The sequence below is a fragment of the Epinephelus fuscoguttatus genome, linkage group LG9, assembly GCF_011397635.1.
Source record: "Epinephelus fuscoguttatus linkage group LG9, E.fuscoguttatus.final_Chr_v1".
Taxonomy (NCBI): Eukaryota; Metazoa; Chordata; class Actinopteri; order Perciformes; family Serranidae; genus Epinephelus; species Epinephelus fuscoguttatus.
In genome coordinates this window covers 44326417-44398505 of record NC_064760.1, presented here as the reverse complement: position 1 = coordinate 44398505, position 72089 = coordinate 44326417, and the positions used below count along the sequence as shown (strand labels likewise).

At 41.9% G+C, this 72089-nt stretch overlaps 1 long non-coding RNA gene across 2 annotated transcripts; it reads left to right on the top strand.

The window, feature by feature from the left end:
* Positions 1–39086: 39086 nt before the first annotated feature.
* Positions 39087–71445, top strand: LOC125894720 (uncharacterized). 2 transcript variants are annotated; one of them, XR_007450094.1, is made up of 5 exons: positions 39087–39284; positions 49980–50118; positions 67589–68654; positions 68741–68841; positions 68936–71445. It is a non-coding gene; the product is annotated as an uncharacterized LOC125894720 (long non-coding RNA). The 2 variants fall into 2 exon arrangements; XR_007450093.1 differs by lacking the exon at positions 49980–50118 and having other exon boundaries at positions 68936–71443.
* Positions 71446–72089: the final 644 nt, after the last annotated feature.

Here is a 72089-nt window from a genome sequence, read left to right as displayed (position 1 = left end):
CAAAGGTGCAGTTGAAATGTACATCTGTGCAGTGATTTATAGATGTAACAAAGTAATTTAATTCTGATAGTATCATATACACGCACACCGTGGTTCCTCTTTATTTTTGATTTAGTGATTCATTTCAGCCTTACAAACAAATAGCTAATATTCATCTTGCTTTGTTTCACAGGACATCTCCCTGCAGGACCTCAGCATTGAGGTTGAGGGAACAGGCTCCAGTGGCAGCAGTTCCTCTCAACCAGAGGCTTCTGCAATGGGCAGAGGACGGGGAAGGGGCAGGGGAAAGGGAGGTACTCGAGATCGAGATGTTGGCGGTAGGGGCCGGGGCCGAGGCAGACAGAGAGCAGAAAACATTAGTCTGGAAGACCAGGAGAGAATGTGCCAACTCCAGGAGACCAGAACGTCCAAAATGAAGGTTTGTGATTTTTATTTTTTCCTGGATTTTTGAATAACAAACAAGTGCTTATTGCAATCAATACTGCAGTATGTGTGAGTGATGAGTTACTGTTATTTGCAGGCTAAATTATCAGCACTCACTGCGGACCAGAAGGATCAGCTCCTGGAGAAGGTCATGTTGAGGCTTCCAGGACTAATGTTTGATGCATTAGACTTCCTCTAGCCTGACCCAGTCCCTGAGACACCAGCCCACAGACAGCCACATTGGTGCACTTGCACTTACTGCAGGGAAATGCCATCTGACTTGGAGCGTAAATGCTGCAGACAGCGGCCTGAGAACTGCATCAGTTGGTCGGCATACATGGACCTGTATGTCTTAGATGAGGGTGTTCTGCGCCTGGCACGTGCAGCATGGAATGACATCTTTGCTGTTGATGAAGACCAGGAGCCAGGCATTGAACACCGTCAGTACAGACATACAGCCTACAGACAGTTTGTGTTGTGGCAATATGGGCGTCTGGGAGAAGGAAACAGAGTGGCGATTCCCAGCTGTATTGTCTGGAGAATCCGGGACACCTTCCCAGATGCCCAAGGACACTATACAGGCTACATACTTCGTTGGCTGATCTAATTTTTTCATTCAGAAAAATTCCTATGCCCTTCCCATACCTTGCACACTGATTTATTTAGTACCATTTGTTTTCTGTGTTTTTATATATTACTGTTTGTTTACTGTATATTTTTATTTATAACCATTTCATTCATTCATTCATTCATCTTCTGACCGCTTCATCCTCTTGAGGGTCGCGGGGGGGCTGGAGCCTATCCCAGCTGACATCGGGCGAGAGGCAGGTCGCCAGACTATCACAGGGCTGACACATAGAGACAAACAACCATTCACGCTCACATTCACACCTACGGGCAATTTAGAGTTATCAATTAACCTAGTCCCCAATCTGCATGTCTTTGGACTGTGGGAGGAAGCCGGAGTGCCCGGAGAGAACCCACGCTGACACAGGCAGAACATGCAAACTCCGCACAGAAGGGCTCCCACGCCCGGGATTGAACCAGCAACCCTCTTGCTGTGAGGCGAGAGTACTAACCACCACACCACGTGCCGCCCCTTTATAACCATTTGTTTTCTGTAAATTTTTTTATAGGCAATTAAAAAACATAAAAGTGTTTACATTTTGTTCAACAGAAAATGCGCATTTGTTAGTTTTTTATTTTTGAGCTAGGTGAAGAGCAATACATTTTTTTATTTACACAAGCTGGGTTTTGTACATTCAACATCTACATCTCCTCACAGAAGTGACAAATCTGTTCCACCAGCTTCAATGTGATGGAAGGGCTTCCCACTTCCTGAAGTATCACAAGGGCATTGTCTGTGAGAGCGGGGGAGAAGGTATCATCGGTTAGTTCAGCAAAACGTTTGTTTCCTCCCATTGTAATTTCTAACTTGAGCTAAAATACTGTAATTTTAATAATAACTAATACATTTATGTATCTCGTACTTATCAAAACAAAGTTCCAAAGTGCCTCACATGAAACAAGCAAAAACACAGCAATAGCAGGAAAAATATTATTGCTAAACCAAGTAAAAGTACAATAAACAGTACGATAGTAAAACCCATAAAACCAAATAAAAACTATTTTCTGTTGAAATCAGGGAGGGATGTATGATAATAGTACATTTCGAGCCGAGATTGAAATGAAACCACTGACATACTGAAAGTGAGTAACGAGGCAAAAACCAGGGTAATGTGTTTAACATCGTTTACTTTGGTAGAAATCATGGCAGCTGAGTTCTGTATGGTCTGCAGCAGCTTCACTGTTTTATATTATGGCATATAATAAGGCTGATACAGTAATCCTGGTGTGAAAAGCACATAATTGGTCCAAACAATGATTTATCACAGCAGGATTGATGTCTTAAAACAAGTACCCAGTAGATGTAATATGAATCTTTGCAAATCATAATAATTTCTGTTTTGGTAGAGAAAAACCAAAAAAAAGTTCTTAAACATCCAGTTTCTTATATTCGCTTTGTACTAGCAAGAACCCCAGATTAGCAAGAACAGGATTTTTGATGTGGTATTGCCTTTGTCATAAAAAACACACAACAGTTATATTTGTAAAATTGATTCATATACTACACTTATTAGTCAATATCCAGCCTTTGCCACTCTGTAACGATGAAGTATATATGTCCATCCCAGTTGTAATGAATTTAGACAAGTCTGCTGTGATTCTAAAATAATGAAAAATATACACACGTAACACTGTAAAATGGACAATGTGGTCCAAAAGGCTGAGCGGTCTCAGAGCTGTGGACCCCACTGTATTTGTGTGTTTGTGTATACATACCTTTCCACCTTGGATGGCTGCTTGTGCTATCTGTGCTGTTGGTGGGGGTGGTACGTCAGCTAGCAGGCCAAGTTGCCTTGGGTCATCTGGCCTTAGACTTCTCCTTTTTGGGAGTCCCTGCCATGACCTCAACCGTCTCCCAAGAATAACTGCCTGCAGCTGAGGGATGTAGCTGTAATCTTTGGCTGACTTCACTGTGTAGACACTCCATGTTTTGGTCCTCTTATTGAAGTATCTTTTGTTCCTGTGACAATATAGAATAAACATTTTCATAAATATGTGGAAAAATTAATTATTAGCACCTATGTCCTCTCCTTTCACATTTGTAAAGATGAGATCAGTTTGTAATATTGCTTGGCTACACATGCATCATTTATTGAGGTGAGAGAAATTCTAATTCCTGATTAGCCACTTGCAGCATTCATGAAATTACTCACATCTTGAAGAGTGCGTGCCTCATAGACTGGTGGGCTGTAGGCAAAGCATTTTCCAGCATACATGAGTATGTGGTTTTGGAATGCTTCGAGGTCAGATATTGTGCTGTATATAGACAGACAGTACATCAGTGATTCACACAACAGACAGGGCTAGACTATCTAAAATCATTATTTTGTCCTTCATATATACTGTTTTTTTTCCCCGTTAAAGGGTTTTTTTGGGGAGTTTTTCCTTATCCGCTGCGAGGGTCTTAAGGACAGAGGGATGTCGTATGCTGTAAAGCCCTGTGAGGCAAATTGTGATTTGTGATATTGGGCTTTATAAATAAAATTGATTGATTGATTGATGGGCGGCACAGTGGTGTGGTGGTTAGCACTCTCGCCTCACAGCAAGAGGGTTGCCGGTTCGATCCTGGGCGTGGGAGCCCTTCTGTGTGGAGTTTGCATGTTCTCCCCATGTCAGCGTGGGTTCTCTCCGGGCACTCCGGCTTCCTCCCACAGTCCAAAGACATGCAGATTGGGGACTAGGTTAATTGGTGACTCTAAATTGTCCGTAGGTGTGAATGTGAGCGTGAATGGTTGTTTGTCTCTATGTGTCAGCCCTGCGATAGTCTGGCGACCTGTCCAGGGTGTACCCTGCCTCTCGCCCAATGTAGCTGGGATAGGCTCCAGCCCCCCCGCGACCCTCAAGAGGATGAAGCGGTTAGAAGATGAATGAATGAATGAATGAATGAATGAATGAATGAATGAATGAATGATTGATTGATTGATCTTGTCTTACCGAAAAGTGATGAACTTCTTGACGTCCTTGAGCCAACGTTTATCTAGGACAATTGCTGCCAGAGCCTGGTGTGCAGGAGAACCTATTACAAAAAAAAAAAAAAAAGACACACAAAGGTCACAACGTGGGAGTAAGTCATCTACTCAACACTCAAAGACTTCCTATAGCTATCAAAAACTATAGCATGAAGACTGACATCTTACCTTGCACCATCCATGGTTTATCTCTGCTGTCCTCGTCAAGTGGTCCGTGATCACAGCTGCCAAAGGACCACTGATGTTTGCCCCTTACATCAATCAATCAATCAATCAATCACTTTATTTATAGAGCACTTTTCATACATAAAATGTATCACAAAGTGCTGTACATTACAGAACACAAGCAGGAAAGGATCAGGGGGTACAAAATAAAATACAAAATGAAATACAAAACCCCAAGCCCACATTTAACACAGACAGACACCCCCCCCCCACACGCACGCGCGCACACACACACACACACACACACACACACACACACACACAAAAACACACTCTCTCACACACACAGGGACACCAAGTCAGGACTCAGCAGGAAGCCACAGAGGACTGAGGAAATGCTATCTGAAACGAAAATGGGGAAACACAGGAGCTTAAGCTAAACTGATAAAACCATGACAAGATATAGGAAAATCATAAAATGCTAAAAAATGATTAAAGCAAAACTGTTTTAAAACCAAACAATAAAAGAAAACAAACAAAAAGTGTTAAAACATAGGATAGTAGCTCTGAGACTAAACTAAACTAAAAGAGAGGCTAGAAGAATAAAGCAAAAAATCAGCTAAAAGCCAGACTAAAAAGGTAGGTCTTTAGTTTGCTTTTAAAAATATGAACAGTAGGTGCTGCTCTCAGGTCCTCAGGTAGACTGTTCCACAGATGGGGGCCATAGTAATGAAATGATGCCTAACCGTACGTTGTGGTTCTAACTTTGGGAACTATTAAAAGACCACTCCTTCTTCAGCTCTCCTTCTGGTCTTCTTCGTCTTCGTCAGCATGCGTGCAGCAGAATTTTGCAGCAGCTGAAGCTGTGAGATATTCTTTTTAGGAAGACCAGAGAGGAGGGCATTACAATAATCAATTCTGCAGGTATTAAAAGCATGGATAAGAGTCTCTGCATTAGCTTGAGAGAGAAACTGGCGCACTCTGGAGATGTTCTTAAGATGATAAAAAGCCTTTTTGGTAACATCTCGTATGTGTGATTCAAAACTGAGATTAAAATCAAATGTAACACCCAGATTTTTAACTTGTTTGCAGGGATTAAAAGACAGTGCCTGGAGTTTGTTCTCCAGTTTCTCTCTCTCTGGACCTGTACCGATGACTAAGACCTGAGTTTTGTCCTGGTTGAGCTGCAAGAAGTTGTCTGCCATCCAGGACTGGACGTCTAAAATGCAGTTAAAAAGGGCATCAATGGGCCCTGTGTCATCAGGAGACACGGCCATGTAAAGCTGTGTGTCATCAGCATAGCTGTGAAAGTTAATGCTGTGTCTCCTGATGACATCTCCTAACGGTAACATATAGAGATTAAAAAGTGTAGGACCTAAAATTGAGCCCTGGGGAACGCCACATTCCATTTCATAGGTTCTTGACGAGCGCTCCCCAGTGCTCACGTAAAATTTCCTACCATTCAGATATGTTTTAAACCAGCTAAAAACAGTACCAGAGATGCCAATGTAGTTTTGGAGTCTGTTTAAAAGAATTGTGTGATCCACTGTGTCAAAAGCTGCACTCAGGTCCAACAGGACTAAAACAGAGATTAATCTTTTATCCATGTTGGACCTGAGGTCACTAACAATTTTGACCAGTGCTGTCTCTGTACTGTGATTTTTTCTAAAACCTGACTGAAATACATCACCAATATTTTTAGAAATCATAAAATCATTTAACTGGTTAAAAACAATCTTTTCTAAAATTTTGCTTAAAATGGCAGGTTGGAAACAGGTCTGTAATTATCAGGTACCGCTGTATCCAAATTGTTTCTCTTCAGAAGGGGTCCGACACAGGCTGTCTTAAAGGCAGTGGGAAAGACCCCTGTCTGAAGAGAATAATTAACAATATTAATAACATCATCCTTAAAAACACTAAAAGAGGTCTTAAAAAGGGATGTGGGGATAGGGTCTAAAATACAAGTCAGTGGTCTAAGATGGGAGACAACCTTTTCAAGCTCTGCAGCATCAACCAGGACAAACCTCTCAAGTGTCTCCCCATTTAAAAGCACAGGCTCAGAGGAGCTAAAATTATCAGGCTTACGGTTTAAAAAGTTTGACCTGATAAAATCAATTTTATTTCTGAAGTGGACAGCAAGGTCTTCACATGATAAATCTGAATTAAAAGGTTGCTTAAAAACAGGGTTTGTTAATTGGTCAATGGTTGAGAAAAGGATTTTGGGGTTATTGTAATTGTCAGCTATTAATTTTGAAAAGTGCTCCTGTCTTGCTTGTTTTACTGCTCTGTTGTAGGTGGTACTATGTTTCCGAAATATCTGATAATGTAATTGGTTTTTCCTCCATCTTCTCGCTGCAATTCTGCATTCTCTCTTTAATCTGAGAACCTTGTTTGTTCTCCATGGTGGTTTTATGTTTGGTTTAGTCTTTTTCACCTTTAATGGTGCAACAAAATCTATTGCTGACTTAAGTTTCTGGTTAAAATGATCAACAATGAAATCACAAGAAGAGGGTAAAACAGCCTTTGGAGCATCAGTTAAAATCTCACTAAAATTAGCAGCCACTTCAGAAGTAAGATAGCGTTTCCTGACAGTACGCTCCGGGATGTCCTGCTGGATAAAATCCATTACATTAAAAAACACACAGTGATGGTCGGACAAGCCCACATCCACAACAGAGGACACAGTGGCTGATAACCCAAAGGTTATTAAAAGATCTAATATATGTCCTCTGTTGTGGGTGGAGCTTGATACATTCATTCATTCATTCATCTTCTAACCGCTTCATCCTCTTGAGGGTCGCGGGGGGGCTGGAGCCTATCCCAGCTACATCGGGCGAGAGGCAGGGTACACCCTGGACAGGTCGCCAGACTATCGCAGGGCTGACACATAGAGACAGACAGCCATTCACACTCACATTCACACCTACGGACAATTTAGAGTTACCAATTAACCTAGTCCCCAATCTGCATGTCTTTGGACTGTGGGAGGAAGCCGGAGTGCCTGGAGAGAACCCACGCTGACACGGGGAGAACATGCAAACTCCGCACAGAAGGGCTCCCATGCCCGGGATCGAACTGGCAACCCTCTTGCTGTGAGGCGAGAGTGCTAACCATCACACCACCGTGCCGCCCATGAGCTTGATACATGCTGGTTAAAATTCATAAAATTAATAAGATTTAAAAATTCAGAGCTTAAATAATCAGACGGATTGTCAACATGAATATTAAAATCCCCTACAATAATGATTTTGTTGTACTTCGAATGAATGATTGATAACAATTCTGAAAATTCACTGATAAAAGCAGAGCATTTTTTGGGTGGCCTGTAAACAGTTATACAAAATATAGGGGGACTGCTAAAAACAAAGGAATGATACTCAAAAGAAATAAAATCACCAAATAAAACCTCTTTAAAACCATGTGAACTTAAAAGAATTGTTGCAGTCCCCCCACCCTGTCTACCATTTCTAAAATAATGTAAATAATTAAAACCAGGCGGGGATGCTTCATTAAGTGCTGCAGGTCCATCTGAGCCAAGCCATGTCTCAGTTAAAAACATAAAATCAATACTGTTATCTAAAATCAGGTCATTAATTAAAAAAGTCTTATTTAAAAGAGAGCATACATTTAAAAGTGCCATGTTGAGTTTTCTCTCTGGTGTTTGTGGGGGATGAGCCGGGGGGGTGGTGTATTTTTATATGTTTGAGGTTGTAATGATTGGGTCCGGAGTATGGTTTTATGGTGTGAGATCTGGTGTTGGTGATTACGGTGATAGGGAGTCCATGGGTGGAGGAGGATGGTGCTGTGGGTGCTGTGGGTGATGTGGGTGGCTGAGGGGCAGAGTCTACAGAAAGATTGTTTGGTATGGTATTTAAAGTGTTTTCCTGGTGTTGGGATCGACAGTGTGGGATGGGTCCTGGCTCCTCATAATCAGTTACTGGTGAGTATGGGGAACCAATAATGGTGGTGCTCAGACCCGGGGGACATCAATAGTAGATGGACTGATTGGAGGGGGTTGACGGTGGTGATGTTGATTGTTTACTGTGGTGAAATACATGTGGGTGGTGGACGCTGTGGAAAATGTTTCCTGTGAGCATTTTTGCCCCTAGCCAGTTTGGATGGACTCCATCGCCCCTGAAAAGTTCTCTCCTGCTCCAGAACAGGTTAAAATTGTCAATATAGTTGACACCATGAGCAGTGCAGGCTGACAACAACCACGTATGCAGCGCCAGCAGCCGGCTGAAGCGCCCACAGCCGCGGCCACAGGAGGGGATGGGGCCGGATATGTGGACGTGATTTACTGCTCTCTGGAGTGTAGTGATTAGGTGGACAAAATTGTTTTTGAGGAGCTCAGACTGCTGTTTATGGATGTCATTTGTACCTGCGTGGATTATTACTGTTGTGATTCCTGGACTGCTTGTGATGAGCTCCGCGGCTTTGGTGGTGATGTCACGGACTGTGGCTCCGGGAAAACAGCACGTTATGAAACGGGTGTGGTATGGACCCAAATGCAGTACACAGGCGCTTTGGAACAGTTGATAACGACCTTTATTCCCACCACAACAAACAAGGTACGGTGCAGATTGAATAAACACAGAATAAAGTTTGTTCTTCGGGCTGAAAGCCCTCACACAGTCTCCGGGGCTCAGACGAGGGGAAGAGAAGTAGCTTACTTCAGCCGAAGACGATGAGGAGGAAGCTCCGTGGTCCGAAGAGCCGGCTGCACGTGTGGAGGTGCCGACGGGGAGAGAGCAGAGGAGTGGTCGGAGGCAGGTGGGGGGGGGGGTCGTAGCCAGATGAGCAGTCCGCGAAGGCAAAGGCACCGAAGAGGAGCAGGCAGGAGGATAAACGAGGACAGGCGGAGGAGTCGTTACCAGCCGAGCAGTCAGATACCAGAAACGCTGAAGCAGAGCACGAGGTCAGGGACGGAAGGCAGGTGAGTTTACCGGGAGGCAGACGAGGAGAGCAGGTCAGGAACAGGCAGTGTCGGCACCGGGAGATCAGGCAGAGAAATGCTGGAAAGTCTGGTGCAAGCATCGAGAACAATCTGGCAATGAGTGAGAGTGCTGGAGAGGCTTATATGCAGGGCTGATTATGATGAGCTGCAGCTGTGTAGGCAGGTGAGCAGAGTTGGGCTGATGAGGTGGGCGTGGCTGGCAGGTAGAGTGGAGCAGAGGGAGGGAGAGTGGAAAATCACTGCAGCAGAGTGACAGGAGGGGAATGAGAGACAGGGACTGTGACACGTTAATGCTGAGCGGGATCGGACGTTCCAGATGATGGAGTCCCCTATCACCAGAGTTGTCGGCTGCAGACGCTGTGGCTCACCTGGCGGCGCGGGGCTCCTTCCCCTGAATGAGCTGGGCCGTAGTGGTGCGCAGTGTCCAGCTGCTCCTGAACGGCGGGCAGAGGCTCCGGCTGGACCCGACAGGAGGCGCCTCGGTGGTGCACGGACTGGGCTGGCGGGAGGCTCAAGGCCGTTGGGTGGGTTCTTGTTCAGCTTTCCCAGCGCCTCGAACCTGTTTCCCAGCTGAATGGTCTCTGTGGGAGGAGTAGAGCAAGATGGAGGGGACCGGGAGTTGTTACGGCCAGGCTTCTTACCCCGAATGACAGTCCAGGGCTCCGCGGGGGCTGGTGTGGAGCAGTTCTGAACTTTCGGCTTCGCACCGAGCCGAGGCCAGTCCTGGTCATAATCCTGGATGGACCCCACGATGGGCTGCACCGTGTCGGAGAGGTGAGCGGGTCCAGGCCAGGGCAGAGCGGTGTTGTTGTCGGCTAGGCGGGAAGCCTCCGCGGCCAACGAGTCCATGTAGGCGTTCAGAGTCCTGGATCTGGTAAAGGGTTGAGATCCGACCCTCCAGTTCAGTTATTTTCTGGGATAACTGAAGGCATCCAGCACAGTCCGGCGGAGAGGTAAGAGGAGGCATATTTTGTGGGAATTGTTACCGGTTGTCAAGGTAAACAATCAATCTGTCCCTCTGCAAGAGGTCCGCTCCATGTGTAGGGTCAGATAACTTTAATTCGCTGCACAGATAAAGCATCACATTTAGTGTCAGAACAGGACACACTATAAGACACTTAGAAAATAACAAAGACCAGAGAATGTTCACTTCAAAACTATTAAAAAGAGCTCAGATTCCGGCACGATCTGTCATCAGCTTAAACGGCGTGACAGGAAGTCCTACACGGAGTCCTACATGGTGCGGAACACCATGCCACACAATGCCACATTATCTAAAGGGAAATACATGCAATTTTAGAGTAGCTTAAAATATTTTTAGAGAGAAGAAATGTCAGATTTGCAGGTAGTAGTAATTTCAGAAATAGAAAAAGTGGTAATGTACTCTATAGTGTCAAATACATACTTTGAATGTCTCCTCTATTGCAGCCTTTTTACAGCAGTACCAGAAATGGTTGACAATGTCTCATCCACTGAAGGATTGCTGACTGTTGTTTGATGGAACCAGCCTAAGAGAGACAGTAAATGCAAACATTTTTGGAAATGGATAGTAGTAGCCAGATTTACAATATCTTTATTATTATTGATTATTATGTGACTGTGTCAAAATAATTTAATGTTTATAATAACATACAGCATGTAATTTCTTGGACAGGTTCTTAGCTGCATGCCAAATGTCAAGAGAGTGTTGAAGACCCCAGTCTTTGTATTTTTCCCATGTAGGATCTGTAAAAGACAAAAGATTGGCAGTTAATATTTAGTACTCTTGTAAAATATAAGAATATTTCACAAATAACAGTTGTTTGAATGAGGGCATATACTAACATAGTAATGCAGATATTTGTCTGTGTGCATCTGTCACCACTTCTTTAACTGCTATTTCTGGCAGCAGAGCATCCATAGTCCTGATGAACCCTTCTTTCTCCATCACCACTGAGTTCCTGTTGGTCTCTCTCTTGTCAATGTTTTCAATGTGGATGATGTCTCTGGAATCTTGTTCAGTTGTGGTGTATGTGCAGTATTGTGCACAGTGTCCTAAACATAACAAAATACAAATATAGGGTTTCACCAGAATGAACTTCGGAGTGCAAAGACTTGTGTTTCTGAGTAAACATTGAATAATAAAAAAGTACCTGGTGAGTCCATCCGACCATCACCTGTAAATTTCAGAAAATGTAAGAATAGTGTGTCATTCACATGAATCTCAAAAAAAAGTGATGCTGTATTACCAGTATATGAATTTCTTAGTGTGGAGAGGACAAAGCCAAACACTATGAATTATAAACATTCTGATACAGCAAACTATACTTACCAAGCACCACAACATGATCCTTCTCCTTCAGCCACGCAAATACTTCTGCTCGCTTCTGCAGCCAGAAGTCCTTTATGGCATCAACGCAGTAGGTGTTCTGTATATTGAAGAATGTTGGGTTTGCCACCATACCCATCTTCATATATCTGAAGAGCAGTGCAATCTTTGTGTAGTTATTGCCGGATAGAAGAATGTTGGTTGACAACATAAAGTCTCCGGACTGCATTCCAAACTTCAGCAGAGGCTGCGAGTTCCACTTCCAGAGACTGTGGCCACTGGAGCAAAACTGTAGAGTATAAAAAAAGCAGAGGAACATAATTCCATCCATTTTTAATCAAGATACATGCAATCAGCAATGATCAGGCAAACTTTAAAACACTGTCTTCAATTACTCCTGCATAGCATAAAATGTAAACAGGGAAATCATATAAAACAGAGTATTGTTAAATGGTCAAGGTCCTATTATCTCTAAGGTGTGTGCTATTATCTCTTAAAAATTGAACTTACCCATTTCATAATGATTGCAGTTCCCCTTATTTGCTGTTTGACCTGGAATGGTGGACTACATCCACATTCTGCCCCTGTGATTGGATCTGCATAGGGGCACTTGTTGATTGGAAGCCAGAGAAAAGTGCCAAGCTGTCTCAAACTGTCTTCATAGGCGATGCAGGCTTGCTTTCCAATGAGGTCATCCTCACACTCCACCTTCATACGGTCAAGGAATTCAGGGATGTCTGGTTCTGGATGCTCAGATTCTGGTACACCATGCACAGTCTCATCTACACCAATGACGGTTAGTTTTTCAATATCAAAAGGTTTCAGCAGTGCTCCACCTGTTCTGTTAGACACAAGAAGAGGACAAGACTTCACTTTGAAATAAATTGTGCCAACACCATCAATAAAACACAAAAGGAACATTTCAGAAATCAACACAGGTGACAAAAACAGTTTTCTGAGAGGAATTATAATGCAACATTGAGGGATGCGTGAGTGCCGGAACAGATACGTAAAAGGAAGACAAAAACTGATGGCAATATGAATTCATTATTTCCTAACAAACACATAAATACCTATGATGGCTGATATTCACTTTCTCCTTACCTAATGTAGATGGATGGGACAAAGTCGTCATCAGAGGACTCGCCTTCCTCTATAGACAAGGTGCCCTTTTCCCAGTCAATTCTAAATGGCAATACATTCAAAAGTATAATGAAAAAATTAACCTGCTAAGATGACAAGGAAACACATTGCTGGCATGAACAGAGGCACTTACATGCTGTTCATGAGGTCATTGGCCTGCTCCTCATCAAAGTCCAGTGACTCCTCAATACTAATGGACATCATGCTGGAATCACAGTAAAATCAATAATATCAGAACTTACACAAGTAAATGTAGTACTAAGGTGTTAGAGCCAGGTGAACACAGTACATAAGCATACCTTTCTTGTAAAGCCTCTAAAATCACTGGTTCTTCGCCAAGCTGCTGGACACCAGGAACATGAAAACTTGCATCCCTATAGAAAAAAAATGCAATCAAATACATTCAAAGTCCACCAAAAGAGGGATAGACAGTTTGTAATGAAAGACTGTCTATCCCTCTTTTGGTGGATAGACAGTTTGTAATGAAAGACTGAACACTTTTCAAGATAAGCTAGTGTTGATTTTCACGTCAAATGTATTAGATTTGTATGTGTGGGGGATAGAAAGAGGAGAGGACATCCAAAGCCCAGTTTGGCGACAATGCCATTAATGCCATTTGTATGAGCCATCACTGACTTATCATATCACACAGAAAATGGAGGACAATGGGAGGGTGCCAGCGATTTCCATCAGTTTGCCACAATATAGCATTTTCAAGCAATTCAAATTTCAAATGACATACTTATACCGGTCTGAGTCTGTTCCAATGCTGGATAAGACGAGAGGCTCAGAGGTTGCATGTGTGCTCAGTGTTGAGGCCACTGGTCCTTTAGCATAGCTGCAGCACAGTATATCCACATTTTACCCATTACACGTAAATATTCTGTATAAAACTAGTTATACCATACTAATTGTTGGGAACATAAATTCGGGCTTCACGCGGAGGCACCAAAATGTTGGGAACATAAATTCAGGCTTCACACAGAGGCACCAAAAATGTAGGGATTTAATTGACTATGGGAAAAATTAATAATTATTATTAATAATTAATAATTATGTTAAATAATGTGACTTAATTAACATTAAATCACGTTGTGGGGCACCATTCCCGTAAAGGGAAAAATGATAGCCAGTTATAGATATCAGTCTCATAAAATACGTGTAGAAACAAAAGTCAAAGGGTCTGGAGTTGGGCCAGAAAGGTTGCGACCTCGTTCCTTTTTTCTCGAACGGACTTTCGTTGTTTTCTATTAGATATCAAAAACTCAAATACTTAGAGGCAAAAAATCACTGGAGACACGTAGAATCAGATGCAACTGAGTTCAATGTGCTCGCAGGCAACAAACACATCACAACTCAATGAGTCAAGCTCCGGAACAGGACTGGAATTTCTTTGTTTGCGCACTTCGCTTTTATTGTGAAGATTTCTGCTGAGTCGTCTTTTTCTTAATCCTTCCCTCTTGGAGCTGAAATATAACGGTGTAACATTTCTCTTGTCTCCCCCTGATGGCTGCTTTAATCCTTGCACTCATTCATAATAGTATCCCCACTCTCTTTTCTCCCCAGGAGCCAATTCCACCATATAATGCTTTTCTGGGCAGTCTAACCCCGCTTCCTCTAGGGTCATATCAGGGCAAGCTGGAATTTCCCTAACTTTCCACCAGTGGTTTCTGAGCCCATCCTCATTTAGAAATGATACACAGTGAATCCTAGGTATTTCTCCACCACAATGCTTAAGTGCTCAATGAGTGTATGTGTGTCATAAGAATACATGAAATAATAACCCAGTGTGTGATTTGTCAGTTGCACAGAGTACATTGCTTCAACACCTATCTTTTAAAAGTCAACTTAAAGGTACAGTATAACTCTTCAGTAAGGCAAGGCAAGGCAATTTTATTTATATAGCACCATTCATACACAAGGCAATTCAATGTGCTTTACAAGAGAAATACATTAAGATAAAACATTAAAGGAACAATAGATCATTAAAAACAAAAGCTAAAAGCAAGAAAAACAGTGCAGAAAATGCATTGAAAAAGCAAACACAAAGCAAAAGCAACAGCAACAGCAGACAAATATAAAAACAATAGCTACAGATTATCCTAACAATAAGTTACATATCTAGTTCACTGGTAAGCTGCAGTAAATAGTAATGTTTTAAGCCCTGATTTAAATGAGTTGACAGTTTCAGCCGACCTCAGATATTCTGGAAGTTTGTTCCACAGGCGGGGAGCATCGAAACTAAAGGCTGCTTCACCTTGTTTGGTTTTGATCCTGGGAACACTGAGTAAACCTGTTCCAGATGATCTGAGGGGTCTGGATGCTTCATAACGTACAAGTATATCAGAGATGTATTTAGGCCCGAGACCATTTAGTGCTTTATAGACAAGTAACAAGATTTTAAATTCTATCCTTTGGCACACAGGAAGCCAGTGCAGTGATTTAAGCACTGGTGTGATGTGCTCCACTCTCTTGGTGTTGGTGAGGACTCTGGCAGCAGCGTTCTGGACGAGCTGCAGTTGTCTGATTGATTTTTTACTCAGGCCTGTGAAGACACTGTTACAATAGTCCAGCCTACTGAAAATGAAAGCATGAACAAGTTTTTCTGTATCTTGTTTAGACAGAAATTCTTTTATTCTTGCTATGTTTTTAAAGTGGTAGTAGGCTGATTTAGTAATTGTCTTAATGTAACTATTGAAATTTAGGTCTGAGTCCAGAACTACACCAAGATTTCTGGCTTGATTTGTAGGTTTTAGTGTCATGGCGTCAAGGTGAGCACTGACTATTGATCTTTGTTCTTTGGGGCCAAAAACAACTATCTCAGTTTTTTCTGTGTTTAGTTGTAGAAAAAGAGAAAAAAAAAGTAAATCAGTACATTACACTACATACGCTAAACTATTAATTTGGAGTTTTGATTAATAATTAAATTAATGACAACAACCAAAATTAACAGTAACTTCTGAAGGATTTTGGAGTTCTTGACACAGCAGAGGTTGACTACTCATTCACTCTTGTGCAACATTAAACAGTCAGCAGGTATGATTCCAAAGAATTATATTTATTCACAAACTAGCAAAGCAAACCAAAACACACAAATTCTATAATTCTTCTGTATACAAGCTTGGTGTGTATGTGTGTGTGTGTGTGTGTGTGTGTGTGAGAGAGAGAGAGAAAAGAGAAAGACAAAGGCAGGTGTGGTGATCAAAGAGCCGTTTGGCCTGCGAAACAAAATGGCTGACAACAGGCAACTACAAGATGGCTGAATCAAAGCTGGCTTCAGGTTGGGGGAGGTGTTTTTCTGACCGTGTGGTCAGGACAAAGACAAAGGAAAAGAAGCGGGAACTTTGAGATGCTTGTTTGGGTGTAGCTCTGTTGAAAGCCTGTTTGTTAATGAGTCTATGTGAATGTGATTTGTGTTGTAAACCGTCTGGATTAGTGCAGAGATTGTTTAGTTGTGTGCAAGAATCTGTTTGTGAACAGTATTAGCAAACTAAACACTTAGCTTTGGCGAAGCCAACTAATCAATGACCTAACTGCAAACTATCACAACAATAACTCAGTAAACAGCATTAAATCACATACAACAAGTTAAACAGTCTTGCTTAGCCTGTAAAGCTGTGATAAGCTATGCCCAGTTGTTACGTTACCGATCCTTGAATGGATGGGGGAAAGAGTCACTTGGTGACGTACTGCTTTGTTAGCTGGAAGAAGAAGGCTGGGAAGATGGTTCCAGGTGCAGTCTTTGTTGTGTCCTTTGTTCCAAAGGTGAAACTCCGAGGAAGCTGGTCACTCAGGGTTTAGCAGAGTTAGACGCTGGGTGCTAACTCACTTAGTTCCTTGTTGCTGGAAAGCTAGTTGCAAACCGTGTGTTTGCAAGAGAGTCTATAATCAGTTGCCCTCCCTTTAGTGCTTTGGGCTATGGAGCAAGGGTCTTGGCCTCTGTGCTGGTCCAGGCCCAGCCAGAAAAAGGTGTAAGCTCCTACGCAGCTGTAGAGCAAGAGAGAGAAGGCTTGAAAGGAGCAGGACTTAGCTTAGAGTTTGGTGACATCACAGAGGGGGATGTCACTGTAACAGTACTGTCCAATCAAGTTGTGAGACTTGTGTCTCACTGAGGTGTGAGGTGAGACCTCCTGTGGAGATGGGTGTCACCTAGCTCTCTTTGGTTGAAGACAAAGAGCATGCAGAGGAAAAAGCCTTTAAATGTCCAGTGATGATTTTACCAAATGATAAATCATCTGTGGTCCTGTGTATCCCAACATAGTCAACCGACAGCTAAAGCAAGGTAGCAGACAGCAACAATGGGCAAGAAGAAGCAAAAAAGATGTCCATTGAGGGAAGCATGTACTACCCGCGGTGCTACAGAGCTGGCGTTACATCAAAGTCACAATGATAATGATGAATGCTTTGTTCTAAGAAAGAAATGAATTCATTTACAATGACAGAGGACATTACCGATGCATCGTTGCATTTCGGCTGTTGCATACAATACAGCTGAAATAGATGTGTGACCTAAGCCTGTTGTCGTTGTTTACCAGTTTCTGCTGTGTCGTCATAATTAAATCGAAACTACAATCTAAGTTCAGTTAAGCAGAAATTTAGGCCAGATAATGACTAACAACCAGAAATGTTTTTATGAGTGTAACGTTAGCAGCTAGAGCTAACAGTTAGTCAGTTGGTAGCCAGCTTTTTTGTAACAACATAAATTCATGTATTGGTGTAAACAACATCACGCAATACATTTCATAAATGAAATAGAAGTTACATACCTGTCTAGGAGGAATAGGGCTAATTACAGGATCTGACTTGAATCCCTTCAAGTCCCGCAATGCTCTACATCTCGTAAACGAACTTCCAATGTTTATCCGTGTTTTAACCCTAGCTCTATCTGATTCCCTTCTTGAAGTCGGGCTCGGTTTGCACTGGCTAATATAGCAACAACTCAGTGCTAATTTATAGCCTTGCCAGGCAGAGGCGGAGCTAGAGGGGAGGCCGGGATAGCACTGGACCCCCCTGAAATCTGATATTATCACGACACCGCATTGACATTGACATATGTCAATCATCTGGGGTGGCACCTGATTGACATATGTCAATCATCTGGGGTGGCACCTGGGAGGGTGAAGCGGGAGCCAGTTGCATTTTGAAATCAGTGATGCCTATTGACTGCTAAGTCCCTCCTGTACAGTAGTTGGTGCTATGTACCACAAAGCGTTGTAATCCACCTTCATTAGGAGAAGAAGAAGAAGAATCGCCACAGAAAAGAGGAAGATCATTTATCGTTGCTGGAGTCCCTTGAGCCAGATTTGAACAGGAGCTCAACAAAGTGACGAAAAAGAAGAAGAGAAGAAGGATAATTAGCCTTCATGGACAGTGAAATCTTCATTCTAAAGTAAGTTTTACGGTGGTGTCCTAATGAGTCACTGTGTAAAATCACTTTTGTGTTCAGATAGGAGATCGTTTTGCTACAAGCAGAGAGCCACGGGTATCAAGCTAACGTTAACGTTACATCTCATGGCGTCTAGATGACCAGTGTCAGCTTCCAACAGCCACTCCACATTAACATCTACATTTAATTCGGGTTGCTATTTATATTTACGTGTTTCTCCAATGATTTTAGAGGAATGAAACTAGCACACAATCAGCCAGCTAGCTGTTTCATGCTCTGTTGGCTTAAATGAAATGTAACGTGAAGACGGTAGCTAGCCTGTCAACTAGCTGAAAAGTTTGAATATTAAACTTACATCTACAGTGGTCTATTTGCCCTGACATTTTTTAGGCTTGAAGCGGGGATTTAATAACATTGTGTGATTGTAAGTGATGCTAGGAGTAACAAGACTGGCTTATTTTTTCATAGGGTCAGTTGAGAATGAAAAGACAGGGGGACAAGATATATGACTTCTTTTTAAAGAGAAGCAAGTCAGGCAAAGATAAGGCAGACAGACGACAGAACTCAGCTCTGGCATCAGCAGTCCTGGCAGATCCCATCCTGGGACTAGTCAGGAGAGAGAATGTGAAGCACAGCACAGCCCATCATCACCAGGTCAGAGCATCTACAGAAGCAGTCACATGCTCAGTTCAGTAATTTTAAGTTACAGGGTTCCTACGCAAGTATGGAAAGTATGGAAAAGTATGGGATTTGATTTTATACATTTCCAGGTCTGGAAAAGTATGGAAAATGGAAACTGTTGTATATGGAAATATATTTATCTTAATATCTGGGTTATCTTAAGATATTTGGGTTAATTATTTTGTATGCACTACTGTACCTAGCTTCAGTCTCCTGGAAATAATTTGGTGACATAATGGCATACAAATTCAGAATAATGAAAACAAACGATTAATTGCATAATTTATTCACATGATACACATCTAATTACTCAAATGTCACAAATAATTTGAATTTTTTTACCGAGAAGTCTGGGAATTAGGGCCTGGCAACAGTATGGAATTTTGCTATGTGTAGGAAATGTGTAATGTGGAGGAATCCTGAAGTTAAGTTATTTTGAAGTGTTGGTTACTGATAATGTGTGTTGTTGTTTTTTTAATGGTGGTTGCATTTTGATTACACTAATATTTTTTATTTTTATACAATGTAGTTCCATTGAGGGAGGACACAGAAGACATACGTGGCAGCTCCCATCCTGGGACTAGTCAGGAGAGAGAATGTGAGGCACAACACAGCCCATCATCACCAGGTCAGAGCATAGACAGAAGCAGTCACATGCTCAGTTCAGTAATTAAGTTTAGTTTTAGATACTTTGAAATGTTGGCTACTGATGTGTGTTGTTTTTTTAATGGTGGTTGCATTTTTATTTTGATTACACTATACAATGTAGTTCCATCGAAGGAGGACACAGATGCCTCTGATTATGACGAGGATGTTGGTGAGCCAGAAGAGCCAGACCCAGAGCCAGCTGTGTCCAGCACTGCTTTTGCTGGTCCAAGAGGACCCAGTGGTAGGTCTACTTACCTGAAACTTGCTAGTTAGCTGCAGTTATCGTCTAATAATCTTCTGGATCCCATAACTGTGTTTCCATGACCATTTTATTTGTATTCCAGATATTTCAAGATGCAGAGAGGAGGGTCCAGTTCCAAAGAGCGCAACTTTCTTAAATGAGGAGCCTCTGTTTGCCTTTGTACAGACCTTTGAGTCAGACCTCAGTGACCTCAAACATGAGGTTCACTAAACCAAGTGACTTCTTGACAGGAGAGTGAAAGTGGATTAGACAGACCATCTACTTTGCTTGATTTTATTGTGTTTCTTGAGCCTTACAAAGAGGTTTTCCATGAGATATTCAGACTTTGCAAGATTGCTGTTGTTACTCCAGTCAGTACTGCTTCCTGTGAGAGAAGCTTCTCTGCTTTAAAACTAATAAATACTCACCTCAGGACAGCAATGGCTGATGACAGGTTAAGTCACCTTGGAACTCTCAGTATCGAGTCAAGGAGGGCACGTGCCCTCAACATGGATGACTTTGTGAAACATTTTGCGACTTCTCACCAGAACCGAAGGATTATGCTTTTCTGAACCTGCATAAGGTAGTTTCGCACTTAGATAGTGTCTCTGGTCATGACTAAGCTCTTCACTATGTTCTACTTAGACCAAGGATAGTTTGGGATTCAGACAGTACCCCTTGTCATAGTTAAAACCTGCACTATGTTCAAATGTTCAAAAATGGTGTCATATTGTTTGTTGATATATTGATGCATTTTTTTTTGAGTGAGTGTGAGTGAGTAACTGTGTGTGTCTGTGTGTGGGGGGGGACACCATAACTGTAAAGCAGTGTCATTATTGAAAAATTTTTGTCAAGTTGTGTGTTGTTGTTTGTACATTGTTAATAAACTGCAAATTATATTCACAAATCTCATCTCCTGTGTGCTTAGTATGTACATTTCAACATTTGAGACTCTGATTGCAATTTATTGGTCGAGAAACAAATTCATTGTCGTAGTCTGTGGACCCCCTGAAATAGCCTTGGCCACCCCCTGGCCACCCCAAGGATAAAAGTCTAGCTCCGCCACTGTTGCCAGATAAGATGACGTGTGCCGTCTGAGTGCCGTAAATCGCTTCGTACTGGAAGCGGCCTGGGGCGGACCTGGACACAGTTTCCTAAAGGTATGGATATACACTATATAGAAATAGCTTATCTACACACCGATGGTCTCATTTGCTGTTGTAGGTCACGCACAGACATCAGCAGAAATGAGAGACTTTTGCATATCCAGTTAAAAGTTCCTTAAGTAATGCTAACTGTCTGGCCAGGAACTCCGCTAACTTCTTGCAGCAACACAGCAACCAAAATAGCTTCTCTCTTTTAACACTGTCAGACTTAAAAACTGTGCATGCAGGCTGACTTAAACCCTAAGCCTATTTTATAGGCCTCTGCTCGAAAATTGCATATCCATAATGAAATGAAATATCTCTGCAACCACAAGGTCTATTTGAATACTTTTGGTGTCATGGTAAAGGGAACACTTGTGAGATTTGTTAAGATGTATACATATCAGTATATGTGTTATATGTGAAGAGTAAATGAAGATGGCACACAGCACAAATGAAACATTTTGAGGTTTGCCTAAAAAAAAAAAAAAAAAGCATTTTCAAGATGAGTATCCCTTTGGAATGATGCAGCTGCAGCTCTAAACCTCTATCAAATCATCGTACAATATGTGAACATTAACTCAAAGGTTGATTCTGGTAAAGTGAAGCAGAACAATATTAGAGAGGTTTTAGTACAGAAAATTCAGGGGAGCCATGTTTGTATGTGATTTTTGTCATGGACAATCCTATATCTTTCATTTTTTGTTTCTGTAAATCCTAATGATGTTTAGGATATACATACACAACTGTCCGTTTCATTTTTTTCCCTCTATTTCCCACTCCAAACTGACCAATACACACCTACTACATGTGAAACTGATTTTCTCTTCTGTGTTTTGGAGGCTCGTATCTCCGTGACGGATTGGTCGATTTGAGTGATTGACACCTCGTTTGATTCGTTAGAGCCAATAGAATGACGCTATATCTACCAAAACGAGATTGAGAGCACTGTAAGCCAATCAGAGTCAGCAGAATGTGTTTTGGGGGAGAAGCTGGCTGCTGTGAGTGGTCATTGTTATGCTTCCCCTGGAACCTGAAAGCCGTCATTTTTCGCTCAGATTCATTTGAATGACGGACAACATGTTGGTCAACGGGAATGTAGCATGATTTAACAGCAGAAAGAGCTTTTCATGGCAAAAACAACAAAGATAAGAGAAATATTACAACTATAGCTCGGCGAAACGATTTCTGTTGTTGTTGTTCTTTGGCCACTAGCTCTCTGATGCTTTGGTGTAGAGTGGTTTGGCGCATATGTGAGTCTCAGCTTTCATTTGAGATGAATGGCGTGTGTGTTTTGCATAACGTGTGGTCGAGTTGGAGCCTGAAATATACCGAGTGGGTCGGGATATCGGTGCTGCATGGAGTTGGATTTGTTGTTGTTTATTTAGTTGTTGTTTGAGCTGTGTTTGGGGCATGTAAAAAGGGTTTTTACAGCCTTGTAGCCCAGGTTCTATTGTTTAATTTGATGTGCAATATCACTATATTCTTCATGATCAGTGAATTGTTTCACACTGGGGACTTTCGGTTTTAACAGGTTTTAAACCACAGGAAAAGTATAAATAATGCATGTCATTTGTTCAGTTCTGACTAGGCTAGACGAAAAGTCCACTAGCCGCTAGGCTAATTTATGAAACGCAAAGGTGCTTAAAGGAGATAGAGAGAGGCACAACAGGTAACGTTAGAGGACGACAGAGGAGGAATGGCTGCTGGAAGGCTTCAGCTCTGGAGATTGGTGGTGTAACGTTACATGTGAATGCTGTACCCCAGTGCCCACAGAAGAGGAATACCTCTGTTGCAAGGAAAGGGACCGGTTGCAGCCTTAGCTAAATGGTAAACAACAAACATGGCACCACACCGGTAAGGTAAGACAACACGTTTACGTGTCGTTTTCTATATGTTCTCTGACATTTATCCTAACGATATGAGGCGGCCTTTGTGGAAAAAAGCTTGTTTAGTGGACTAACTTTGCACTTGAAAGGATGCCCGTTCAATTACGTTTTAACAGGTCTGACGCTACGTCTGTATCTAGGCTAACGGCTAGCATGCTAACTATTATTTCTATGTCACTAGTGACTTGAAACAAATTTAGGACGATAGGAGACGGGTTGAAATAAACCGAAATTTCCCTTTAAGCTAATAATGGGTGACTAGCAAAAAACACTTAACATGTCTATGAACCCTTACAGTTATTACTGAGCTAAATTTTATACAAAAAATGGCAATCCCATTTATGGCCATGACCAGAGGCACCTTACTCTCTTTAACCATGAAACCTGAAAACCTGAAAAGGTTCAATATAATGTAAAGACAGTAAGGCACAGCAGAAGCATGTTGTGCCTAGACGTCGATGGATTACAATGCCTCAGGATCCCCCAGGAGGAGCTGGAAAACATTGCTGGGGAGAGGGACATCTGGAATACTTTGCTTAACCTGCTGCCCCCAAGACCCTGCCCTGGATAAGCAGATGGATGGATGGATGGATGGATGGATGGATTTTAGTTTCAGTTTAGTTAACTCTAGCTTAAAGCTATAGTGCATAACTTCTGTCGCCTCCCAGCGGATAATGCGTTGTTACAACTAATAAGCTGGCGGCACTTCCATATACACAGAGTAACACTCGCCACACGCCGTGTACACAGTGTAACACTCGCCAGTCGCCACACACCAAATACAGAGTAACACTCGCAAGTCGCCACACACCGTACACAGACTAACACTCGGCAGTCGCCACACACCGTGTACACAGAGTAACACTCGCTACACACTGTGTACGCACCCTGTGCGCCAGTGCGGGAATGTCGGCGGTCCACACGCATACTAAAAATGATATTGAAAAATACCACGAGATGTTAGAGGAGCCGATCGGCTTAATCAGCATTGTGTCATCTCCTCTAGTAGTGGCTTGGGTGAAACTGACATTTACGGACCTGTAGAAGTTACGCACTGTAGCTTTAAATTTGAAGCTGTGTGTTACAACTTCTAAGATGTGAAATTCAAACTGAAACAGTTTTTCAAACTCAGACTGTCCTAAAGGCCTCAAATCATATTTCAAGTCATAACCCCAATCCTGCAATCCTGCAAGTTAAATATGAATACCAGGTAAGCAGGGGGTACAAGGCATAATGCATGACCAGCTGGTTTTGTAATTTTTTTTTAATGTATTGTATAAATGAGAAAGACAGACATTGTGTTCTCTTCGCATACATAACACATATTGATATGCATGAATACAAATAGATAGCACATCAGGTCTAAGAAAGTTAATAGTGCAAAGACATACTGTACACTGTATAAACACACACACACACATGCAAATGCAGTGGGTCTTAGCCTCCAGTAAATAGGATGGTTTTAAGATGCAATAGTATGCTTCTGGGATGAGAACCCTTGAGAGAGTTCCTCTCAAACTAAATAAATAATTTGGAAAAACACATAAATAAGTAACACAAAACACAATGTTACATAATTTCTGAAAGTTTAACTTTCTACCACTGCAATCCTCCTCTGACTAAATGTTTTCCATGGTTATGATAAACAGGGCAAAAATACAAGAGCTCCTAATATAATATTGCAGGCCAATACTGTAGTGCTACAAAAGTCCAAAAAAATGCATTGATTTATTTATTTTAAAAACATGGTGAAATCTACATCCAGATCCTTGCATGTTTGGATGGACATGAGACACAGTTCATGCTGTGTCTCCTCATATAGAGCCTTAAAGTTGTCCACCAGTTTGCCACTAGCTAACTGTAGCAAACTTGTTTGGTCTGTGACGTGACAGGTCAACTAGGCAAAGGTCCAATACTAACAAGCTGAAAGGGGGCATATCGCCACCTATCGTAGCAAAGTCGGACATAATTCGGTCAATAAATCAACTCCCCTCCCATGCTTGTATACTATGACAAGGACAGTAGTCCAATTAAATGGCCTAGTCGAGCTATAACTGTAGCTTCATTTAACTGTGCATGTTAACGTAGTGAGTGTTAGGCAGCTACAGAGCTGACTTGCTTCCAAATTTCGGTAAGAGTGACCATGCAGCCATCATGTTGGTATCAAAGTATGAAAACAAACCTCAGCACATGCTCCCAGTGACGGGAGAGGTCTGAAAATGGTTAGGCCAATCAGAAGCTGCCCTGCTGTCTGCAATACATGTTAGAGTCTGGAACAAGTTCCAGGACACTACCATCAACATCACTGATGACATAAATGAATTTACTGAGTATGTGGTAGTTTTAAACTGTAAAACTACAGAATCAACTGTATCAAAACCTACAGTCAAATCATTCCACAACCAGAAACCATGGATTACCAGAAACCATCTATGATGCCATAAACAAATGCACTGCAGCTTACAAATTAGGACTGCAGTCTGGAAACATAGATTATAAAGCAGCAACCTACAGTAAGAGCAGTAAAATGGACAAACAGGGACTACAGGAAGAAAGTGGAGCTACAATTTCAGGAGGCTAATCCCAGGAGCATGTGGCAAAGTATGACAGATTATAAACCCACACCATCCTCCATGTCACGTGCTGATGCGTCCTTAGCAGGTAAGCTTTACAATTTCTCTGCTCTTAGCCCTTTGAGGTGGTAAACAAGCAAAAACAGTTGAAGCAGAGGTAATGGGTGGGTGGGTGCACCTCTGGCACCTGTCTCCTTTTTTGAGCATGATGTCAAGAGGGCTTTTAAGTGTGTAAACACCAAGAAAGCAGCAGGACCTGACAGTATAAGTGGATGAGTGTTCAAACTATGTTTTGACCAACTAGCACCGGTGTTCAGAATGATATGTAACCTTTCACTGGCTCAGTCTGTCATACCCACGTGCTGTAAGAGGTCCACCATCATTCCTCTGCCAGAGAAGAGAAAACCAACCTGCCTGAATGACTACCATCCAGTGGCTCTCACCTCTGTAGTGATGAAGTGCTTTGAATGACTGGTTAAGGATTACACTTACCTCACTAACCAGCACACTGGACCCACTACAGTCTGTCTACCGTCCCAACTGATCTACATAAAATGCCATAGCACATATCTCCACACTACCCTGTCTCATCTGGAAAAGAAAGGGAGCTGTGTCAGATTGCTGGTTGTTGACAACAGTTCAGTGTCAAACACCACAGTTTCCTCCAGACAGGTCACAAAGCTCAAAAGGCTGGGATTAAACACCTCACTGTGCATGTTGATCCTTGACTTCCTGAGAGGCAGACCCCAGGTGGTGAGAGTTGGCATACACAACGCTTTCACCCTCATCCTTAACAGAGGAGCACCCCAGGGCTGCGTTTTCAGTCCCCTGCTGTACTCCCTGTGCACACACGACTGTGTAGCCACTTGTGACTCCGACACTATCGTAGAGTTTGCTGACGAAACAGTTGTGGTGGGCCTGATCACAGATAATAATGAAAAGGTCTACCTGAAAGAAGTAGAGGACCTGACCCACTGGTGACAGGACAACAACCTACTCCTGAATGTCAGCAAAACTAAGGAGATGATAGTGGACTTTGGGAAGAAGCAGCAAAGGAATTTACAGCCCCTTAATATCAATGGGTCCTCAGTGGAGAGGGTGGATAGCTTCAAATACTTTGGTGTCCACATCACGAAGAGCCTGACCTGGGCGCTGCATACTGACTCAGTGGTGAGAAAGGCAAAGCAGAGACTGTTTTACCTGAGATGTGAGGAAATTCCAGGTATCCCCTCAAATACTGAGGAATTTTTACTCCTGCACCATTGATGGGGAACATCACTGCCTGGTACTGAAATAGCACCAAACAGGTCCTGCAAAGAGTGGTTTGTTCAGCTGAACACACTATAGGTGCTGCACTACCCTACATAAAGGATGTTTACACCAGATGCTGCTAAAATAAGGCCAGGAAAATTACAAAAGAGCCCAGCCACCCAGAAAAGTGCCTTTTCTCCCAGTTGAGATCACACGGCAGGTACCGGATACACCAGGCAGTACTGAGAGGTTCAGACAGAGCTTCTACCCTCAGGCCACAAAGATCCTAATTGAAGACACTGCCTAATTCAAAACATAATCCCCATAGACATTTTTTTTATTATTGCACTGTTCTGAATATACAAATTGATGGAACCGAAGACTGCATTTCACTGGAATCATATTTTATGATTTCAGGTGACAAATAAATTGATTAAATTAAATGGAAAGGGAATCTTATATCTAATTCAAATTTTGCACTGTGGACAACACACAAGCTATCATAAACACAAACTACGTGACTGTTTGTTCCATGCTGGAGGGATCAATTCAAAACACTGATACCAAAATGTTGAAAGGATTTCAGAGAAATAATTTGGAACTTTGTAACAGCACTGACAATCCAGATAACCCTTTCAGGAACAGAGAGAAATTTAAAACAGTATATAGACTGCACTGTAAACCCCAATCTATCCACGACACAAAATTTTAATGTAAAGTCTTCACATATGGCCCGGATTGTCAAAATGACTTAAAACTTTATGTTTATTTGACACAAAAACTCATCCCTTGTGAGCTTGAAATACATACATATATGTATGTTTATATACACATATATATGTTTGATTTGTTTGATTTCTACATTAGGGAAGATATGACACTGCATCAAAGTTGATATCCAGCTGGATTTGCTAGGAAACTAGATTGTATTTCATCGTTTTAACCAACAGGGTGCAGCCATCTTACAACAAGCTAGCTGGTGACGTCATTGTATTGCTTTGTCTCTGTGGTTCAGTGGTTCGTCAGTAGGAGTTGTGAAAGTAAACTTGGTAAACTTGGTGTAGTGGCAAAAAAACTTGAGGCTGAAGTTTTTCCTTTAACTCCTCTTCCTTTACCACATGGAGAGTGCTGGTGCACTTTGTCTGACTCGCAGCCTTGTATTGTTTTAAATAATCCAAGGAGAGTTGAGTTCACTGTTCACTTTGTTCTGATTTTATTGTAACATAATATGATGAGAAAATAAAGGTACTGTGATGTTTTAATGTTCTTAAATTTTATCTGAAGCATTGTTGCTGCCATTCAAAAATAAAGGCATTCACAGGTATGAGCCCCCGCCTTCTCACCCACTATGTGCCATGCCCACCAACCTATAGGAGTGCCCTCACCGCCAGCTGTTGAGTGTGCCAACTTTGTTTCTACACAACAAAGAGGGAAAATTAGTAAATTACATAAACAAAAATAAACTTAAATGCCGCTCCTACACTTGGTACTGTAAAGCATGTTTTGTTCTTTGATGGCTGTTTTGTTTTCTGACAGTATTTTTTCTTTTTAGCCAGTGTATGAGATGTTTTGAGTAGAGTAGTGCATGGAAGTACACAGTCATGTAGCACCGGACAGATGGGACACATGTTGCATCACAGGTGTCCCCTGGTAGTGATGCAGGTATAGGGTGCATGTCCACATTACCTGAGGCCTGTACTACGAAGCAGGATTTGGAGTTAGCAAGGTAATTTCAGGGTTAACTCTGAGTTTACAGTACTACAAAGCTGTTTCTCTTTTTACTGGGGTAAATCACCATGGTAACCTATGCTGAACAGCTAACCTGCTCCATTGCAGAGGCCTGTAGGCCTACTATGGAGTCAGTTCAACTTTCCCAAGGTATCGTCTCGTTATCTGGTTTGACTAAGCCTAACAGTGGTTGTCTGGATAACTACAAAGCTGGTTATCAATCAGAGGCCTGTACTGCGAAGCCAGTTCAACTTACCCAGGATATCTTCTCGTTATCTGGTTTGACTAACCCTAACATTGACTGTCTGGATAACTGGTACTTCAAAGCTGGTTATCAACTAGTTCAGTCAACTCTGGATTTTCCTATCCAGCCACGAGCACGTTCATGTGGAAGAGGTGGGATTGTGAATTAAAAAAAAGCATCTAAAAAAAAGCATCATCACCAGAACCATGAATGAAGTAGGTTGCTTCATATGATATGTGATGAAACGGTAGCAAATGTGTCTGTGACAATGAGATACTAAAATGTCAATGATGTGGAATGTAAATAACAATCTGTAATTTTAAAATGGGAAATTTAGAAACATTGAAAATACAATACAAAAGTTCACCATCATCCGAGACTTAAATTACGTGCAGGTATCACCAAGCTATAGACCTATGTGACATTGGTAAAGAGCATTTTTTGCTGTTCAGTTGGATGATGATAATACTACTCTGAATATGTCACATAAAACACATTCAAGTAATGTCAGACTGGTTCTGCTACTTAAGTAAAGGATGAAAAAGAAGTTCATGACTAATGAGATCTATCTGACCGAAATGTTACATATATATTAACCGGTGTATTAACAGTGTGTGGACTATTTTACTAATAAAATATTATTTGTTTTACCCTTGTTCTCATCACATAGGTGTCTCGTTATTTTGAGCTGCAGTGATGGGCTCAAGAGTGTAAAAGTAGCAGCACCATCACTGTGGACTAAAATAAACTTTGCATAATTTTAAATAGTGCTATAATCATATGTTTAGTGTTGTAAACAACAACAACACTTAACACACCCTAACCCTAACCCTCTCCCCATTTGTTAGAAGCTGTTTTAAAACCATTTGAAATAAAGTTAGCAATGGTGTTAACTATGTTAACTGCAACATGATAACTTTAACATGATGCTATGAGCATCTGTTGTTAATGTGGTCCGAAAGCTTAATGGAGACAGTGGTATAGCGCATGCGCATTGTTAGCTGCATCAAGCTTCAAACACTGAATGTTACATCAGTCAAGTTCAGATAGCTCTTCACTTTCACTTTCATCACTGTCATCTGACTCCATGGGAACAGGTCTTATCACTATATGAATGAATGAAGGAATGAATGAATGAATGGTTAAACTAGTCTTAACTACGGTGTTGTCCTCAGTGCTCATACTAAACAACCAACCCAGAGACATCACCAGCTAGCTTGTTAAAAGATGTCTGTGCCCTGCTGGTGAAACAGTGAAGTGTTTGGTCAGACCAGAGATGTGATAACATTAAATGGCTGAAGATGGTAGTTGAGCAGATGTTAAAGGATCAGTTTGTGCAGAAGTGGCGTTATGACCTCCAGAGCATATCCTCATGTAATTTATATTGTGAATTTAAAGAGGATTTTAAGTTTGAAAAATATTTACTCTGTGAAAACAAGAAGTATAGTCAGGCCATCTGTAACTTTTGAATTTCTAATAATAGACTCCCTAAAATAACAGGTAGACACAAGGGTCTGGAAAGGAATGAAAGGTTTTGTAATTTGGGTAATGATGACCACCTGGGAGATGAATATCATGTTTTGTTTGAATGTAAAATTATAACCATTTCTGAGAACAGAAACAAGTACTTGTCTAAATATTTTTTAAACCACCCATCTATGTTGAAATGTATAGCTTTATTGCAGACTGATAATTCAAGAACAAAATGTAAACTGGGTGCTTTCTTGAACAATGTTTACTTGTTACTACTTTTCAAATGAAGTAATGTATGGTCGCACTTGAGTGCAGGCTTGGTTACCTTGGTTGCAGCTGCTCCTTTATTTTGATCTGTGATGACTCATTCTGACTGTTTACCATTTGTTTTGTTTTGTTTTTTGTCTTGTTTGTACTCCATACCACAATTGTGGTGAAGAGTTAATAAATATGACTATGACTATGACTATGACAGTCTAGTTTTCTAGCAAATCTGGGTGAATATTAAGTTTGACTGCAATGTCATATCTTGCCAAAGCTGAAAATTAAACAAACCACAGTCATATTCTGCAGTGTTTCATATTTAATGTAAGATCTATGGAATATTCAAAACTGTAGTAGTCCACCTTTAGCCACTAGAAGTCAATCTTCAAAACTAGCTGACAAGACAAACAGCCCTGAAATACAATACTAGCGTCCGGGGGGGGGGGGGGGGGGTTATAAACTGATGATAATGTCCGGTTTTCCATGTGTTTGTGTGTGTGTGTTAGAGCCGAACCCGAACCGAGCCCGACATTATTTAATGACCAAAGCACTGAGTTTTGTCACACAGTTGTTACGGTTACAGGCTATTTAACAGGCTGGGCGTGCTCAGCGGAAAGGGAGACCTCCGTGTTTGAGACGGGAGCGGGAGGCGGGAGGTCCAACGGTTCCAGCGAGAGGAGAGGGAGAAATTAAACAAAATAAGATAAAATAGGAAAAACCTGTCTCCCTCTTTTATTTTATTTTCAGCGTTTAATCAAGGCGGAGGCGGGCAGCTAGAGGTCCGAGACTTCCAGCGAGGAGAGAGGTAGAAACAAACAGCCAATGTGTGTCTGTGTGTGTTATGTTCAGGTGTTGTCACGTAAATAACAGTGCACAAGCAATAAACAGGACAGACAATAGGATTTTATTTATTTTTACACTACATTTTCACTGAAAGCTGACCGAATCTGACCTGAGCCTGAATACAATTTATAGCTACATTTTTGACCAACGCCGGCCCGACCCGTCAGGTACCGTCGGGCTCGGATCGCCACACTCTAGTGTGTGTATGTGTCCCCTATTGGGGCCTATCTGAATTTCTGTCTTTGAGAGATATTATTTTGTAATATAACTGAATTTTCTATCCATACATATAAATTTTAAATATATTAACATGATAAGGCATCTTTGAGTAAGCTGCGAATATCATTTAAGTGGGCTATGTTGTGGCCGGCCAAATGTCCTCTTTTTTGGAAATCAAAATCACCCTAATCAGGTCACCCTAGACTAGGGTCTGTGCTAAAACTATGTTAGCACTGCTTTTGAGGATACCTTCAACTGTCGAGGACAGACAAACCGACCCAGAAAGCACACTGGGTGTCTGGAGAAAACCCAGCTGCACCTCTGGCAACGAGTTTACCCATCACAGAGCCATTGACCTGCCTTATAGAGGAAAAGGCACAAAAGGACAGTAAATCAGTAGACAACTGCAGAGATTTGTATTCCAGGTTCATCTTGTCTGGACTGAAATTTGGCCTGGTTAAATTTGTGCCTTGATCAGATCTGCAATAGGAGAAGTTCCTCTATTCATATTGCCACCCTTTTAGGGGTCCAAACAGCAACTGCTGCTGTGACTGTGTTTCATTAAATTCATAGTTCATCCTTTCAAAACCTACTATGACTGACAACAATATTAGTATTATGTGAGGTGTGAGGATACTAGCTTCTAGACCAGCTTTGGCACAAGTACATGGGTTATGGCTCATTTTTAGTTTAGTCAGGTTTAAAGAGTTCTAAGGTCAGATAATAGTGGGAAAGTGAGGTCATGCACAATTAGACACTTACTATGTATGTGTGTTGCTGCCAACTTGTTTCTACCACCCCGAGGTGGCCAAAAAATCAATGTGTGTAACATGTTTTAATGTCATACTGTGGGCTGTGTGTGTGCATGTGTGGCATGAAGAAAACTAACAAGAGAGCAAGGGGCAAGGAAGGAAAACAGTAGCAGGTGAGAAGAGTCACCTGGAGAGAGGAGGACAGGAAATTAAATGTTAAGGCAAGGTCAGCAGAGGTTGCTGGAGAGTGGCAAAGTGAAGACAGGTTGCCCTCATAGTGCCATTGGGTAAAAGAGGAAGTGGAGGGAGGAGGAAAGGGGATGAGAGAAGAGCAGAGGAGGTGAGAAGAGGTTGCTGTGCCTCACACTTTACACTAGATGACAGAGGACTAAAGAAAAGCAAAGGTGACAAAAACTTGCTCTCCTATCATGACAGAAGATTGATTGATTTAAATTTTCATTGGTAAAACCAGAAGGATAAAAACACAATAAAGCCCAAAAGGCTTGTTTCCATTGTGGTCCTTTGGACATAGAACATATATGGACAGGAAACAAAGACAGTCCAACAGCCAATATATATGACAAAGACATTACAATACAACAGCCAATACATAAGACAAAGACATTACAGTACAACAGCCAATACATAAGACAGACAATACATAGACATCACAGCATAGAGAGACATATTAGGGAATAGCATATCAAAAAATACATGATTTAGCTTAACTCTATACTATCAGGTGGATTTCCATTTCTTCTACCCAAATACATAAGAAAAAAGAAACACCCTTTCCAGAATCACAGATTGGACTTGAATCTTTTTGTTAAAAAATCCACCATATCCTTTGAGAAATGTCACATGCACCTTGTTAACTAGTAAAGATAAAAAGGCAGCAAAACGTCATTTCATTTTATAGTTATAGCTGACTAATATAGGCCTAAAACTTCCCACCATAGGAGCAGTGGTTACATACCCTTTGAGATGAGCGACAATTAAATCATGCATGTGTATGCATGTGTAGTAGGGTTGGCTGGGCCACCTTAAAGGTCATTCCACCTTAAGAAGGCCTGATTAGGGTTGAATGGGCTCCAGGTGTTGCTCATTCATGCTACCCTATACAGACCCTTTCCAAAAAATTAGAATATCATGGAAAAGTTGTTTCATTTCCATAATTCCATTCAAAAAGTTAAACTTTCATAGATTATGATGTAATTATGTAAAAATAAACAAATAAATACTTGAAATCGTTTAAATTGTGGGCCCTGAATCTATAATCTGTGAAAGTTTAACTTTTTGAATGGAATTATGGAAATGAAACAACTTCTCCATGATATTCTAATTTTTTGGAAAGGGTCTGTATATACACCCAGCGAATCCTCAGGCTGCAAAGACACTGCTCCTCATTCCTGTGGTGAGTTTTTTGGAGTGTAAATTAAAGCTGTGTTCTTTTGTTTGTTTGATTGGTATGGTTTGGTTTCTGTATGTGGCCTCTAAAATGTATTGATGTTTTAGTTGTAGGCCAGATTTTCCCTTGATGGCCAGCACATTCCCTGGGTTGGATGACTCTCTTAAAGAGGTGAATGCCTGGTCCTGCCATTAGTGAGAGCTGATTTAACCCTTGTTCATGACCGTCAAGGTAAAAACTCATGACACACCTTTAATACTCCGGACACCCTCCTTTAATTAGCATCAAATATATCAAGGGGTTTTTAGGTAATTGTCTTGTTCTCTTGTTTTCCTGCAGTGCTGGCTGCTGTTCTGCCTAGGAGTTAGATTAAAATGTCCAAGAACACTGAATTGAAACCACAAAATATCTCCATACTGCTCGTCCGTAGTGATCCCCTGAAGTGTCCTGAAGCCCCAACATAAAAAGTCGTTTGTAAAAATGTTATTTAAACTCTGTTTTTAGCCTCATTGTAGCATGTAGCTCTAACTGCCTCTGTGTACACTTTTTGGTTTCAATCCTGTGTTCATTTTAATCTGGGTCGCCGTCAGCCATTAGGTGTGCAGTTGTGCTGCTACCCCCTCTCCCCTCGGATCTCCGTAAGTGATGTGAGGACTCTAAAACTTCACCAGATAATGGCTGAATTTTCATTTTTGGGTGCACTATCCCTTTAATGTACGTATGGGATTGACCAACTGCCCATTTTAATGTGTTTTTTTCTTTCTCTTTGCTTTTAGGCTGAACTTTGACTGAAGATGGGGGGGTTGAGGCCTGTCTAAGCTGGGGCCTAACTCCCCAAGCATCCACTCCTTTTGCACGGTTGAGTGTTGTTTGCTGTGTTTTCACCTTACACTTCATTTTTAGCTTTGCGTGTGTGTGTAGCCTTACTCCCCTTTTTTGTATTGGCTTGAGTGGGTCTTCCCCTTAAATTCTTCCTGACTTGGTAGACAGTGATCCTCCCCCCGACTAACAGTCCTTAACTTATACAGCCACTATTTATTTTTGTATGTTTAAGTTTTAGGCTCATTGAAGACTGTCACATACGTTTTTATGATTGCTGACAAATGTTTTTTTTTTTTTTTTTTTTTTACATCTTGTTTTTAATTCATATATTTAATAAACCCATTTGATTTCACTTTCACTTGATTTCCCTGCGATCCCCTTTGTGTCAAATTGGTAAGGGACCATCTGAAATGGTCCCAGTCCTCACCCTCTGGTCATATTTTGGCGTTGTCAGCAGGACCAAGGGTCGGAAAGCAGAGACAGTCAGTTTTTAAAATAATATGTTTTGGGAGATTTAGCAGCTGATTGATTTGTTATAGCTTTAGTAGTTTGTGAAGGCAAAACAGCAGTTGGCTGAGGAAAGAGTTTGCTATGCGGGCGGGTCCTCTATTTCCCACTCACCACTCTCCGAGTCATCTGTGTTCAGCCTCCATTGCAGAGATGGACTTTGAGCTCCAAGAACTGTGGGACCTGGTGGCACAGCTACGGGCAGAAAATCAGCAACTCCAGCAGCAGCAAAGTGGGGCTGCAACCCCCAGCAACTCTGGAGATGGGGACTCTCTCTGGCTTTTCAAGGCCTCCCACACCTGTAAGGCAGTTAGCTGAACGCCTCTTATATATTCCCAGGGCAAGAAAGTGTCCTATTTTCCGAGGTAGTATAGGAGTTCTTATAGCTGAATGGGTTGATAAAGTTTGGGCCAGTATCAGAGAACGACACCTCACCCCTATTGACCAAGCATATTTTTTTATGATCACTTGGAGGGGGAGGCAAAGAATGAAATTGGGTATAGACCTAAAGGCGATAGCGAAGATCCTGAACGCATTCTTAATATCCTCCAACAAGTTTATGGGTGTCATCAGTCTATGTAACTTTGCAGGAGGATTTCTTTTCTAGGAGGCAGTTTGAGGGAGAGTCACTACAAGAATATTCCCATGCCTTATTTTGCCCTATGGAGAAGACAGTTAAAAATACTCCCGGGGGTGTACCCAACTCTGCTACTCTGCTCAGAGACCAATTTGTTGAAAATGTTAACAACTCAGATCTCTGCAGGGCCCTGAAGCAGTAGCCTGAGTCTACCCTACTGGACATTCGTAGAGAAGCCCTACGGTGGGAGCAAGAAGGTACACCGGCCTAAGTCAGAAACTATTCTGTGCCATCCCTCTGTGCTACTCAGCGTATCCACATTCCTGAAAAGCCTTCTGTAACCCCTGAGGTCAGTGAGCTAATACAGTTAAAGGACATGATGAGCAAACAAGAGCAGATTAGTCAGCTTGCAGACTGCATTAAACGGCTTCAGAATCCCCCCAGGAGATTTAGCCCCAATTCTACTCAGCAACCCCTGTTGCTGCTGTCATCAGCCAGGCCATTTTGCTAACCACTGTGTCAATGATAGAGTCTTTCCCCAGGCCCAGTCTTCGGCACAGAGGGAGGTTGCACCACCACCCGTAGCACCTCTCTCCTACAGGCAAAGCTTCGCTACAGAAGGGGAGCCCCACAGTGTTGACACTACAGGTCAGTGTAACCAAGATATGGTTTCTCAGTTAGTTGAGCTCTGTCCCGAGGTAACTGTCAGAATGGCAGGTGTAGCAGTACCATGCCTTATTGATACTGGGTCAATGGTTTCTACTATCACAGAGGCCTTTTTCAACCAGCACTTCAGGGAAAAACTCCAACCCTGCCAGTGGCTTCAGCTAACTGCTGACAATGGGTTAGACATACGTTATCATGGCTATGCTGAGCTTGATGTGGAAGTTTTTGGGAGGGTTGTTCATAAAAGAGGGATTCAATTTGCTTTTAGGCTGAACTTTGAAGATGGGAGGGTTGTTTGCTGTGTTTTCACCTTACACTTTATTTTTAGTTTTGCGTAAGTGTGTGTGTAACCTCACTCCCTTTTTTTGTATTGGCTTGAGTGGGTCTTCCCCTTGACTAACAGTCCTTAACTTAGACAGCCACTATTTATTTTTGTATGTTTGGGTTTTAGCCTCATTTAGGACTGTCGCATAAGTTTTTATGGTTGCTGACAATTTTTTTTTTTTTTTTTTTTACATCTTGTTTTTAATTCATATATTTAATAAACCTATTTGATTTTACTTGGAAAACTTGTCCCTGCGATCCCATTTGTGTCAAATTGGTAAGGGACCATCTGAAATGGTCCCAGTCCTCACCCTCTGGTAACACATGTGTATGCACCAACAACTTTAACCTTTTCAGCACTTTTGAAAGACTTTTCATGTTTTTGTGGATGAGGTGCATTGTTTTCTAAAAAAAAAAAAAAATGCTCTGGATTATAAAAGGACAAAAAAAAACTGACATGACCGAGGTAAGATGGAATGAACATAAGGATACCGGAAAGAGAACCACCACCAAAAGAAAAGGTGTCGGAGAGAAGACAGTTCAGAAAGTAACAGGACGAAAGAAGAACAAAAGAAGAGGCTGAGGATTGATTTTTGTTTTCGTGCTCTGATCTGGTGTCAGAAAATGGAGAAAAGTAAAAGAGCATAAAAAAAGCATAAGACGAATAAGAGGGAAAAGGAGGACAAGCAAGTTTTCTTATTCAATACAAAAGGAGTGAAATGAGAAAGCAGGAGTTGATGAGAACGAACTAGAAAGGGTGAGACTCACTAATCTGGCAGAGAAGGGAAGGGAAGGGAGTTCACTCATCAAAAACAAAATGGCTCTCAAGGGAATATGGTGGGTTTGCCTACCAAAGTATTGTTGCAGTTTGAGCTGGCCTTCATTGGAGCTTTTTGAAACCATCCATCCATTTTTATCTGCTTAACCGGGGCCGGGTCGCGGGGGCAGCAGGCCACCCCAGACGTCCTCTCCCCTGCAATGCTTTCCCGCTCCTCCTAGGGGACCCCAAGACATCCCAGGCCAGATGAGATATGTAATCCCTCCAGCGTGTTCTGGGTCTGCCCCAGGGCCTCCTACCAGTGGGACGTGTCTGAAACACCTCCAGCAGGAGGCGCCCAGGAGGCATCCTGATCAGATGCTCCAACCACCTCACCTGACCCCTTTTGATGCGAAGGAGCAGCGGCTCTACTCCGGGCTCCCTTCAGATGTCTGAGCTCCTTACCCTATCTCTAAGGCTGGGGCCAGCCACTCCACAGAGGAAACTCACTTCAGCCGCTTGTATCCGCGAGCTCATTTTTTCGGTCACTACCCAGAGCTCATGACCATATGTGAGGATTGGGATGTAGGTGGACGAGTAAATCAAAAGCTTTGCCTTTGCTCCCTCTTCACCAGGATGGTCTGGCGCAGTGCCTGCATCACTGCAGACCCCGAAATCAGGGTCTGGTGCACTGTGTGCCGGGTGGCAGGCAGGGCTTTAGATAACCCTTGATAACCCTTTAGATACCCTTGTGAGTTTGTTTTTGATATTCTGGGACACTGTCAACTTCAACCTGTTAAATGCATTGTCTGTTTTCAAAATCACAAAATTTCAATTCACAGGAAATGTGCAGTTTGCACACAGTCTCTTTCAAAATAAATGCACAATGTCAATACAACACCGCAAATTGACGTTTTCTTCCTTCAAGAACACAAACAACAACAACAATGTTCAGCCTATGTTTAGGCTTTGTTTAGCCAACACATACGCAATTGGATTTACATTAGGCAACAAAAGCACATGGTTGAGTTTAGAAAAAAAGAACAAGGTTTGGCTTTACAATCTTACAGAAAGCAAACACCAGCCTCCAGGGTGAAGTTGGTGGTTGTTGGACCCATTCATAAAGTGTGAAGCTGCTCTGTAGTCAATGAATGTGAGCCTGATTTTGTGGACCCACAGATTTTTTTTCTTTTTTAGACCCAAATGAGCTTTAATTTTACTGTAGTAATTTTATTTATTGTTCTCAGTTCTAAAAGAAAATGTACTCATATACTCAGAACATTCCCCTGGCTGCTCTCATCATCATCTACAAGCGGCAGTAGCTCAGTCCATAGGGACTTGGGTTGGGAACCAGAGGGTCGCCTACTCGAGTCCCCGTCCGGACCAAAATATGGAGTGTGGACTGGTGGCTGGAGAGGGGCCAGTTCACCTCCTGAGCACTGCCGAGGTGCCCTTGAGCAAGGCACCGAACCCCCCATCCGCTCGGGACGCCTCACCAAGGGCAGCCCCCTCACTCTGACATCGCTCCACTTTGTGCATGTATAGGTCCTGTTTGTGCATGTGTGTGTCTTTCGGACCTGTGTGTAATTGACAAGCAAGAGTGAAAACATTGAATTTCTCCTCAGGTGGATTAATAAAGTAAATAAACTTAACTTAACTTAATATCTTATACCATTATTTTCTGTGGAGCAGCTCCAGACTGCTGTGACATCACAAAATTGAGTTTTAGCACTCTAGTTTTTTTGGATTTGGGAGAAACAGGAGAAATTTTACTAATATTGGACAGTCTTAGACCATGGGAGTAATATGCATGCATTTTGAAAATGGACCTAGTTTCCCTTTAAATAGCCGTTATTTAAATCAGTAGGTGTGGTTACATGATGGCTTCTCATTCGGAATGAAATAAATCTGAATGAAATCATTCGGATTTAAAGTCTTTCCAGGTAGTTTACATGGGAAATATTCATTCCGAATGAGGGTTTACACAGGAGATCAGTTTAATCGCCTTTATTTGGGTCAGCGCAAGGTTTGGGGCAGGGAAGGTTTCTGATTGGATAGGGGGAAGGGGCAATGTTACGTTTACCGGAAGAAAACACTGTAGTCCTCGTTCCGGATAACAAGATGCTTGACGATGCTGTTCTTAGTGCCATTTTTGGGCTTGTTTTGCTTATAATCTTGAAGCAGCAGTATGACAACAACCTTGTTCTGCTAATACTTCGTTTGTTGAGGAGGAGAAGAGAAGTAGAAGGTCGAAGAAGGGAGATAGATGACCATGGTTTGGCGAATGGAAACCGGTGAGTGCTCCGTGTCCGACTACTCTAGCTCAGCCCGTTGCTATGCACGCTGTATACTGCGCTGTATGCGCAGAAAGAACGGAATGGCTGGAATCAGGTAGGAGGTGTATACAAGACAGAAAAACTCTTCCATTCAGGTTCTGAAAAGGAATATTCCACCCCTGTGCACTCGATTAGATTTTCTTTCGGGTTGGCTGTTTTCATTTGGGTTGAGGTGTTTACAAGGAGTATTTCTATTCGGGTAGGGCTTCCAACCCGAATGCAAAAGGAATACATGGCTCCATGTAAATGCACGTATTGTGTTCTAAAAAGTTGTAAAATTCACCAACAGCTGAATCCAGAGTTATTTTACTGTCATTCATGTGAGTGAGCCTGAGACCAAGCAGTTTGGAATTAAAGGAATTGCCAGTGCCCTTACTCTATGGGCCCATGGATGCAAAAGATCCAGGTAATTTTACACACAGAATCTAACTTTTTATTTTTTTTAGCCACTGAGCAACTTTCATAGAAGTGAATGTGGCCCCACTTCTAGGTTTCTTCATACATTTGTTGTTTAAAGCCTGACACACACACTGCTGACACTCCCAGTCCCTCACAGCTCTGTTCAAATGTTTCTCCAGTGTGCCTCTATCTCTCAGCCTGTGTACACAGACACATTTCAGCCATTTTAATACCTAGATATTATATCTGACCATCTTAAAGTCATAGATCCACAGTTATGTATTTAACCTAAAGTCTATCTTAAAGTCATAGAACCACAGGTACATATTTAACCCAAAGTCTGTCTAAACTAATAAAACCACAGGTACATATTAAAACCAAGGTCTATCTTTAAGTCATAGAATGACAGGTACATTTAACCCAATGTCTGTCTTAAAGTCATAGATCCACAGTTATTTATTTAACCCAGCATCTATCTTTAAGTCATAGAACCACAGGTATGTATTTAACCCAACGCCTATCTTGAACTCATAGAACCACAGGTACATATTTAAACCAAAGTCTATCTTAAAGTCATAGAACCACTAAACCAAAGTCTATCTTTAAGTCATAGAACCACAGGTACGTATTTAACCCAATGTTTATTTTTAAGTCATAGAATGACTGGTATGTATTTAACCCAACGTCTGTCTTTAAGTCATAAAACCACAGGTACATATTTTTTTTCATAGTTTTTGAGCCCTCAAAATATATATCCAAGATCCTTGTGATGGTACATCAACTCACAATAGGTTGGATGACATCTCCGTCATGCTTGAGAGCATCTGTTTCACTTGCACTGGCACTATGCAGTAAGACTACAAAATTTGGCTGCTTTACAGCATACGCCATATCCCCCTTCTCGTCATATCCCCCTCCTCTCTAAAGAGTAGCATAGCAAAGTTAGACATGGTTGTCATGGCTGAAGCAACAAAGAAAAGGAAGAAGGTGATGGTGTTGTCCGAGGAGACAAAGAAAAGAAAACGGGAGAGCGATAAAACAAGAGCTTGAACAAGGATTGATATTGGCCTGGCTTTCACACGCTGGCGAGAGCTGAAAGAGGAGGAGAGATGCCCGACTGATGGTGACCTGGCGTTGTTACTGCTGTTACCCAAGTGTTAGCCGACATACAGACAGCTTTCATTTTAGTTTGTTTTTAACAGTTTGCTGTTAGCACCGCGAGCGCGATGTGCTTGTGTCGACCGCGATCGTAAATCATAATAGCGGTGAATGAGAGACTGCGGACAGAGGAGATTAAAATATGGCTTTGTACATGCTGATCACATGCATTGATAAAGTATTGGCTTGGCTGGCAGAGGTTTAATCGCACTTACTTACAGTAACAAGCGTAGTTGTCGTCAACTAGAGTAATTTTGAAGTTATATTCCCTTCATCTGCACCGCAGCCTCTCTGCTGTTGTCTGACTTCACTTTGTTGAGTGTGTGTGTGTGTGTGTGTGTGCGTGCGTGCGCATGCGCTGTGAGGAGGAGGTCAGCCCTGACATACGGAGAGCAACTCATTTCCAAGTTTCGAAAATGAAACTTCAGGCCAGCTTCAGGATGTTCACCGGTATCGTTGGCTTGTCAACAAATGCACGCGCATAAAGATCCACAGTTACGAATTTAACTAAATATCCATATGTTTCTACCTCTGAACAGTGGTTAAGAGCTGTTTGGACTGCTATTACTATTTTACAGGTGGAAGTGCTTCCACTACTTCTACTACTGTTGCACACTCTAAGGGCTCTAGTTTCGCAGACCGGGTGAGGCGGGGGCACAGCGCACCTGCACTTCGCCAACTGGGTGTGGCCAGGCAGATTTTGCAAGTTTGGCACACCGTGCGTGCTGGCGCAGCTACTCCTCTTTCCCACCTCCGTCCCTCCTACCTGCGCAAGTCGGAAAAGAGGGAGGAGAGAAGGCGTGGAGTGGGTTTTACACACATCACACCAATCAAATGAGCCCCTCTCCTCGCCCTTAAATGCGCCACGCGAAGGCGTAATGAGAGTTTACTCAATTCGCCATGGCAGAAGAGAGCAGCAGTGTCACACGGCCGGTTCTCCCAGGAGGAAACTGATGTTTTGGTGCGGGAGGTCCAAGCCTGCAGTGTTCGAATATACGGAACTGCGAGCAGACCTTCACGGGCTGATGATGCAAAGGTAGCCTGGGAGGACGTCACCACAATTGTAAATCAATGTTGCGTTTTTCTCTCTCTCTCGCAGTCTCACCCTGTTTCTTTTCTTTTGACTTTTCTAAGATGACAGATGCTGAATATATACTCCCTATCTGATGCTGTGGCTGTTTGTGATTGGCTGAGAGGGATGTGAACTCATTAGTTTGCAGCTGTGTTAATCTAATCAGGTTGGGTTTCCATTTCACGTGCCAAACAAGTCAAACGGTGCCAATCCCCTTTGATCTGACATCAGATGTGACGGGACAGTCGATACAGAGATACATTTATGTGCTGATTGCAGATAGTTGCACTGAATAGTGTTTTTTTGGGTATTTATTGCATTGTTAATGCGCCTGATATTCTGGAAACCTGCCTGTGAGGTTTTGGTGACGTGTGCGCACTGTCCGCCGGTCAGCCAAACTTCAACTTACACCGGCTGCGCTCCACCTGTGCTGACAGCAGACCTGGTTTCAGCTGGCAAGCTTTTAGCGCACCTTCGGCGAAGCCTTTTGACACGAAACTGTCACTGTGCCAAGCTGGATCTGTCGACACCTCCCCCTGCTGCGCCGCCACACCCATCTCAGCGCACCTCGGTCTGCCAAACTACCAAACTGAGCGTGCCTCGGGTTGCGCTGCTCGAAACTAGCTCTGCGTGGGGTTCGCCACCCTGCGCCACGCCGGGAAACTAGAGCCCCTAAGTCTTTCCATACTGCCCATGATAATAGTTGATGGCTGTGTTTAAAGGCAGTAGGAGTTGCAGGTAAAAAGTATCCCAGGAAAAATCATTGATTTTTCACAGATTTTTTGAGGCCCTTTTACCTTCGATATGGTAGACATCAGAGAATAGAAGAAAAAGGGAGAAAGAAGGGAGGGAGGGAATAACCTCAAAAGGCTGCAGGGCAGAAGACAGGACAAAAGAAAATATGTAAAGATGATGAAAACATAAAAAGAGGAGAGAAGGGTAAAGAAGAGAAGACAGGCGAAAACTTGTGAGACGGCTGCTGTCGTTCTCACTTGCAGCAGATGACAGAGGACACAGTAGGAGCAGACAGGTTCATAACACCTGACAGCTGAACATCTGGTACTTTTCATCGGGGACGAGGTGAATCTTGCAGCCAACTTTTTTCCCTGCCCAGCTTCCACTTGTCTTCTCTTGTCTCATCCTGCCCTCTCCAGCAGGAAATTCCCTTGTCTCTTTTGTTTGGTCCCTTGTCTTCTCATTTGTTGCCTCTCAGCTCTGCTAAGCCATTTGCATCTCCTCACCCACATCTAAGCCACTGTAATATGTCGCCTTCTCTTTCCATCTCCTGCTTTCCCTCCCTTCCTCCTCCACCTCTTCCATGTTTTTTTTGTCCTTTTTATCACAGCATATAGATGTGTTTGAGTGTGTGTTCTCTGTGATTACAGTAAAGAAGGTGTCATTCTTGTCACAGTATGCCACCACTGCCTGCTGTCACCTGTCTACTTCTAATGTCAGTGTCAATACGTGTGTGTGTGTGCGTGCGCGTGCGTGCGCATGCATGTGCGTGTGTGCGTGAGTGTGTGTGTGAATGAACATACACGTTTGAGAGTGTGTGTGCTAATAGTTGTGTGCAAGCAGTGTGTACGTGATAATGAGCGTAGCAGAGGATGTGACAGAGTCAGTGACCTGTACTGTGTACAAAACACAAATTCTTTTCGTGGCACACTAAATGTAATAAATGATTCTTGACAAGCTGTTAACTCTACTAATAATTTAAGCCCAATAAAAGAAATATGCTTTTCTAAAAAACAGACTTATTTTCAAATCAGACATATTTTCAAACACATGGACTAAGAAAACATATATCACAACATGTGTAGAAAAATTAAAAAAAAATAGTTATCTAAAATAGTCGGTAGCACTTTATTTTACAGTACCCTAATTAGACCTAATAAGCCATATTTTGTATCAAATTAGAAAAAACTACACCTAATATAATCTTTATTAGACAGTAAAATAGACAACATTGCTCTAATAAGACGTAACAATCCGTAGTTTGTACCAAATTAGGTAGAAATATGTTCCCAATTTAGACACTAAAGTGACACATAATGAGTTGTCTTTCATTACTTCATCATCATCTTTACAATTAATTCCTTAACAAAAAAATCACAGACAGCAGGATTCTTGAGAAGGGTTTTATTCATTATTTTCAGATCCCTGAGTGATTCAAATAATTTCTTCTCAGCGATAAACTTTCATAGGGACCGGTTTCTCCAAGCTAATGGCTAATGTAGCCAGGAGTAAAATGAGACATAAAAATGAGTAGGTAATGATTCAGTATTCATTACCTACTCATTTTGATGTCTCACTTTAGGGTACACAAAAAGGATAGGTAATGATTAACTAATAGTTAAGTCCTCATTAGTTCCTCAGTAACTACTCCTCTGAAATTTGATCAGGAGTTACTGATCAAATTTCCAATAAGCCAAACCAGCCAACCCCCCCCCCCAGTATCATATCATAATTATTGATAATGAATGTTAAGTATAAGTAAACACGACAATGTGGTAGATTTTTTCAATTTAGCAGTAAAAAATAGTGATGTTTGTCTGCGCCCCTCCCCCCTCCCTCCCGCTCTGAGATTTGGTTTTGCCCACCTCAGACCTGTGCGTCCCTCCAGCCTCTCCCCGTGTATGTATTGTAACGTCCCTCAATAACCACACGCCAAGACGTTAGCCGGTTTAGCTGGTGATTTATTTCTGGTTGTCACACAGGCTACTGTGGGCTGTAGCCACGCCAAAAACAACAAAAGCCTAACAGAAAAGTTCACTATCCACATGAGTGCCGCCGTCTTGTTTTTCTGAGAGAAACACACACCTCCCCGCTCGCTGCCGCGCCTCATGAGTGAGACGCTCAGGAAAACCAGCACTTAACTTAACATTTCACTAACACTTGGAAATATCAGTAATGTCACTTCAACTTAACAGTACAGAATCTGGGCTAAATCTCTCTTACACACATAACAGTAATGTGGCCCAGTTCGTTACAACATGAAGCATCCATGGTGGTATGAAGAGGGTCCAAGGGAAAAAGAAAGCCCAACCAACAATTATAAGTTGTAGGTTGGGCAAAAGGATGAAAATGTCTTCCCAACAGGAGGTACGCTACTGCTAGGGCTCCAGTGCCACCACTCACAAGTCAAATAATGTTAACTGAATTAAAGTTAGTCCTACTTTCTGCTGTGTTGTGTGTGTCTTAGCTGTAATGCAAGCTAGCCAGTTAGCCGAAGCTGTCGACGGCGACAGGAAATGACATGTATTTTTCAAATTACCGTAACTCCTTGATCATTCATGCTATCGACGCAATTCCAATGGATTCTGAAAGCTGAGAAGCGGAGCTTTCCAGTGATATATGGTACATTACAGTAGTGGTAGGAGTACCTGTGGGGGAGAGGGCGATCAAAGCAAGGACAGCTTGTGAGTGTCGTAGCGATGTTTTAGCGGTGTTTTCTTTGTAAATAACATCTTCATCTTGGTGTTGTAAATAATTGTATTAGTGTTGTTTCTGACAGTGTTTTTTGCCGTTTTTTTCTCTATAGTTCGTCTTTGTTTGCTATCATTTGTCTTTTTCGCCATACATATATATACATATATATATATATATATATATATACACAGTACAGGCCAAAAGTTTGGACACACCTTCTCATTCAATGCGTTTTCTTTATTTTCATGACTATTTACATTGTAGATTCTCACTGAAGGCATCAAAACTATGAATGAACACATATGGAGTTATGTACTTAACAAAAAAAGGTGAAATAACTGAAAACATGTTTTATATTCTAGTTTCTTCAAAATAGCCACCCTTTGCTCTGATTACTGCTTTGCACACTCTCGGCATTCTCTCCATGAGCTTCAAGAGGTAGTCACCTGAAATGGTTTTCCAACAGTCTTGAAGGAGTTCCCAGAGGTGTTTAGCACTTGTTGGCCCCTTTGCCTTCACTCTGCGGTCCAGCTCACCCCAAACCATCTCCATTGGGTTCAGGTCCGGTGACTGTGGAGGCCAGGTCATCTGCTGCAGCACTCCATCACTCTCCTTCTTGGTCAAATAGCCCTTACACAGCCTGGAGGTGTGTTTGGGGTCATTGTCCTGTTGAAAAAGAAATGATCGTCCAACTAAACGCAAACCGGATGGGATGGCATGTCGCTGCAGGGTGCTGTGGTAGCCATGCTGGTTCAGTGTGCCTTCAGTTTTGAATAAATCCCCAACAGTGTCACCAGCAAAACTCCCCCACACCATCACACCTCCTCATCCATGCTTCACAGTGGGAACCAGGCATGTGGAATCCATCCATTCACCTTTTCTGCATCTCACAAAGACACGGCGGTTGGAACCAAAGATCTCAAATTTGGACTCATCAGACCAGACAAAGCACAGATTTCCACTGATCTAATGTCCATTCCTTGTGTTTCTTGGCCCAAACAAATCTCTTCTGCTTGTTGCCTCTCCTTAGCAGTGGTTTCCTAGCAGCTATTTGACCATGAAGGCCTGATTCGCGCAGTCTCCTCTTAACAGTTGTTCTAGAGATGGGTCTGCTGCTAGAACTCTGTGTGGCATTCATCTGCTCTCTGATCTGAGCTGCTGTTAACTTGCGATTTCTCGGATGAACTTATCCTCAGAAGCAGAGGTGACTCTTGGTCTTCCTTTCCTGGGTCGGTCCTCATGTGTGACAGTTTCGTTATAGCGCTTGATGGTTTTTGCGACTCCACTTGGGGACACATTTAAAGTTTTTGCAATTTTCCGGACTGACTGACCTTCATTTCTTAAAGTAATGATGGCCACTCATTTTTCTTTAGTTAGCTGATTGGGTCTTGCCATAATATGAATTTTACCAGTTGTCCAATAGGGCTGTCGGCTGTGTATTAACCTGACTTCTGCACAACACAACTGATGGTCCCAACCCCATTGATAAAGCAAGAAATTCCACTAATTAACCCTGATAAGGCACACCTGTGAAGTGGAAACCATTTCAGGTGACTACCTCTTGAAGCTTATCAAGAGATAAGCTTCTCTAATGCCAAGAGTGTGCAAAGCAGTAATCAGAGCAAAGGGTGGCTATTTTGAAGAAACTAGAATATAAAACATGTTTTCAGTTATTTCACCTTTTTTTGTTAAGTACATAACTCCACATGTGTTCATTCATAGTTTTGATGCCTTCAGTGAGAATCTACAATGTAAATAGTCATGAAAATAAAGAAAATGCATTGAATGAGAAGGTATGCTTTTGGCCTGTACTGTATGTATATATATATATATATATATATATATATATATATATATATATATATATATATATATTTGAGGATTTTCTCATGCGGGGCATGTCCTCAGACCTGCTTCACAGGCGGAAATCTCAACCCCCCCCAATGTTCAACTCTAAGTTACGCCCTTGCCATTAACTAATAGTTAGTTCCTCATTAGTTCCTCAGTAACTACTCCTCTGAAATTTGATCAGGAGTTACTGAAGAACTGACCATTAACTAATAGTTACCAGTAGTAGGGGGCTGCATTGGGATTGGGTCCCGCCGGGTCCCGTGAGACCCAACCCTAATCTTGCAGGAGTGGGCGGTTTGAACTTTGCTGTGGGCGGGAACGGGTGGCCAAAAAAAACACTGCGGGATCGCGATGTAGCCTATAGCGATAGGATGGAGTTAACAAATGTTGTGGAAAAGAAGCTCAAACAAGGTCTAAAGGTGCACTGAGCCCTCTACGTCCCAGCGCTCTCAAAGCTGACGCATTTCATCTTCAGTATCCCCGCATCCAGTGTGCCTTCAGTGTCTGTGGGTGCATATTGAAGAGAGATGCATGGGATTGGGACCGCAGTCGGTCAGCAACATTCTCTTCCTCCACAGCAATATTATGGCCAAGTGATTCATTTGTTAAATTCATTCGTTTCATTCGTTAACTTTGTTTATTTTATGTTATTTTTTAGTGTTATTTGAGCCACTCACAGCCTACTCTCGTTGCTATTTGTTAATTACATAAAGAGGCTTGATGATGCCGGTGTTATTGAGCATAGGCTTTATCTTTATCTCATTAATGTTTTTTATTCAGGTCTCTCTTAGAAAAGAGATCTTAACCTCAATCACTGCATGATTATATAAAGGTAGAAAAATAAATAAAATACAGAGGAGGAGAATAGAATATGAAACAGCCTTTATTTCATTAAAAACTAAATGAAAACAACGAAATAGGAGCGCTATTCCTGACCAGTGCGTCAAAAGACATGCAGGCCAGGGAAACGAAACAAACATCCCCATGAATCTCTTTATTAATAGCCTATAAAATGACATGTTTTCTCCTGCAGGATGGGAGAAGACACAAAATCATCAATCTCTATTATTGTGCAGGCATAAATTCTCAGAGCTTTGCGGGAGCGGGCGGGAATGGACATACACGTTGCGGGCGCAGGCAGTAATGGTCAGAAATTCAGCGGGAGCGGGCAAGAGCGGGATGAAGAAAACAGTCCTGTGCAGGGCTCTAACCGGTAGTTCCTCATTAGTTCCTCACTAACTACTCTAATTTTGTGTAGCTTAGTTCCTCACTAACTACTCATTCGTTCGTCATTAGTTCCTCATTGGTTCCTCATTAGTTCCTCAGTAACTACTGTAATTTTTGTGTACTTTACACAAAAAGGGTAACTAATGAGTAGGTAAGGATTCAGTACTCATTACTTACTCATTTTGATGTCTCACTTTACTTTACGATACACAAAAAGGGTAGGTAATGATTAAGTAATAGTTAGTTCCTCATTAGTTCCTCAGTTACTACCCCTCTGAAATTTGATCAGGAGTTACTGAAGAATTGACCATTAACTAATAATCAGTTCCTCATTCATTTCAAATTTGTTTCATAGTAACTACTCTAAATTTTGTGCACCTCAAACAAGTGTACTGTGGACAACAGTGTGATCAGTATATAATAATAATAATAATAATAATAATAACTTTATTTGTATAGCATTTTTCAGTATAAATAACAAAGTGCTTTACAGCATAAAATATCAGCACACACTCAATATCAACACAAAATACATACAAATTAAACATTACATAAACTTAAACATTACTTCATAAAAACCTTCCTGTAAAAGTGTGTCTTGAGGAGCCATGTAAATGTAAATGTCATGGGGCGGCAGTAGCTCAGTCCATCGGGACTTGGGTTGGGAACCGGAGGGTCACCTGTTCGAGTCCCCGTCCGGACCAATTTGACCAATTGAATTTCCCCTCACGGGGATTAAAAAAGTTAAATTAAAAATAAAACGAGGAACAGACTCTGAAAGTCTGACTTCCTCAGGCAAATCGTTCCAGAGTCTAGGGGCCCTGATTGCAAAGGCCCTATCGCCTTTTGTTTTCAGCCTAGACCTTGGAACAGCTAGCAGGGCCTTATCAGCGGATCTCAAACTGTGAGCTGGTTTGTGTGAGGATAAAAGGTCTGAAATATAGGCAGGGGCTAGCCCAAGTCTGGCGTTAAAAACAAATAAAAGAATTTTAAAATCAATCCTAAAATGAACAGGCAGCCAGTGCAGGGATGCTATAACAGGGGTGATGTGGTCACATTTTTTAGACCTAGTTAAAAGCCGAGCTGCAGCATTTTGTACTTATGGTAGATGGTGAAGTGATTTCTGGCTGAGACAGGTATATAAGCTATTACAATAGTCGAGGCGTCAGATAAAAGACCTGACTTTGGCTATGTTTCTCAAATGATAAAAACATGTCTGGACCACTTTTTTTTTTACATGAAGTTTAAAGTTCAAGTCCTGGTCAAAAATGACAGCGAGGTTTCTGGCTGAGGGTTTTACAAGGCTTTCCAAAATTAGTTTTCTTGTTGTGGATGGACCTATAACAATGACATTGGATTTTGACTGATTGAGTTGGAGAAAACTGTCTGACATCCAGTATTTTATTTCTGTGATACAGTTGTGGAGGGCTGCTATATTAGACTGATCACCGGGATTGATTGGGATGTACAACTGTGTGTTATCTGCATAACAATGAAAATGCACGTTGTATTTACAGATGATGTAACCCAGAGGGAGCATGGAAATGGAAAAGATAATAGGGTCCAGGATTGACCCCTGGGGGGGACACCATAGGAGACATTAGTGGGGGAAGAAACAGAGCCAGCTATAGATACAGAAGAGTATCTGTTTAAAAGGTAAGACCTGAACCAATTCAGGGCCACCCACATCACTATCAATTAAAATGTCATGGTCTACCGTGTCAAATGCGGCGCTAAGGTCCAAGAGAACTAGAATGGAACACTCGCTGGCATCTTGAGTCAATAGGAGATCATTGCAAACTTTAAGGAGATCTGATTCTGTGCTATTAAGTGATCGAAAGCCGGACTGGAATTTTTCGAGTAAGTTATTGACTGATAGATGATTTATTAATTGTTTTAATACAATTTTTTCTAGGATCTTTGATAAAAAAGGGAGCTTTGAGACTGGTCTGTAGTTGTTCAGAATGGATGGGTCTAGATTGGGTTTTTTGAGCAGAGGTTCAATTAGAGCAGATTTAAAATTAGCAGGAACCACACCTGAGGTCAGAGAGTGATTGACAATAGATAAAATGAAGGTACCAACAGTGGGCATAATCTCCTTCAGTAGTCTGGTAGGGACCACGTCCAGAGGGCAAGAGGAGGATTTCATGCGCATCGCCATTGTGTTGAGATCAGTTAGTGACACTGAACTAAACGAGCAGAGGACTGACATAGAGTAGGATTGGTGAGTGATGGTGTGAGATCTAATGTTTTCAATTTTTTCAGTGAAAAATGATGAGAATTGCTCAGAGTTTAGGTGATGCATGTAAATTAATATTGGTGGAGGCGCCAACAATTCGGTCGAGTGTTTGAAACAGCACTTTAGAGTTTTTAGCATTCTAGGAGATCAAGTTGGAGAAAAAAGTTGCTCGTGCATCCTTAACTGCAGCATTGTAATTATTCATTTGGCTTTTCAAATGCTCATAGTGAACTTGAAGTTTGCAAGACTTCCATTTACGCTCTATTTTGCGTACCTCTCTTTTTAAGGAGCGGGCATGGTCATTCAACCATGGAGAGACTGAGGAAGTGATTTTGGTTCTGGTTTTGACTGCAGCTACTGAGTCCATTGTATTCAGGCAGAGGTCATTGAATGAATTCACCAGGAGATTGGTATCACTCACCTGACGTGCTGACATATTGCGGTCAGCGAGTTGTGTCATTTCCGGTGTTTCTGTGACAGCGTCTCTGTGCTGCTTTGGTGAATTCTAGTGGCCTGTTTTCTCACTTCAGTTGCTTTAACGTCTATTTCAAGTCTTAACCCACACTAGTTCTGTTTAAGCACTTATAACTCTCCTCCTTTCTACGACTTTCTCGCTAATCTCTTAGCTGTTGTTTGCACGTTACTAGCCTTGGTAGCTACATTAGCTTTAAAGTTAGCGATGGCTTCTCCCTCTGCTCTTTCTTGCTCGGTGTGCCAAATGTTCAGTTATGCCTCTGCCTCCTTTAGCGACAGTGGTAATTGTAACAAGTGTAGCTTATTTGCTGCGTTGGAGGCGAGGCTTAGTGAATTAGAAGCGCGGCTCCACACCATGGAAAACCATTCAGTAGCTGTGGTAGTTAGCCAGCCCCCTGTAGCTGGTGCGGAGCCACATAGCATAGCCTTAGCCTCTGCTAACTGTCCTCCGGTAACTCCCGTTCAGCCGGGAGGTTGGGTTACGGTTCGCCAGAAGCACAGCTCCAAGCCGAAGCCCACGGCTCACCACCAGCCTGTTCACATTTCCAACCGCTTTTCCCCACTCAGCGACACACCCGCTGAGGATAAAACTCTGGTTATTGGCAGCTCTATTCTGAGAAACGTGAAGTTAGCAACACCAGCGACCATAGTCAAATGTATCCCTGGGGCCAGAGCGGGCGACATTGAATCTAATTTAAAACTGCTGGCTAAAGCTAAATGTAGATTCAGTAAGATTGTTATTCACGTCGGCAGCAATGACACCCGGTTACACCAATTGGAGGTCACTAAAATTAATATTGCCTCGGTGTATGAATATGCAAAAACGATGTCGGACTCCGTAGTTTTCTCTGGACCCCTCCCAAATCTGACCAGTGATGACATGTTTAGCCGCATGTCATCATTTAATCGCTGGCTGTCCAGGTGGTGTCCAGCAAACGATGTGGGTTTCGTTAATAATTGGCAAACTTTCTGGGGAAAACCTGGTCTTATTAGGAGAGACGGCATTCATCCCACTTTGGATGGAGCTGCTCTCATTTCTAGGAACCTGGCAAACTTTATTAGTAATTTAAATCCCTGACAACCCAGAGTTGAGACCAGGACTCAGAGTCGCAGTCCTACATGCTTCTCTGAGCTTCTAGTTCAGTTACCCAGCCATAGTTTTCATAGTTTTATACAAACGGTGTCTGTCCCCTGACCACCTAAATTATTTAAATCTAAAATTAAACAAAGAGGAGTTGTGCATAACAACCTCATAAAAATTAAAACCTCTTCTGTGACAGAAAGACAAAACAGAAGTAAATGCGGACTGTTAAATATCAGGTCTCTATTGTCTAAAGCAGTGTTAGTAAACGAATTAATATCAGATAATCATATTGATTTACTCAGTCTCACTGAAACCTGGCTGTGTCAAGATGAATATGTCAGTCTAAATGAGTCCACTCCTCCCAGTCATAATAATACCCACATTCCTCGAGGCAGCGGCCGAGGAGGGGGAGTTGCAGCCATTTTTAACTCTAGCCTGTTAATCAGCCCTAAACCTAAACTAGATTTTAATTCATTTGAAAGCCTTGTTCTTAGTCTTTTACATCCGACTTGGAAAATCTCGCAGCCACTTTTATTTGTTATAGCGTACCGTGCTCCTGGCCCGTATTCTGAATTTGTATCTGAATTCTCAGAGTTTTTATCCAGTTTAGTTCTTAAATCAGATAAAGTTATTATTGTAGGCGATTTTAACATTCATGTCGACGTTGATAATGACTCCCTGACTACCGCGTTTATCTCATTATTAGACTCCACTGGCTTCAGTCAGGGTGTACATGAACCCACTCACTGTTTTAACCATACCCTCGATCCAGTTCTGATGTATGGAATTGAAATTGATAATCTAAAAGTCTTTCCACAGAATCCCTCGCTATCGGATCATTATCTGATTACTTTTGATTTCTTTTTACTCGATTACACGCCACTCAGCAACAGTTACTATGCTAGATGTTTATCAGATAGTGCTGTCGCAAAATTTAAGGAAAAGATTACTTCGTCATTAAATTCAATACCAAGTCCCTCAGTAACAGAGGTTTCCTGTACCGACTTTGATTATTTTGTCGATAGCGCTGTAGGCTCGCTGTGAACAACACTTGACTCTGTTGCTCCTCTTAAAAAGAAGTTAAAAAAACAAAGAAAGTTCGCTCCTTGGTATAACTCTCAAACCCGTAAGTTAAAACAAATATCGCGAAAATTTGAAAGGAATTGGCGATAAACAAAAATGGAAGAATCTCGTTTAATCTGGACAGACAGTCTCAAAACTTATAAGAGGGGCCTCCGCAATGCCAGAGCAAACTATTACTCAGCATTAATAGAAGACAATAAGAACAACCCCAGGTTTCTCTTCAGCACGTAGCCAGGCTGACTGAGAGTCAAAGCTCTATTGAGCCTTGTATTCCTTTAGCTCTTAGCAGTAATGATTTTATGAGCTTTTTTAATGACAAAATTCTAACTATTAGAGGCAAAATTCATGACCTCCTGTCCTCAGATAGTACCTATCTAACCTCAAACACAGCTGTAAAACCTAATATATATTTAGATTACTTCTCCCAATTTCTCTTCAAGAATTGACCGCAGTGATTTCTTCATCTAAATCATCAACGTGTCTCTTAGACCCCATCCCAACTAGGCTACTTAAGGAGGTCTTTCCTTTAGTTAACACTCATATATTAGATATGATCAATATATCCTTATTAACAGGCTATGTACCACAGTCTTTTAAGGTAGCTGTAATTAAACCTCTACTAAAAAAGCCCACCCTGGATCCAGAGGTGTTAGCCAACTATGGACCAATATCTAATCTTCCCTTTATGTCAAAGATCCTTGAGAAAGTAGTCGCAGACCACCTGTGTGATTTTCTCCATGATAATAATTTATTTGAGGAATTTCAGTCAGGATTTAGAGTGCATCATAGCACTGAGACAGCACTAGTTAAAATTACAAATGACCTTCTGATTGCTTCAGACAAAGGACTTGTCTCTGTACTTGTTTTATTAGATCTTAGTGCGGCATTTGACACAATTGACCATCAAATTCTACTGCAGAGACTGGATCACTTAATTGGCCTAAAAGGTTCTGCACTGAGCTGGTTTAAATCTTATTTATCTGATCGTTTTCAGTTTGTTGACGTTCATAATGAATCATCCTCACGTACCAAAGTTTGTTTTGGAGTTCTGCAAGGTTCTGTGCTCGGACCAATCCTATTTACTCTATATATGCTTCCTTTAGGGGCGGCATGGTGGTGTGGTGGTTAACACTCTCGCCTCACAGCAAGAGGGTTGCCGGTTCGATCTCGGGCATGGGAGCCCTTCTGTGCGGAGTTTGCATGTTCTCCCCGTGTCAGCGTGGGTTCTCTCCGGGCACTCCGGCTTCCTCCCACAGTCCAAAGACATGCAGATTGGGGACTAGGTTAATTGATAACTCTAAATTGTCCATAGGTGTGAATGTGAGCGTGAATGGTTGTCTGTCTCTATGTGTCAGCCCTGCGATAGTCTGGCGACCTGTCCAGGGTGTACCCTGCCTCTCGCCCGATGTAGCTGGGATAGGCTCCAGCCCCCCCGCGACCCTCAAGAGGATGAAGCGGTTAGAAGATGAATGAATGAATGCTTCCTTTAGATAACATCATTAGAAATCACTCTATAAATTTCCATTGTTATGCGGATGATACTCAGTTGTATTTATCGATGAAGCCAGAAGAAACTAATCCATTAACTAAACTCCATAACTGCCTTAAAGACATAAAAACTTGGATGAGCACCAATTTCCTGATGTTAAATTCAGACAAAACTGAAGTTATTGTTCTTGGCCCCAAACAACTCAGAGACTCTTTATCTGACGACATAGTTTCTCTAGATGGCATTGCTCTGGCCTCTAGCACTACCGTAAGAAACCTCGGAGTGATATTTGATCAAGATTTGTGTTTTAATTCTCATTTAAAACAAACCTCACGGACTGCATTTTTTCATCTGCGTAATATTGCGAAAATTAGGCCTATCCTGACCCGAAAAGATGCAGAAAAATTGGTCCACGCTTTTGTTACCTCTAGGCTGGATTACTGTAACTCTCTATTATCAGGTAGCTCTAGTAAGTCTTTCAAAACTCTCCAGCTTTTTCAGAATGCAGCAGCACGTGTACTAACAGGAACTAAGAAACGTGATCATATATGTCCTGTTTTAGCTTCTCTGCACTGGCTCCCTGTAAAATCCAGAACTGAATTTAAAATCCTACTGTTAACTTATAAAGCTCTAATCTAATCTAATATCTTAGAGAGCTCATAGTGCCATATTATCCCACCAGAACACTGCGCTCTGAGAACGCAGGGTTACTCGTGGTCCCTATAGTCTCCAAAAGTAGAACAGGAGCCAGAGCCTTCAGCTATCAGGCTCCTCTCCTGTGGAATCATCTTCCTGTTACGGTCCGGGAGGCAGACACCGTCTCCACATTTAAGACTAGACTTAAGACTTTCCTCTTTGATAAAGCTTATAGTTAGGGCTGGCTCAGGCTTGCCCTGTACCAGCCCCTAGTTAGGCTGACTTAGGCCTAGTCTGCTGGAGGACCCCCTATAATACACCGGGCACCTTCTCTCCTTCTCTCTCTCTCTCTCTCTCGTATTCTATTACTGCATCTTGCTAACTCGGCCATTCTGGATGTCACTAACTCGGCTTCTTCTCCGGAGCCTTTGTGCTCCACTGTCTCTCAGATTAACTCATATCGCAGTGGTGCCTGGACAGCGTGACGTGTGTGGTTGTGCTGCTGCTGTGGTCCTGCCAGATGCCTCCTGCTGCTGCTGCCATCATTAGTCATTAGTCATACTTCTACTGTTATTATACACATATGACTATTGTCACACATGTATACTGCCAGATATTAATACATACTTTCAACATATTGTACTGCAGTAGCCAGAACTATAACTATAATATTATTACTTTCAATAATGTTGTTGTAAGCTACTGTCATTACCTGCATCTCTCTCTCTCTCTCTCTCTCTCTCTCTCTCTCTGTGTCTCATTGTGTCATGTGGATTACTGTTAATTTGTTATGCTGATCTGTTCTGTACGACATCTATTGCACGTCTGTCCGTCCTGGAAGAGGGATCCCTCCTCAGTTGCTCTTCCTGAGGTTTCTACCGTTTTTTTTTCCCCATTAAAGGGTTTTTTTGGGGGGAGTTTTTCCTTATCCGCTGCGAGGGTCATAAGGACAGAGAGATGTCGTATGCTGTAAAGCCCTATGAGGCAAATTGTGATTTGTGATATTGGGCTTTATAAATAAAATTGATGATGATGATGATCATGCGAGAGATGTAGTTTGGAAGAGAGGCATGAAAAAGCATGTGAAAATTTAGCTACTGTTGTTGAGTTAATGATGCGAGAGCGGGTGGGGGCAGGTGAGACTTAAGGCGAAGGAGAGTAGTACAAGTTTAAAACAATACTAAAATGATCGGATATACAGGTGTTAATAAGTTCCACGTTATCAATCTTCAGACCATATGAAATAACAAGATCTAAGATATGGCCCTTCTCATGGGTGGGCCCTGTGGAATGTAAAACAAAATTAAACGATTCTAAAAGATTAAGAAATTCCCCCGCAAGAGCATCACCACGACAACAAACATGAATGTTGAAGTCACCGATTATGCAGACCCGGTCATAATTAGGTAAAAGCAGAGACAGAGACAAAAGTGCCATTGGTCTTAGGAGGGCGGTAAACTAAAAGGGATAAAATCGGCTGGTACTTATTAACACAAAATGTTAAGTTTTCAAAGGAGGAGAATTCCCCACAGGGAACAGGCTTATAAAAGAAATTGTCTCTGTAGATGACAACGACCCCTCCACTGTGGCCAGATAGCCGGGGCTTCTGTGCATATAAGAATGCTGGAGGTGTAGCTTCATTTAGGGTGTTGTATTCATCTGGTTTTGACCATGTTTCGGTCATACAAAAAATATCAATGTCATTGGAGGTAATAAAATCATTGCAAATAAAAGATTTGTTATTTAAAGACCTTACATTTAAAAGGCTAATCTTTACAGGTATGCTTGGTGGAACAGAAGGGCCTGATTGTGTATGAATGGAAATCAAGTTATTCGGGTTTCGGCTAGGGCTGTACCCAAATATTCGGATATTCGAATATTCGTTTCTATGGGTAGGTATTCGTTATGAAAATTTGGTATTCGATATCCGTTTTTTTATTTACTTTTTTTTTTTAATTATTATTATTTATTTATCTTTTACATTTTTTTGGTGCTAAATGTAGTCTTCTAGTTGTTCGTAAATGTAGGTTATCAATAAAAATCAAAACTTTTAAATTGTATTGTTAAAAATGTGAAAATACAGTATAGCCTACCAACTGAGCTTGTGTGTACGGCACGCTTGAGCGCATCCGTCTGAGGCTGTGGATCAATGCCAAGTTTTACCACTTTATCACTATTCCTTCTAACTTGTAGCTGTTTTTTGGTTATCTTTTGAATTTAATATGAATTATGGAACCATTTTTGTCAACGTTTGTTTCCCCCGTTTTGTACGATAAATTATTGTTTAAAGTTTCAACAAGTTTCTTTTGGAGCGCGTGACACAAATGTGTTTTGAAAACGGCCGCGTACTGTCACCTGCTCAACGTATCATTACCTTCGGATGCCGTGACAGTAATAGCCAATAATGTCAAAATATCATTTACAGACCGATTTAACAGTCGATCACTGCTGCCCGACCCGCAGGTCAATTTGCGGGTCCCGCGGGTTACGGGTTGACCCGCGCATCACTACTCAGCTCAGTCTATAAATGCTGTACACAACAGTAGACATTACATTCTATTCAGGCCGGCAGAACCAGCAGCGCATCGGCTCTACAGTGCATGGCACTGCTGATTAACCATTTTATTGCAGCACAGAGTGTCAGCCAGCAACCAATTACTTGCAGAGGCTCCCTACAACTTGTTTCAGCGGTTCCGATTTAATCAGAAGACAAACAGGATGACCAGCCAATGTGAAAATCAAAAGAAAGCATAGAATAATGTACTGAAGGAGACTGTTGTGCCATCACATTTTTTTGTGGTTTGAGAGCAAAGATCTGGTCGCTGCTGTGCAAAACTCCGCAATACAATTAGGTCCGAAAAAACCCCAGAGGAGTGCTTCACAAGGAGTCTTTGAAAGGAGCCGAGCCTGGCGTAAAACCAGAGAGAGCAGGCAGCACGGCAGCAGCACGGCCGCAGCACAGCCACAGCGCACGGAAGAGGACCGCTGATGAAGATTGACATCCCACTGTTTTTTAGGGCAGTGAACAGACTGTTAAAATCGTTCTTTAGCAGCTCAGACTGACCCCGGACCACGTCATTGGTTCCAATGTGCAAGACCAGGGCCCGTATTCACAAAGAATCCTAAGACTAAAAGTAGCTATTAGTGACGTCATTCTAAGAAAAATCTGAGAATTCCTCGAATTCTCAGATTTTTCTTAGAATTTTCCCTTGGTAAGATAAAAGTTATTCACAAAGCATCTTAGGCCTTAAGAGAGCTCCTAAGGTGAAAAACTGTTAAGAGAAGGGAGGAGGACTTTTAAGAAGCCTAAGAGTGCCTAAGAGTTAAACAGAGAAAATGGCAGAAATACGGAGAGGAAGGAGAGATATTCTCCGTATATTGAACAACAGTGATTTAGTAAGACGCTACCAGCTTGATCGTGCAGGGATAATGTTTGTGGTTGACCTCATCAGGGATGAGCTTACTTTTTCCACCCAGCATAGTAACGCAATAACGCCCGCTTTGGATTACAGCACGTACCAGCACTTCTCACACTCATCGCTTGTGCGTAAAAGGAGAGGGAACGACGCATTGATTTGTCGGGCAATGCCCTCCCAAGTCTACCTTTTCCCTTGTGCCGTGATCCCGAGACCGAATTTCCCTCTTAAAACTCCTTTGTTCTCCCCCACGAGCTGTGCCTACAGTAGGCACTGCTCTTCTGTCCAGTTCGGCTTTCTCATTCTTTTTTTTTCTCCATTTCGTTCGTTGTTTTGGTCATTCTGCCAAATCAAACTAGCAATCACAGTAATTGCTGACAGCTGAGTCTGCGTCCACCATTAATATCAAATAGATTGAGTAATAAAATTACCAGCATGGCAAGTAAACATAACAATAAGCAAATCAATATAATAATCGGCATGTCAATGAGGTACGTTCAAACATTTTGAAGCAGTGTAACAATTAATTTAATTTTGCTGAGTTTCATCATCATGACATAAAATTATTTTCACGATTACACATTTCTTAATACAGTCTAAGTTCTATGATCGGTTGATTTCACTGTCCATTCATTACTAGGAGTGCATTTGTTTTTTTTTCTTTTTTCCTTTTTGTAACAACCAATCACAGCTTTTAGAAGACTGCGTCATACCTAGCAATGGGGTCAACCACACCTCCTCACTAAGATAAATGTTTCTGTCCCCTCCTTGCTCAGAGTTGCTCTCAGAAACTTCCTGAATCACTCTTAAGCTAAGATTCCTTGCTAGGAATTTTTAGGCTAAGTTAGGAGCTCTCTGAGAGGACTCTGATGATCTTTGTGAATATGGGCCCAGAAGTTTAATTGAGTGTGGAAATGTGTGCAGTAGGTCTGGGAGTTTATCTTTTTGTGACGGTGGCTCCTGGAAAACAGTGGTTGGTGGAATTAAAAAAGCGAATGTTCCTGGTTATGGAGTCACCCACTATGGCGGTAGTTGGGGGGAACAAGGGACGTGGACGAGGAGGCGAGCACCACTGCTCTGTGGGGACTGTTGGCAGAGGTATGTAGAGGGTGTGGAAAAAGCCCCTATGAAAAGTAAATAAAAAAACTGACACCCCTTTATTTTTTTATAAATCAGAAAACTAAACTAAACTAAATGGCTATTATAAATTAATCTCAGATACACTTGGTGTGAATGTAGTCATTTTATTTTGTAACAGCAGGTGTCGCTGTGAGACCAGGTTCAGTAGGAAACAACCAACTTAAGCCATTCTGGGTGAGGCGGCATCAGAATAAAATGGCGACAAGTTGGATAAACACTGATACGTTCATGTCAGTTTCTTACTGCTCCACAGGTATGTAAAAGTGCTGTTAAACAACTTAAACTGGTTGGAAATACGACCGATAGGTTACTTAAACATCCAGCTCGACCCCTGGCGGCCTGACGGATTAACTGCGCCTGACGAGCACCACTGTGCAGTATGGTATAGCTGTAAAAGTCACACCTCTGACTCCCCCCCATGGCCTGGCGGGCTTATTGCACCTCAGCTACCCATTCCTATTCCTGTCCATATTAATAACTCTACTGCTCATCTTCCTCGCCATACTGACAGACCTAGAGGGGTTACAAAGGATAATCTATTAATTATTTCTGCCAGCTCCACCACTCACTCTTCTACTCTCAACACGTTTTCTCCTGATCACATGCACATTCATTTCAGTTTCATCAACATTAGATCAATCAATAACAAGGCTCTTCTTATTAATGACATGATTGTTGACCATGGCATCGATATAATGGGGTTATGTGAAACCTGGCTGAAACCAAATGAATTTCTTCCCCTTGTTGAAGCCTCCCCCCCAGTTATTCCAATTCACATATTGCCAGATCATCAAAATCTGGTGGGGGTGTCGGCCTAATTTTCAACTCAAGTTTAGGTCTCTCACACGATCATAGACATAAATTGTCATCCTGTCAAATTCTCACCATGCGCCCCTCTGCTACAGCTGGCCTTGGTTCCTTCTACTCAGTCATGTTATATCGCCCACCGGGACCTTATTCTACTTTTCTGGTTGAGTTTTCTGATTTTCTTTCTGACCTCGTAACCCACACAGATAACATCATAATTTTTTGGCAACTTTAACATACATGTTAACTGTAAAACCGATCCACTCACCAAAGCCTTTACTTCCCTAACTGACACTTTTGGTTTTGCTCAGCTGGTCCATGGTCCAACAAACGCACTCCAATGGTAACACACTAGACCTTGTACTCACCCATGGTATTAACATCTCTGACCTGTCAGTTTTGTCATATCCTCCAACACTTTCTGATCATTGCCTTATTAAATTTAGAGCTGACCTGCCCCATCGGCGGTCAAACCATACTGATACTTTTAGCAGCCGCTGTATTGACTCCACCATCTCCAAACTCGCTGGTCTGCTCCCGCACTCTCTTGCTACTCTGCCAGAGCAATCTGCATCTCTTGATGACCTCACAAATGATTTTAATTCAATCTTAAGTGCCACGCTTGATTCCATTGCGCCCCTGCTCACAAAAACACGTTGCTCCAAAAAACACTCGTCCTGGTTCACTGACACCACACGTGCACAAAAACGCGTATGCAGAAAGCTAGAACGTAAATGGCGCTCATCTAAGCTTGAGGTTTTCCGATTAGCTTGGATTGACAGCCTTCAGGATTACAAACGTAAGTTCTCTGCTGCTAGAGCCTCTTATCTGTCAACTCTTAACACAAATAAAAATAACCCAAAATTCCTGTTCAACACTGTTGCAAACCTTATTCGCCAACCCTCTTCTGATACTAACTCTTCATTTACGGCTAATGATTTTCTTGATTTCTTTAATGGCAAAATCTCCCGTATTAGAGATGAAATTAGCAGCCATCTACTCGGTAAGTGTGTAAACCCATCCCCTAGCCCGGCTTTAAGAATCTTAAATGAGACTATGACACTCTTACACTTTGAGACCATCTCTTTAGATGCGTTTTCTAAATTAGTACTCTCATCTAAACCTACAACCTGTTCATTTGACCCTCTCCCGGCAAAACTAGTTAAAGAACTCCTTCCGATTCTAGGCACCCCGCTACTCAATATTATTAACAGGTCCCTCTCTTCTGGCATTGTCCCCACTTCTTTCAAATCAGCTGTAATCATATGTTGAGAATCAACATATATTTACCTCACACGGTGGCACCAAATATGTTGGGGTCAACACATTAGGCTTCACATGGAGGCACCAAATATGTTGGGGTAAAATTGGCTATTGGAAATAATTCGTAATTGTTATTAATAATTAATAATTATGTTAAATAATGTGACTTAATTAACATTAAATCACCTCATGGGACACCATTCCCAAAAAATGATAGGAAAAATGATAGCCAGTTAAAGATATCAGTCTCATAAAATAGGCTAAACTATTAATTTGGAGTTCGATTAATAATTAAATCAATGACAACAACCAAAATTAACAGTAACGCCTGAAGGATTTCGGAGTTCTTGACGTAGCAGAGGTTGACTATTCATTCACTCTTGTGCAACATTAAAGCAGACATGATTCCAGAGAATTATATTTATTCACAAATTAGCAAGGCAAACCAAAACACACAAATTCTAACTATATACAAGCTTGGTGTGTATATGTGTGTGCGTGAGAGAGAAAAGAGAAAGACAAAGGCGGGTGTGGTGATCAAGTAGCTGTTTGGCCTACAAAACAGAATGGCTGACAACAGAGACCTACCAAAATGGCAGAATCAAGGCTGCTTCAGTTTGGGTGAGGTGGTTGTCTGACCTTGTGGTCAGGACAAAGACAAAGGAAAAGAAGCAGGAATTTTGAAATGACTGTTTGGATGTAGCTCTGTTGAAAGCCTGTTTGCAAACGGTCTGGATTAGTGCAGAGATTGTTTAGTTGCATGCAAGAATCTGTTTGTGAACAGTATTAGCAAACTAAACACTTTGGCGAAGCCAACTAATCAATGACCTGACTGCAATCTATCACAACAATACATACAACAAGTCAAACAGTCTTGCTTAGCCTGTAAAGCTGTGATAAGCTATGCCCAGTTGTTACATTACCGATCCTTGAGTGGATGGGGAAAGAGTCACTTGGTGGTGTACTGCTGTTAGCTGGCAGAAGAAGGCTGGGAAGATGGTTCCAGGTGCAGTCTTTGTTGGGTCCTTTGTTCCAAAGGTTCTGATCCGAGGAAGCCAGTCGCTCGGGGTCCTTGCAGAGTTAGACGCTGGGTGCTAACTCACTTAGTTCCTTGTTGCTGGAAAGCTAGTTTGCAAACCTTGTGTTTGCCAGAGAGTCTGTGATCAGTTGCCCTCCCTTTAGTGGTTTGGGCTATGGAGCAGGGGTTCGGGCCTCTGCTGTCCAGGCCCAACTGGCGAGAGGTGTTAGCTGTTCAACAGCTGGAGCAAGAAGAGCTGGTGCAAGAAGAGAAAGAAAGCTTGGAGGGAGCAGACCTTGTACCGATGCCTGTGACATCACAGAGTCACATGTCACTGTAAAAGGTCTTGTCCAATCAAGTTTTGGGACTTGAGTCTCACAGAGGTGTGAGGCGAGACCTCCTGTGGAGATAGGTGTCACCTAGCTCTCTTTGTTTGAAAACAAAGAGCATGCAGAGAAAAAAGCCTTGAAATCAGTGATGATTTTACCAAATTATAAATCCTCTGTGGTCCTGTGAATCCCAACACATCCATGGTACTGCACTTTCCTGGTTACAATCCTATCTGAGTGACAGAAAGCACTGTGTCTCATATAAAAACACTACATCCATATCCTCCTTAGTGCAGTTTGGCATACCACAGGGATCTGTCCTGGGTCCCTTACCTTTTTGTATATACTTACTGCCCCTTGGTGACATATTCTGTAGATTTGGCAGTAACTACCATTGTTATGCCGATGACACACAAATTTACATTCCACTTACACCCCACAATCAATCCCAACTTACAAATCTTGGATCTTGCTTAGCTGCTGTTACTCACTGGATGTCACAAATTTTTTTTACGACTGAATGCCAACAAAACCGAACTTATAATCATAGGCCCAAGCACCCAACTACCACTCCTCACTGACCTTAGTTTAAACATCGACAACTGTGTTGTCACCCCAAACTCAACAGATAAAAACCTTGGTGTGACTTTTGATTCATCTCTGTCTTTTGATGCTCACATCAGGGAAATCACTCAGATAGCATTTTTCCATCTACGCAACATCTCAAAGATCTGTCCCCTGCTAAACACCTCAGATGCATAAATCTTAGTTCACGCCTTTGTTTCATCTACACTAGATTACTGCAATATCCTACTCTGGCCTACCACACCACAGCACAAACAAATTACAACTTGTTCAAAATGCAGCAGCCAGGATACTAACCAAAACCAGGAAATATGATCATATAACCCCAGCTTTAATCACTCTTCACTGGCTCCCGATCCAGTCCAGATCAGACTTCAAGCTGCTTTTACTCACCTACAAATCTCTGCATGGCCTAGCACTCCCATTCTTATCTGAACTAATCATTCCATACATTCCAACACGTGCTCTCCGCTCACAGAATGGTAACTACCTCACAGTCCCCAAAGTTAACAAAAAATCAGCAGGTGGTAGAGCATTTTCCCACCGTGCCCCACTTCTCTGGAACCGGCTCCCCCAATCAGTAAGGTATGCAGAATCCGTTGACATCTTTAAATCGAGACTAAAAACCTACTTATTTTCCCAAGCATATGGTACAACTTGATAGCACTTTTTTATTTATTTTAATTGTTTTTGTAAATAATTGTGCTTGTTTGTAAATTGTAGTTTTTATTTGTAATTTGTATCTTTCTAATGTATTTTTTTTCTATGTGAACTGTTAAGTGTTTCGAGATCATGTTTATGGTGATTTTACACTTTAAATAAAGCTGAATTGAATTGAATTGAATTGAATTAAATAACAGAAGATACAGAAGACAGTATCAGTTATGTTTATTTTTGACAGAAATATGTTATTAACAGTGATGATGTCAGAATAAAATGGCGACAAGTTGGATAAACACTATATGTTTGTGTCTGTTTCTTACTGCTCCACAGCCATTCAGGACTGTGCAGCAAAATAGCTACTGGCCCAAGCACCCCTAGACTTGAGGCTGCTAACATATACAGTACTTTACACGCAGCCCCCATGATAAATTCTTTAAGCTTAGCCTACCTAAAATGTGACACACTATCATATTTATTTCTAAGGCATCATCGTACAGAATAACATGGATGGTCATATTAACGTGCATGTGGTCTGAAAATAATGAATATAACCCTTCTCAAGAATCCTGCTGTCTGTGATTTTTTTTGTTAAGGAACTAATTGTAAAGATGATGATGAAGTAAAAAAAGACTACTCATTATGTGTCACTTTACTTTAGGACATAAAAAGGTTAACTAATGGACAGGTTATTGCGTAATGATTCCTTACTGATGAAGTAATTAGTGCACTAATCATTAAAGGGCCAGTGTTTAATATTTGGCATGGTTTATTGTCAATCTGAATCTGAATATTCTACCCATTAATATGTTTATACAAGTGTATGATCGCTATAAAATAAAATTCGTTTGGTTTTCGTAGCCTTATAATTATGCTTTTATTTATATACATATATATATATGTATACATATATATAGCAAGGGCCTTGCTTTAGAGAGGTTGCCATCTTGCGCCGCCATGTATGTACGGCAGACCGAGTGGACAATCCAGCCAACCAGACAACGCGTTTCGCATGTATAAATGAACCAACGAAGACAGCGGAAGGAGGAAGAAACAGCAGAGTGTTCGTAGTTCGTCGATAGAGAGTAGTGAAAGTTTTTTTAGTTATAAAGTTTGCGAATGGACCACACTTACCACGCAACAGGAGAGAATGAACCCAAACCATCATCTGCGAGGAAAAGAAGACGTAACTTCACTCCTTGTGATGCAGTCTCTGCGGCGCTTTTCCTCCTGATGATATATCTCCCCAACGATGGTAGCAGTAGCACCGAATCCCATTCTGTGCATTCAGCCTCTCTTCTCACCCGCTCAGCATCAAACACATGGAGTTCCTCATCTGTATGCTCCGGCTCAAACAGGTATGGCTCTGGGTCTGTGTCCGCTACAAGAAACTCTTCAAAATCGCGTTCAAAGTCGTCCATTGCAGCTACTATAGTCCGGAGATATTGCTAGGCTAAATAAACAGCTGAGCCCTGTTTACCGGCTACGCTGTCAGTGTGCGGGCTGGAGATTGGCGGAGCAGAGAGGGGAGGGGGTCCCCACTCAGTATGGTAAATGAGTATGTGTGTAAAGTTATGAAGTGTGTCTGTTACGGCAGAAGAGTCAGAGTTTGGGACGGAGTGGAGTGTTACTGGAGTTTCTGGAGCGCTCAAATAAACGGGCCTTTTTCCCAAATGCTCCTCTGGTCTCTTGCTCGTGAGGGATTCATTACAATATCGTAACATGGTTTCTAAATAAACATTCACCTCGTCGCTAGATAGACCTACTCCTGAAAAAGTCATGCACAAGGCTTTATGTCCCTACGAGGCCACCGTCATTTACCCAACGGGAGGGGTGAGAGAGTGAGCCCTGCAATCTAGAATTTGACCACTGATGTCACTGTTTTCAACCAATTTTACACACTGGCCCTTTAAGTTGTGATTAACTCCTCTATGAAATTTGATCATGAGTTAATGAAGAACTGACCATTAACTAATAGTTAGTTCATCATTAGTTCCTCATTGGTTCCTCATTGGTTCCTCAGTAACTACTCTAATTTTTATACCTTACTTCCTCAGTAACTACTCATTAGTTCCTCATTAGTTCCTCAGTAACTACTCATTAGTTCCTCATTAGTTCCTCAGTAATTACTCTAATTTTGTGTACCTTATTGTAAAGTGTTACCAACTTTTACTTTGCCAAATTGCCAAAGCAACAACACACTGTATGTGTGCTGTTACATGTAACAAGTACTGTATAAAACAAGTAGCAATAGAACAAACTATGAATGAGTGATTACTGAACAAAAAAATAGTGGTATAATAAAAATGTAAATAAAAAAGTTATAATTATGAATAGAACTAAAAGATGTGAATCACAGCAATAAATATGAATGACAACTAATTATACATGTCAGAATATGGAAATGTGGTTTTTTTTTTATATATTATTGCATTGTCATGTGAGAAAACTGTGATTTTAAAGGCCTAATTTTCACTTGTACAATCACTCACATCCAAACAAAGCCAGTACAAAGCCAGTGCAGTAGATACATGCTTGAGATAGCTAGCTAGCTACCTAGCTAACCCGCATAGGCCGTTCACCTTGGTCGTTTAGCACTACAGACACTAACGTTACATGTCTGTGGTTCAGCTCGTCAGCTAGGCTATAAGCCGCAAAACGAGTTGTGGTAAAGCTAGAAACATCCACAGAAGAAGGCAAAATATTAAGATTGATCTTGGGATTTTATACATCTAACTAACGTACGAATGTTCATACATACACACTTATAGATATATTCAAATAAAGGTAGGGTTGTCTATTTGGCAGGGCCCTGAGTAGATGTGGCAGGCTGAGCAGATTGTACACACAAAAATAAAATTATTCATCCATCTATCTATTCATTCATTCATTTATTCCTGCAGAGCGATCTCCATCCACCTGGGTCCAAAGTACATCAAACTGCCCTTTACGGAGCCCGAGGCCGAGGATCTGGTTGTGGGCTTCCATCGTGATCATGACATGCCACAATGTTTTGGAGCCATCGACGGTACCCATATCGAAATCAAGCAGCCATCCACCAACTCAATGGACTATATCAACAGAAAAGGAAAATATCCCCCTTAATGTACAGGCCGTCTGCAATTACTAGTACTGATTCATGGATGTCATGTTTAAGTGGCCTGGGAGTGTGCATGATGCATGGGTGTTTGGTAATTCAATCTAAACTTGTACTGAAAGACTGGAAAGATCCCTGCTTTGAAAAAACAGATTTTGGACAATGAGGAGGCCATACCAATTTTTCTTCTTGGTGACCCCGCCTACCCGCTGCTGCCTTACCTGATAAAAGAATATTCAAATGGTGGCTCCACACCTCAGGAACAATACTTTGGGCTATGTTTGTGTAGGGCACGTATGATCATTGAGTGTGCTTTTGGTCGGTTTAAGGCCAGATTTGCTGCACTTAGAAGGCCTATAAACATCAACTTAGATGACCTATCCCATGTCATTTACTCCTGCTTTGTCCTCCACAATTTTTGTGAGGCCAGTAAGGAGGCTGTGGATGATCACTCTGTGATGGGAACAATCCCAGGTGAAAATGACTAACAGCCACCCACACATTGCAATAGATATGTCACTGACTGCAATGAGGAGAGGGAAAGAGAGTGAGGAGAGTGCTCATAGAGTACATTGACCCTTCAAGACTGACTTAAAAGTTGAGTGGTTTTTTTGTATTAAGATCTGATAATGAATAGATCATCAGATCAATAGTCTCTCCAGAGACTCCTTGCTCCCCAGAGACAGCCTGCAACCAGCCCACGGGTGATACACACACACACACGCACGCACGCACACACGCACGCACACACACACACACACTCTATCTCTCTCGCTCAATCACTCACACAGACAGCCCCTGGAGTTTGCAGACACTAACCAAGTGGAGTTCACCGTTAGCACGGACAGCTGGGTAGTCATCAGCACACTCAGGTGAGCACTGGTCTTTCTTTGACTTCTGTATGTCTGTATTGGTCTTGTGGAGCCAGTCAGGTTGAACTGCTGTCCATGTCATGCAGGATGGAGAAGGTCCAACTGCCTGACATGAACTCCTATCACTGTGCTGTGATGTCTGAGGGTTGAGAGACTCTATCCAAGGGAGAAAACATCCAGCTGGAGGGTGAGTGGGCTGCATTGACACTACACACACACGCACACATGCACACACACTCTCACACTATCTCTCACTCACTCCCCCCCCCCCCAACCTCCAGGCTTCTCTGCAGAATGTCCTGCAAGGAGCACTACCTGGACTAAAGCTGCCTGTCCTCCTACTGTACATCAAGACCAAGCCCCCCCAGCCCCGCATCTCTGGCAGACAGCATCAACCATCACAGCCCCAGCACTTCCTCCCACTGACTCCTTGGGCTCCTACTCCACCATGAACGGCATCCGCTACTTTATTTTTATACATGTTTGTGAACTCTTGTCATCTATAAATAGCTTGTTCTGAATTCTGAAGAATAGATTGTGGCTATGTGATACAGCAGATACTGAGGGGAAAAGCTTTTCAAGTGAAAATGGCTGCTGGCAAAGTAGAAACATTTTGTCCACTATCAAACAACCACCCATGCCAGTACAGTATTTGCAATTGCAACATTTTGCACTTTAATATTTGCACCAAAAAAGACATTTTTCTCACATTTTAAACACCTTTTGTTAGCAAAAAAATGCTTGTTATTTTGCTTATGAAATTTTCAAAGTTGCGAGTACAACCAATGTACAAAGTGTGACATGCTGCAACCACTTCCAGACCTCTTTCTTAGAAAATAAGGTGCAACAAATAATAGGTGTGCAAATGTATCACATTAATCTGTCATAAAGGACAGTTAAACATCAAGAACAAGAAGAAAGAAGTGTGCAACGCAACCAAGTGAACTAAGCTCTGTGCTTTCTCACTCGTCTTCAAACAGTGCTTGTGTGTATGAAAATGAGGATTTTGTTGAGTTTGCTGCTGTGGGGTGCCATGTATTGGTGTGTATCCTCCAGAGTGGTTTGTTGTTCGCATAGGTGTGCGAATAAAGGTTGGTGTAGTGGGATGTGGGCTCAAATTCATGAATGCTGGTGAGTGTCCCTGGAACTGACCATATCCACCGCTGCTACTGTGGAGGTGTGCAACTTGAGTAGTAAGTACTCCGTCGTAAGTAAGTAGTAATTGCCTGAACAGGGAAAAGCCATCCTGAATAGTGTTTGTAATGTTGGCAATGTTTGTATTTATCTGTTGCATGTTGTCTGCGTTGCACCTGGTCGATTCCTCCATTAGCTCCAACATCCTCTTTTTTTATTTGTATGTCTTCCTGTGCTGCATGGTCAGCTGGAGGTTTTCTCTTTAGCCTGTCATCACTTCTGTGACTGTTCAGCTTTGCCTTAAATAAAACAGTGCAAAATCACGTTATTATTTCACAAACCAAGACCAAGGTATGTTTGTAAGGCACTATTTTGGTCAGAATGTCCCTGTCAGTTAACTGTCCTCACATTAAAATCTACTGTATCATAGCATATAGCAAGCCTGCTTAAAATCATGAACCTACGTACCTGGAACATATCTCTGCACTGCTTGACAACAGCAGGTGTCAGAGTCAGACTTATACTGGATTCGGTGGTGTGTGGGGAATCGCTAGCAAACTCCGAAGTTTGAGAAGAACTTTGTCTGGAAGATGATTCTTCCAGGTCCCCCATCTCAAAGCCAGCGTCGATGGAGTGCATAGCAGGCGATCCACCCCAGACCTCTTCACACAGCTCGAAGAACAAGAGCACCACACGTCCTTGGCCACTCAGACGACCAGTGTCCACCGCCTGCCTGTATTTGCCTCAGATGTTCTTTATCTTGGCGGTGACCTGGGCTTTAGTTATGGTGTTAACGTCGTGGGGAGATCCTTGTTTGTCGGGTGCCTAGGATACTGCGCTAGAAATGCAACCATTATATCACTTTATTTGGACTGGCAGGACTCCCAGTCAACATTCTCCTGCAGTTTCGTAGTTTTGTAATCAAGTGTGACCCTAAGTAGCAGCTCTACCTCGTCGTCAGTCCATACAAAGTGGGCTCCTCTGGCATTTGTATTTTCCGCCATCTTCTTCTTCGTGTTTGTTTACATTGCACGAGTTAAATGCGCATGCGCCATTTCTTATTCTCTGTTTTTGGTGTACTTTGTGGCAGCATTGCAGCGCCATTTACAGGCCTTGCATATATATACTACGGCGTCATGTTTATGTACACATACAGTATCTTGAAACGATTCTGTGTTTATGGAAAATTTTTAAAAAACAAAATCGGTTCTGTCTTTGTGTGGATATGGCCTGAGGCTCCTGCTTGTCCGGCTTGACCTAGGTCGTTGCCATGGAAACTCGACTTCAGAGGAGCTTCAATTAAGGCTTTAGCTTACTGCTCCTAGTTAAGATGTGAGACTGGTGTCACTGTAATCATGAAGAAAAGAAAAAACTAACTAGAACTTATTGTGTACTGTTAGTTTTCAAACTCAGGCAGTGCAAAAAAATACAAAAAAACAACTGTAAGCTTTTACTACATGGGCTGCTTGATCAATTGAGTTAGACACTGAACTAAATATGATTTCATATTAGGCAGTTCAGTTTTATTTCTTTACCTGAAAATGCATTGAAATGCAAATTGTATGCTTGACTTTCAATTAAACTGCACTTCTATATCACAATTTTGTTTTCTTGAGTGTTGTTTTCTTCTGAGAGTAGTCACCTGCAGGACTCAACCATTACAAGGGAGGGGTAAGTAGACCAGTTAAAAAACCCTCATTCTAATCAGCGTTCATTTACGATAGCCTACTCGGGGAGGACGCTTAAAATATCATGATTTATAAACGTGTTTACTTTTACAAACCTGTTTGTAAAAGCAACACTGCCACAGCAGTCCTGGAAGCCGTGAACTGAACTGAATCATGAATCGTTCAGCCGTATATCAGTTCAGTGAGTTGGACTACGCAGTATACAGTCAGGGCTCCTCCCCCCAAGCACTGAACGATTCGGTTAACGAATCTTTTGAACAAATCTTTTTAATAAACTGATTCAGTAACATCTTAAGAACTGCTTTGCCCATCACTAGAGGCCTGCAGTGATGAGGACGCTGATGAGGCTGAGGCATATCTAGGGACTGAAGCAAGGTGTGCGTGGAAAGCTTGGCCGGAGTAACCGGGGACAGTGCGTGGCAATCCAGGTGTACGTATGCAAAGTGTCCCGAAGAAACAGATCATGTTACGTGTAGTTTGGGCCCATATCTTGAATCCATATACGACACTGAGATTGGGACTGGAGATAGAAACGAAGGCTCAAGTTGCGTGTTGACAATACTGACTTATAACAGGCGCAGTTGCCTGAACTTGAGGACGTGATGAGTGAGAG